General features: G+C 45.3%; 2 protein-coding genes across 4 annotated transcripts; one reads left to right on the top strand and one right to left on the bottom strand.

The window, feature by feature from the left end:
* Positions 1–1,199: 1,199 nt before the first annotated feature.
* adgra3 (adhesion G protein-coupled receptor A3) lies at positions 1,200–32,019 on the bottom strand. Its single transcript, XM_069170290.1, is given in 21 exon segments — positions 1,200–2,536; positions 2,538–3,693; positions 4,385–4,480; positions 5,113–5,258; positions 5,862–5,985; positions 7,045–7,169; positions 7,435–7,643; positions 7,790–7,997; positions 8,211–8,396; positions 8,489–8,647; positions 9,139–9,288; positions 9,388–9,589; positions 10,097–10,261; positions 10,364–10,577; positions 11,196–11,356; positions 11,615–11,686; positions 11,789–11,860; positions 17,376–17,447; positions 22,952–23,023; positions 30,960–31,673; positions 31,958–32,019. Coding segments are annotated over 20 exon segments (4,101 nt in total). The 5' UTR covers positions 31,181–31,673; positions 31,958–32,019; the 3' UTR covers positions 1,200–2,245.
* A 1,393-nt stretch (positions 32,020–33,412) lies between these two features.
* On the top strand, positions 33,413–41,094 carry LOC138210915 (cytosolic beta-glucosidase). 3 transcript variants are annotated; one of them, XM_069170347.1, is made up of 5 exons: positions 33,413–33,582; positions 34,346–34,570; positions 34,669–35,471; positions 36,000–36,123; positions 36,965–39,133. In XM_069170347.1, exons 1-5 carry the CDS (start codon positions 33,528–33,530, stop codon positions 37,165–37,167), a joined length of 1,410 nt encoding a protein of 469 aa, XP_069026448.1. In that variant the 5' UTR covers positions 33,413–33,527; the 3' UTR covers positions 37,168–39,133. The 3 variants fall into 3 exon arrangements, with proteins under 3 accessions (XP_069026448.1, XP_069026449.1, XP_069026447.1); XM_069170348.1 differs by lacking the exon at positions 36,965–39,133 and adding an exon at positions 40,814–41,094 and having other exon boundaries at positions 33,413–34,570; XM_069170346.1 differs by having other exon boundaries at positions 33,413–34,570.
* Positions 41,095–61,947: the final 20,853 nt, after the last annotated feature.

The following is a 61,947-nucleotide window of genomic DNA, read 5'->3' as shown; positions in this document are numbered from 1 at the left end:
GAGATGTAAACAGCGCGTCACTCGTCTTGACGCCGGTCGTCTCCGGGCCTTCCTGGGAAGGAACCGGGCTCCGAAACGCTCCGCGGAGCACACCTAAGTGGAAACCGGGCGGGCAAGCGAAGGAGACGTCACGGAGGGATCGTGACGTTTGTCTGAAGAAAAAAAAAATGCACCGTTTGTCACCGACGGATGCTCTGGGAGTATGAATTTAATTCTCCGAGACGTGCGCTCTGTAACCCGAAGACCTTTTTTTTTTTTATTTTGTGAAAGAGACAAAGACCTAAATGACTTCATTTGTTTTATCTTAATTTATTATCGATTTCTGCTCAAGGTGTCCCCGCGATCTTAAAGCAGAGATTCTATCGGTTTCTTTGCCTTGATGAGCTTTTTTTTTTTTTTCTCCCCCCCCCACGCAGCACAAACATCCTCCCATTGTCATTCCGGCCTCGCCGACAACCTCGGATGAACTTTCTAACAGATGGCAGCGCTCAAGAACCTTGGCGATTATTTGAGGATCACTCTTCGGAGCCTCGCGGGAATCAGCGAGGCTGCCACTAATCAAGGCCTAACTACTCTCTGCATAATTCACAAGTCTTTTTTTTATTTTTTAATAATTTGTCACATCCAAGATGGCTCGGCCATCTATCTCTGCCCGAGTGAAAGATGTGTTTTATTAATACGCCATTAATGGAAAAAAATTGGGAGCTATTGGAGCTGCAACGTCTCTCCGCTTCCCCGGTGATCGAGATGATCCCTGGACGGCGATCAGTTCTCGCGCGTAGGAAATTGCTGGAATAATTTTCAATCTGACCTTCCAGGATTTTTTTTTACGATTGTTAGCTAATGACGTGCTGTGAAGATAAGAATATTTCATCACTTCGAATCGGGAGTAGTGGCCTTATTTAAGGCATTGAGCGAGAATGGCTGGTTCCGACTACTTTACAGCAGTAAATGTTGTCCAATGGTTTCCAAGCTGGGGGGGAGGGGGGGTCAGTTTAGGAACTGTCCCCTTTGAAAACAGAATGCAGCGATTTGCAAATCATGTAAAACCATATTTAATTGAAAATAGACCAAAGACAACATATCTGCAAATCATTGCGTTCTGTTTTTTTTAATTTACATTTTACACAGCATCCCAACTTTTTTTTTTTTTTTTTTTTTGGGGGGGGGGGGGGGGGTTGTATCTGTTGTGGGGGGGGGGGGGGGGGCGGGGTTATAGTGGCTTCAGAGCTACCCTGAACCCCTAGAAAAGAGGAGAACCGATCCGAGATCAGACCTGCAATACGACGTTGTGGCTGTTCCGACACAACCGGCAAGTCGGATAGACGGCATTCGCCAAGCAAAAACGGACACTAATCCATCTCCCCCGAGTACTCGGCAGTCAAATCACACTCGGCGTTTCCCGCGGACTCTCCTGCACCGCGGCGTCGGGCTGCGAGTGGGACTCCAGTCGAGCTGTCGGCGGTGGAGGAGACAGACGGGGAGAAGCTGGAAGAAGACACTTCTCTCTCTCTCTCTCTCTCATTATCCTTCCTTCTCGCGGCGGCTTCGCTTGCCCCGAGAGTCGGCTGTCAATCACAAGCGAGGGGCATCGAGTCAGCGGGGGCCCCGCGATCGTACGGCGCGCACCCGTCAAGTCTGCCGGCAGGCGGGGAGGAAACGCCTGGAGAGCCCAGACGCGCAGCCAAGTCGCAATTAAAGTGCTGCGCTGCTGTGGAGGAAGAAACCTGAGGCCACCTGAAGGTCAGTGGAAAAAACCCAATTACCAGCTTGTCAGGAGGAGTAATTCTTGGAAACAAAACAGCTCCGACTCACCTTCGCAGAGGGGGGGGGGGGCTGCGGGGGTCCCAGAAGATGAGAATCTGGGTGGTTTTGCGAGAACAAAAACTTTCAATTAGGTAATCAGAACTTTTGTTTTATTACTGTTGGGCCAAACTGGAGAAATCCGCTCCGGGGTGGGGGGGTGTATGCACAGGACCACAGCTCAGACCGCCCAGTTACATGTACGGAACTCTCAAATGGAATAAAGGTGTTGGATTACAAGTTATAAAAATAGAACATTTACACAAACGTATCTACAAAGACAGTTCAGTGGCAGTAATGTGGCTAATTTTCCAATAATTATCTTTTTCCAAGAAAAAAAAAAAAATGTACAACCAAAAAAAAAAAAAGAAAAAAAAAAAGACATTTCACAGTTTAAAAGGCGTGAGCTGTTATTCTGCAGTCTTTGGGACGGAAACCGTTGCTACACAGTAGTTTCATGTTTCCACAAGCCGGTCTTTACGCTGGCTGCGCTCTCTGTGGTGATCAGAGGCACCGCTTGGCCGTTTTCTTTAAGCGTGCCACCGTTTTGGGTGACGAGGTTGAGCCCGTACGACTTCGGCTGGCTTTGCAGTTCCGCGCTGCCGGGCTGCTTCACGGGACCAGAGTCTTTGCTCGAGGTCGACGCCGCAGCGGTCGCCGCCTGCTCGGTTTCTACGGCAACCGCTGTCCCGTTCCCCAACGCGCTGCCGCCTCCTTTGTCTGCGTGGCGGGGGGCGCCGCGGCAGGCTCGCGCTGTCGCTGCTGTCCTGCTGCAGCTGGCTCTGATGCCGCTCTCTGTAGGCCATGTAGGCCGCCCGCCGGCTGTTCCGCGCGGCCATGTCGTAATGGTGGTGTCGCCTGTGGGGGGCGCTCTGCACGCTGCCCTCCACGCTGGTGGGCACGTCGTAGGCGTACTCCCGCAGCACGGTCAGCCGGCTCGCCCTGTGCGCCCGCGCCCTGTTTTTGTGATGCCGGCCCGCGGGCCCGTTCGTGGCAGCCGCCGGATTGGCGATGTTGTTCATCGGGCGGAACTGCACCTCCACGGGGGCCACGTGCATTTTTATTTCGTTGTCCAGCGAATGCTCAGTCAGGCTGTTGTCCAGAACGGCCGTGCCGTTGGCCGTCGCCGGGGCCGAGGCGGACTTGCACTGAGCCGCCTCCGCGTGCAGATTGGTCAGCTTGCTGCCGTTGGCGGAGTTGCGCACGCTCGGGGCGCTCTTGTTGGTGTAGGAAGAGTCTGCGCTGCTGTGGCCGCACTTCGTTGACTCCCCGTCCGCCCTGCTGTCGGATCCGGCTGCGGCCGCCGGAGCCACGCCCGGCTGAGGCAGAAGGACGTCCTCCTGCGCGGAGTACGCTCGTCTGCCGGAGCAGCACGCCTGGGACCAGTAGCGCCTCATGTCTTGTCTGTTGACGCAGTGATGCGCCACCATGAACGCCCCGAGTGCCAGCGCCGCCACCCCGAACAGGCAGGTGAACGCCAAGTCGAAGGGGTGGTCCTGCGACACGGCCATGGCCCCGAACACCCAGAGGGCCGCGTAGAGCCCCAGCGCCCCGGCGGCGCCCATCAGCTGGGCGGCGAAGGTGTGCTCGTTCTCCAGAGCCGACAGCGGCACGGCGTGCGGGGCGGACCCGACGGAGGACGACGCCTCGTGGGGCTGAAGCTGCAGAGTGACGGAGAGGCAGTGGCTGCTGGGGGCCTCTGGTCCGGCCTCGCTGCTGGCCGAAGCCAGATGCTGCTGCTCTTCAGTCGACTCCTTCAGCTCGTAGCGGCGCTCGGGGTGTCGCCGCAACTGGAGCAGGATGCTGAGGAAGTACATGCAGTCCACGAAGATGATGAATCCTACGGGGCCATAGAAAGCCCCGATACTCGGCTCCCACGCCATCCAGCAGCTAGAAGGAGAAGGGACAGACGAGACCGTTCAAACATTTCATCCACAGTCGAGACATTGGACGGGGCTTCGAAGCTCATTTAAAAGAGTTCTTTGTGTCCACTTAGATCTTCGAGCAACTTCTAACATTAAATGATCCACGGTGCTCATTAAAACAACACCTCGTCTCCCCATCTTAATCCGTCACGAGCATTATTTACTTTCGCAAACTTGAAATTACTCTGAAAAACTTCGGTGTCTAATTTCTCCAGTTACTGTCCCATTACTTTTAATAACACAGGCTGAATTTGTCTTGCTTGCAAGAAATTAATTAAACTCCAAAGACTCCGAGACAGATACGGGTCCAGATTTCTCAATTAGTCAGCCACGCTGCACACTCTAAACAGCTGCCACTGTCGAGAGGGGTGGGCGAGCTCGCTGTAAACTGGCAGCAGTTGCTTGTTGCTTGGATGCACATATCATTAATAGGCATCTATAATCAGAACTTTGGGGGATAAACTTTTCCCACCCACATAAAAATAGCCATTATTTACTAAAAGCGCTGCAGTCTGGCCGGTCGATTACAAAGCCAATTCCTCCCGAGGACAGACTGTAAAAGTATGCTGTGGGCTCGGATGCTTCCTTGCTAAATACTCCCGTCCAGATAAAATGGCACACGAGCACAAACTGAAGATGGTAAAGGGCCCGCTCACTATGGCGCGTTGGTCTGGCTGCCGTAGTTTTTGATGTTAGCTGCTGCAGTGATCCCACAGACGATGATGGGTATCCCTCCGCCGATCAAGTAGAACCTTTTGGAGAAAGCAAACGGAAGTGGTTCTGCTTTAGTGCTTCTGTTTTCTGTCATGACACGTGGGAACGACGCTTGGAAACACGGGAGGTCCAGCGATGTGTGTGGCCTCCACACTGACACCATGTGGCAGCTTAACTATTAAAACACATAAGAGGAGAAGCAAACTCTATGCAGATCAAGAAATGACGAGTATATAAATCTCGTATTTCATTTTGATGACACAGTAGAGTTTTGTCCGCGCTAAGCGGATCATTTGTATTAAAAGAAACCCATCTCACTTGGGTCATGTGTGGCCTGCTGTGTCTCACCCACTGATAAAGATAGAAAACAGACCACAATCTAATTACGTCAAAAACATCTCCTATTGATGGTACAAATTTAATTGTGGTAATTCAGGTGGCTGGCTGCTATGTATTTGTCTATAATTGTACTTTTAATGCAGGCACACTGTACGGCAAAAGAAACGAGAGAGCACCAAAACACTCGATCTTGGTAGCGTCTCGCGTCGTCTCTTGACACGCGTCATGATGCAGCAAACTCGACAGTATTCCGGCTGTTGCTTGGTGCGAACATGTAACGTTCCCTTGCCCTCTGTGCTCGGTTGTCACGCTCGAAGAGGTGGAAACAAACCTCAGCATAGGCCGCGGAGGCGGCGGCGGCTCGTCCAGCTCTTCGTAGCGCTTGGCCTTGCGCGTCACCTGTTTGTAAATGTTGCGCGCAGTCACGCCCACCCACAGAGCGGTAGCCAGAGTAGAGTAATGCAGCAAAATGCCCACCTGGAGGAGATCACACCATGATAATTATATGACTTCACTAAGGCAAAAAAAACAACAACAACAACAACAACAACCAGACTCTCATATATCAGGATAACAAAATGCTCCTTTCAGGTTCTAATGTTTCACCAATGAAAGCAAGAATAATTGATGGGAAGCACTGCGTGTGGGGGATTTCAATTAGCATCGTGAATCTTGTGCAGTTTTCTATTAAGCGTGTCATCATCAGCCCGAGTTGAAAAATCACCTTACGAGATGCAGCGTTACACCTGAGGTGATCAAGTAAACAAACAATACGTTCTCTGCCAAACTTTTTCACCCAGATACTTGGCAGTTATGGCGCAACGAAAAATGAATAAGTAATGAGGAGAGGCGCAGGATTGCCCGGAGCCACGGGAAACGATCAGCTACATAGCTCTATGTATCTTTTACTGGGTTTCCCCCCCCGGTTTTATGAACGCAGTGAACTTGGCCAAAGGCAACTTCGTCAACCTTTTTTCCCTAGAAAACATCCAAATGACTTGTTCATCTCTGACTGCTCATTATTAAGCTTGGATGGGGGGGATGGGGGAGGAAGGGGGGGGAGGGGTGCTGTATACTCACTGCTTGACAGACACTTGAATATCGTGTCTGATTGATGCCGCCTACAAAAACCCCACTTGTGAGGGAGAGGTGGAAGCCGAGGTTGACCAGCATGTGCCAAAACTTGCGGCTGACACGGACAGACCTGTCGTCACAGAAACAACAGATCACAGATTTAAAGCTAGAAAAAAATAAAATAAAATGGATGTTGTGAAAGTATCTCCTGTGGATTGGGTTTATGTTGACACCAGGACTGGGAAATAACAATACAAATTTGGGATGTGAAAAACAAAGAGAATAAAAACTTTACAGTAACATTTTGAGAAACTGGCATTAGAAAAGTGAATAGACAGAGTAAACGTCTAAATTTATAAGTGAAAAAGATAAATATCACTTAATTACAATGACCAAATTACAATTTCAACATTTTCTTAAAAAAAAAAAAAAAAAAAAAAAAAAAAAAAAAATCCCACCGATATTGTTATAAGAGGCAACTCATTCATTTGACTGGGGGATTTCCCATGATGCACCGAGCACCGTCTCTCTCCCTGGACCTCTCTGCAGGTATCTATGGCTTGATGTCTGATCTGTGGTCACTGGCACCACCAGCCTGCCCTTTGTTTATTGTTTGTTGTTTTTCTACGCTCATCTTTTCTCTCTGCAACCCCCCCCCCCCGACCAGTCGTGGCAGATGGTTGCACACCCCTGAGTCTGGTTCTGTCAAAGGTTTCTTCCTGTTAAAAGGATGTTTTTTTTTCTTCCCTTCCCACTGTCTCCAACTGGGACCTGTTGGGAGTTTTTTTCTATTATACGGTAAGGTCTTGACCTTATTATGTAAAGTGCCCTGAGATTACTTGTCTTGTGACTTGGCTCTATGTTCATGCCACTGAATTGAGTCATCTCCCACTATTTTGTTAAATTATTGTTCTTCTAGTTTGCTTTCAGGGGGGAAAATGGGAGAGGTTTTATATGAACATTTAAAAACAGAAAACAGAATTACGTTTGGAAAAAAAAAACATGAACATGATAAATAACAAAGCAAAAAATGAAAAAGAGAGATTGTCGTGTAGTGGGCTGAAATAAATGGGCACTTGGAGCAAAAAAAAAAAAAAAAAAAGAAGCAGCAAAAATACATCCTGCATGGTAGTAAATTCGAGCAACCAGCAAAGCATAAGTGAATTAAAATGTTAGATTATTGTCTTACCTGTGATGGTAGATGTAGCTAACAATGATGGTGAACAGGCAGAGGAGGAGTATGATCGTTGTGGCGTAGATGACTGGGTGCAGGGGCTGAATGCTTGGAGAGAATTGTTCCACACTGCTGAGGTCCTGCAAGAAAGAAGAGGTGACAAATCCTCAGCTTTAAATAATACTGTTCTGTCATAAAAAAAATAAATTTAAAAAAAAATCAGTGCAAGATGCAAAGTGCCCTGACTCCAGTACTATATTTTCCTGGTTCATGTATGTCTGGTGGACCTTTAATTGGTATGGCAAAACCTCCAGCAAATTTCAGCTCATCATTATTGACACGAACTAGTGGAAAAACATCACTTTACAAAGGGCATGACTGGACATAAGGAGGAGCTCAACCTACCATAAGCAGGCCATAGTTCCCCAGAGAGCTGCACGATATGGTGGTGTAATTGTCGTAATGGTCCAGGATGCGGCAGCCGTCGCCCTGCCATCCTCCCTGACCTCCCGCCAGGCTGAAGTTCCAGCAGGCGGACACGGCGTCTGAGCCACGGGCGAACCGCCGCACGGTGATGTTAACGGGGGTCCTCAGGACACGCAGGGACATGCCGTCTGATGGAAAACACCAAATCAGGGTAAAGACGCTCTTCCAGTGTTTAAGTCATCGCCTGATAACAAGCCCTCATTTTTGGTTGCTTTATTTTTTTTCAAGTGTTAGAATATTTGCAGATTCTAAAACCAAAAACATTGTAACTCACCTATCTTGGCCATGATGACCGGGGTGGCCACACTCCTCCTCTTCCCTCCATCAGCCAGTTGCGAGGAGTTGCCAGTGGAGGGAAAAAATTTGCCATTGCGGAAGCCCAGTAGGTGGAGCTTGTAGACTGTGTCGTCCGCCTGTCCGGGGAGTGCAGCCTGGGTAAAGAGCAACTGAGGAAGCTGCAGGGAAGCCTCCACGATGGTGTTCTAAGAGGACGGAAAACACGAGGTCAAGATCCAACGATTCCTTTTTACAGTCCATTTCTTCTTCCGGTCATCTTTGTTATGGTTAAAAAAAAAAAAATGATGAACTGACTGACAGCGTGTATTTAAAAGCTCTAATCATAACCGCAGCCCACAATAAAAGCTTGCTTTAATGAAACCACAAACAAATTGTGACTCTTCCTGGCAGGAGCTGACCTTGTGAAGGATGCTGGAGAAGGAACTGGTGGTGTTGCATTTGAACGTGAGCTGGCGGTCCTGGCCGGGCGTGCGCTCCTGGCCGGGCGTGCGCTCCGAGCCGGACCTCTGGAATAACATGCAGGTCATGCCATTCCAGTCACTGGCTCTGACGGCGTGGGCCTCCAGTGCTATGTTGGGCGATGTCTGAGAGGAGAACGGCAAGAGTGACGCGTTTACGTTCCCATTCGGCAGAACTCGCAGTGAAACATGCCACAGTGCCGTTAACAGGGGCTGACCAGGGAGAAGGCCTGCGCGTTGGCCAGGCGGTAGACGGCGATCTTCTGGAGGCAGGCGATGATGCGCGAGCAGGCCAGCGATTCGCGCTGAGCCATCCACAGCACCCTCTCATCGGCCAGCATCAGGTTACTGGCCATGCTGAGCATCACCTCACCCAGCTGGGAGACGCACACGGGTTCAAAATAAACGCGGGGCGGCGTCGACTCGGAAAAAGCATTGCATTTGTCACTTCGGTCACTCGTCAACATTCACTCCAGCAGCACATACTCTCAAGCACTCGAGTGGAAACAAGAGAAAATGTGGATGAGTTCAGGCAGCAACTTGTTTGTATCAAATGGCACTAAACACATGCTGGAGGGAGATGCTTGATTTGGCTCTTGAAGCAACGAAGTGACTATTGGAAACACATTTCAAGCATGATGTCGCACCACAAAACTTTTGTGTATGCTTTTAAAAGCCAGCGCTACTTGCCTGCAGCACTTGCAACACGAGCGCCTTAACTTTTTGTTGGCCTGCCGTTGCGCTCAAAGTCGTGACAACAAATTCTTTCTCATTAAACGACGTGACAGCAAACAGCTGCTGAGAATGAATCTATTTGTCCTTGCTGTTCGGTCGCAAACGTGAACAAATAAGCACAGGCACTACTTGCCTCTTTAAGCTTCTCAACGAACTTCCCAAACTTCTCGATCATCTCGGCCACAAAGATGATGTCCATTTTGTCGGTGAAGTTGGCAGCATCTATCGTGTAGAGCAACAGGCGCTGAGCTCTGGTCACCACGTTGCTCTCGTTCAGCGGCATCTGGCAGGAAGACACACAGAGCGAGTTGGTGTGAAACGGTAAATGAACTTCAAGGGGAAAGACAATTTAAAAAGCCCGAGGTCAGAACCAGATGCACACCTGGTTGATGACGTAGAGAAACCTGGTGACGTCTTTCTGGAACTGGCAGCGGGAGTAGTCCTCCTCCGCCCACAGGCCCTCGCGATCACAGTAGCGCCACGCCTGCTGCTCCTCCCCGGAGCTGCCCGAGTAGGGGCCCGTGCTCGATGGCAGTCTGTTGCAGGGGAGGTAGGATCTGATCCCTGGCAGGGTGCGTGGCCACCTGAGAGAATTTAAATAAAAGACTGTCAAACGGATCCTTGCGGTGTCTTTAGTTCATCCTAACTTTGTGCCATGCGAGTTAGAGCAGTAGCACCAGAGCAGTGACGTGATTCGTGGTCGGATCTGTGACACCTCATGCAGGTTTTACATTTAACCACGAGGGGGTGCTGCTTGCACAACAACGCCGCAAGAAAAACATTTTGTCACAGGAAAAGATTTTAATATTGATTCATATTTTCAACCTGCAGTTTGGCAAATGACATCTATTATGTGAATAGAGCTACTGTTTGCTGATCTTGTTTAGTTTATAAGATGCTCATTGTATCATATTAAATCAAAAAGGTCAGCTGATGGTATTTTTATCAATTGAAATGAGAAGCTTTTCTTAGCCCAAGTAAAATAAAAAATGTTATTGTTCTATTTCAAAATAAAATCCAGGTTTATAGGTGGGAGAATTACATTTGACTCTGAGTGACTGGCTCTGTGTCTGTTTCAGTATCTACTGCACCTGAACTCTCCCTTGTTGTTGAACACTTGTTCAGGAACACAGTATTTGGCAGAACTTTCCAACACCACAATGTGGACAGTCCTGTTGGTGTTGCCCCTGCTGGTCCTGACCCGACACTCCCAGTTCCCCGTAAAACCAAGCTGGATGTTGGAGATCGTCAAGGCGCTGATGGAAAAACACAGAGGAGGAACTTATTCATTATGTTTACTCCTCAAACTAACGTCACAATTTCCTGAACTTTAGTAAACTGAATGCGCATCATCGTACCTGGCAATCAGCGAACAGTTCTGCACAATGCTCTTCTTGATGACGATGCCCTGGGTGGCGTCAGACTTGACCATGCGGCCGTTCTGGTACCACAGCACCTGCATGTCCTCGGCCACCAGGGACGCCTGACACTGGAAAGGTAAGCTATCCCCTTGAAAGACCACCTGTCGCTGGGACGGAGTCAGCTGGAAGGAGGGCAGCTCAAGTGGAGCATCTGAGGAAAACAACAAAGCGAGTTATAGGTCTCACAAAATAAAAATAAAAAAGAGGCTGTCACAAATGACTCGACGCCGACATTTTTGTTTCACACCGGGAACGCATAATGAAGCTGAAACGGTGTCAGATTTTCTGGGTACTTTAGTGCTATTTGTCATTCATGTCAGGCCAGCGGCTCGGGCTAAATCTATGCCATGTATTTCATAATCCCTCACTGAGATGAGTGCCAAACTGATAAGACATGAACAAGTACAAACAAAGGCAGCAGTGGCCTGGGCGGCCCGTGTCTTATCTCCCGTGTCATTGCACAAGACCCTGCTCCCCAAATACCAGCCTCACTGATACCAAAACAGAGATATTAAAGAGACACTGCACCAGTTTAGACAGCAAAATCTCAAAATGACTTATTTCAATATTTCAACATGTCAGAGTGGAGAAATGACAGGTAGTGTCACTGAAATGATGAACAATTGCATTTCAGAGTGCCACTATTTTAGGATGACACCTTTGTGCTGTGTCAAATCCATGACCCGATGCATGTGAATGTTTGTGTATCTGTGTAGTTCAGAGGTGCGTGTGTGTGTGTGTGTGTGTGTGAGTGCGTGTGCGTTCGTACCACAGGTGAGCAGCTCCGGCCTGATGGAGGTGATCAGCTGACCCTGGAGAGACTGAGGGTAGGAGCACTTGGTGTTCTTCACAGCGATGTTCCTCTCTTTGATCCAACGCAGCAGCCACACGAGGTTGCAGTCGCACAGCAGATACAATGTCTGAAACTCCCTGGAGATGACAAGAAACACACACACACACACACACACACACACACACACACACACACAGTTTAAGTGGTGGAGTACTATTAAATATCGAGTTAAGTAACAAACAGCCATTTGCCTGATGGAATAGTCCAATTTTTCTGGCATATTATGGGACTTAAAGACAGTTTTGATTGCTTTAATGATGCATGGCAGATCTACAGACATCACAATCACACTTAGGCTGGCGTGTGATGTCAAAGTATCTCCTGAGCATACTTACAATGCTTTCAGAGACACCAAGCTGTCAAAGGTCCCCTGAGCCAATGAAGAGAACATGTTCCCTGAAAGGTTTCTGAAAGAATAATAATAAAAAAAAAAAAAAACATTATTTCAGTCTGTTAATAAAAAAAAGAGAGATGATTATATCATATTTATAACAGTAGAAATTACTTACAGTCGGATCAGACTGGCGAGGCCCTTGAAGATGTCTACGTTAAGACAGCCGATGCTGTTGTTGGACAGGTCTCTGTAACACACACAGAAAAACAAGTTTCTGGTTTATTTGTTCCACAGTAGTCTTTATTAGGGCTGAGAATGTTTTACAACAACATAAACCATGAAAATCAGATTCTATCGTGGAAAAAAAAGAAATAATAAACACAGAAAATGATGCTGAGTTGCAGAGATAAAAAAAAAAAAAAACCAAAAAAACCCCAGCAGGTTTAAAAGAAAACAAACTAAGTTTAAGAGAGGCAGGTTGAGGCAGAGATCTCAAACATTCAGCTGACAGACTTACAACTTTCAAGGTGATTTTAGATCATGTCTGTGTGGGCCTGCAGGGGAACCAAACATCAAAGGCGGAGTAACACTGTGGGAGGTGATTAATCACCCGTGATTAATGTCAAACGTGTGTGTTTCTCCTGTGGATGGGACCTGACATGATGTCTCTTGGCAAACATCCGATAAAAGTGTCCGACACTCCTGACGCCTTTTTAGGAGGAGCTGCAGACGATCCCGGGGCCCAGAGCGGAACAGACGGACGCTGCCACTGCGAATCACACCTTATGTACAACTATTCAGATATGCCAGCAAAGAGGAGATATTCACTGGCAGCTCGAGGTCAATTTCATGGGACTGCTCAAATGGCAATCTGAAATACAAACATGACTGTTTTAACTGCTCAAATTCACCGGAAAGGTTGCAACGGAGCAATATCAGCATTCAGGTGGAGTTGAGTGTTTCTGGCCAGTTGGCGAATTGATGCAACGTTCTCTTTCCCCTTGGCGCTGATTTCCGTCTCCGCTGCTGTCCGTCTGCCGCGTTCTCTGAGGTCCTGTTCAGACTTGACATTGACATGCGTCTCGGGGCGATCTGATCCCCGGCGGACAGCTCGCCAGCTCGTAGTGCTGCGTCAGTTCGCGCCTGCCATTAGAATGTGTCTCCACGTGTCTCCAGTGAGCACTCGCGGTTGGATTGAACTTCCCCACATCTACGTGAACATGTATATCACGTTAAAAAAAAAAAAACATACAGAAATGAGAGGGGGTCGAAGCAAACGGCATTTAAAAAAAAAAAAAAAAAAAACATCCTTTCTCTCGAAGCGGTAAATTAGCCTACATGTGACCTATTTCACATCTCTTAAGTTATTACTATCAATTATTCTACCAAATTATGTTGTCATAAAATTTTTTATGATGCTCTTAAAAAAAAACCACAATAAATCATCCCTTATCATCCCGGCACTCCTTTTCATTTATTTCCATTACTCTTCTGAAAGGTGCTCGAGCAAGCAAAACTTTAAAGATAATGAACATGATCCGTCTGAAAGCCGTCTGACCTGAAGAAGCAGTCTGTTGCGGGTAAATAGTTTCACATTATTGCAGCGCGCCAGATAGAATCAAATAACGTGACGAAGCAATTGAACCGCAGGAACCGCTGGAGGAGCGTCAAGCCGAGAGTGTTTTCCTTCTTTCATTTTCGACTCAAAACAGACAGAAAAAGTCGAAACTCGTTCTTCAGGACTAAACCCCGCCAGTCGCGACGCACTCGCGTCTATTCAGGCTCAGAGGATTGAATCATTCCAGCAGGTTAGAGGTCCGGTTACTGGTGACTCCAGATATAGACCTCTTCTGGTTTATATCTGGAGTCACCAGTAAATTACCTCCTATTTTCTGTGCGCTTCAGTCGCACTCACCAGAATCGATTATAGAGATATTTATTTTCTTGATATTATTTCTGTTGCTTTTTGCAGAGGACGCGAGTTGAGCCGGCGGTTTTCTTCAGTGTTGATCCAGGACATGCTGCCGACAGAATGTGGCTGTATTTGTCCCAGACCATCTTGAATCTCGATGTATCCTGGATGCGCCTCGGTTACATTCACGCCTCTGCTTTGATCTGTCCACTTTTCTACGGATCGACTAAAAAAAAAACAAAAAAACATTTCAATGCCAAATGTGAGAGATTTATTTTTGACTGAAACAGTCCAGGAGAAAGGTTGGCGAGAAAGGTGAGAGCGAACCGCCAAGTCGGGTCGTGAAAAACCGAAACAATTGGGCTGACAGGCACTAAAACGGAAGAGGCCCCGAGCTGAGCGGAGCTGCAAAGCCTCACCCTTATTGTCGGTAGATTATTCTCATGTGATTCGCCGATAACAATAAAACGCTGATCGGGTCAGACTTGGCACTCCGGGACAGTAAAGCAACCAGTCCCGGTGAGTTGGAAGTTTCAAAGCCCCGGCACCGCGATAAAAAAAAAAGCTGGAACGCACCCTCCGCCGTGAGTGATGCAGTCACCGAAAAGTGCCGGGAAAAGGAACGAGAGCCTGGGAGGAAAGACGCATCATTACCTCAACCCAGCAGCTAAACTGTATCCCGGGGCGCTCCGGGAACGTGATACTAACACAAGGTGATGCCTCCAAAATGACTGGCAGGCAGATGCTAACATCCCTGCATTTATGTAATTATTGGTGTTGCTCCTTAAGGTACCAGCTGGGGAATTTACTGTGTGAGGTTATTAGTTCCACTTGGAAGAGAAGAAAAAAAAAAAAGCCGCCTTGCGCGAGGCTTTGCCAATTTGAGCATTGTGTGTCATGGGAAGGATAACGCAGTAGACGTGAAGGGGGGGGGGGGGGGGGGGGCGGGGGCGGGCGGGTGGGGGAGGGGAGGGGAGGGGGGGTTCCCCAGCCGAAGGCAGACTTTCATCTCATTTGAACGCCTGGATTCAAATACCAGTTACAGCTACATCAAGGGGTCTGCAGACAAGATGGTGAACATCCTTATTACTTTCAGTCACTTTGTTAGAAACCGTTATGGCTAAAGTAATTGAAAAAAAATGAAAATCAACCCACATTTCCCCCTTTTTTCTTTTTTTTTTAAACTGACTAAAGCCCCAACCACGTCTCGCAGCCACAGGCATGCAGCAAATTAACGGCTCAGAGGAGCGTTTCAGCGCAGCACATCGGTCGCTGAAGATGAGAACGAGCAGCAGAAGCAAAAAAAAAATAAAAAAAAAAATAGCTGGATGTGATGAGGTGTGCAGCAGGGACGTTCAGCTGTCGGGAGGAATGTCGGGAGTCAAAAAAAAAAAAAAGAGGGCTGAGGCGGGAGGGATCCGTAGGGTGAGCGAGTGAGAGACGAAGGCGTGTTTAAACGTATTGGTAAATCTCAAACTGTGCTGCAGCCGGGTGTGTGAAGTGAAGTTATCTCGCGCCCGTAGGGCGGAACCACCAGCGCGCCCCGCATCCGTTCTCTCCGCACGAACGAAGACACCCAGACAGCCGGGAACAGCTGACGACTTCTCGCTCAGACGTTATTCCCGTTGCGAGGCTGCAAGTGGGGAAGTTCTCTTTGCGCCTCGCGTCGTTATCGTCGCCGGATCTGGATTTTGAACCCGCTCGTCGTGGCGGATCCTATGCGGCCTGTGAAAGCAGTCGTGTAGTGTCCCCTCCCCCCCCCCCCCCCCGATGATGTTGTGGTGATGTGTTGGGGGGGGTTAGCTCGGTTCATGCTCAAAGTCGAACAGAAAACCCGCATTATAAACAGGGGGCTTTGACGGGAGTGGGCTTTTATGAGGCCGGGAGGGTCCGCTCGTTTAATCCTGGATCCGGTGTTTCTGGAGCTCAATGAATACCAGGGAATAAAAGTCAGGGTATCCAGCCGGTGCTTTTGACCCTGGTTTTGGAAGTCGTTAATATATTATCTCCACTGCCAAACAAATACGTTTTGTAATTCTGGACGTGTCTCTTGTTCAACAGCTCCACCGGGCGGAGAAAAATCTGAATTCCAAACTTGTTTCTAACCTCTTGGACATCATTTCCCACGACCTTGTGTTAATACAAGTGCTGATTTTAGCGCGGCGAGACTGATTACACGACAAGTTCCAGAACGTTTCCCGGGTTTTCATGATCGCAGAAACCCTGGCAAAGGTGAAGACGGATTAATGTGACAGAAAAACGAGTACAAAAATCTTATTTTTATGTACAGTATTCCTCGCTGCCAATTAACTGCACTCCCATTTTCCACAAAAAGCGGAGTGGATGCGTAGCGGCTCATGCCAACCTCTTGATGTAGGGCTTCTGTGTTTACATTCCCAGGGTCCAGCACCAGCTCATCGTATCCTTTGCTCCTCTTCTCTTTTCTGTGCTCCCTTCCCTTTCACAGCCAAGTGACTGACAACTACCCTTTGAAATTTACTGAGACGGGTGAAGGGGGCCAATTACACTTTGCTGCCCTCAAGGCAAAACCAGACTGTACCCTCGGAACAAGTGTTTCCATGTGATGGGCGGCGATAAGGAAAGCCCTCAAGAATAACTCGTCTGTGTGTACGGTGGGCGTAGATTTTTAATACGCAGAAGACATATAGACTGACAAGGCTCTGTCTGACTGTGACATGAATATGCACTGTGGTGGTGGTGGTGGTGGTGTGTGTGTGTGTGTGTGTGTGTGTGTGTGTGTGTGTGGAGGGGGATGGGGAGGAGGGGGGTGGGGGGGTGGGGTCTGAGCCAAGGAGCTGACTGCCTTCCTGTCTCGCTCTTATTGCTCCACAGCAGCAGCCAAGCTCAAGTTTGTGTTGGCAGCGACTGGGTGCTGTCGGACTCCAATTCATGCTGTGTTCTCGCTCGCTCTCTCTCTCTCTCTCTCTCTCTCTCTCACACACACACACACACACACACACAAACAGAAAGGGGAACACACAACTCTACGGCTTACATCTGACCTGCCACACACACACACACACACACACACACACACACACACACACACACACACACACACACACACACACACACACACACACACACACGCACGCACACACACACACACACACACACACACACACACACACACACACACCACGTAACCTTGATTCCTGCTTTGCGTATTCCTCATGTAATTTTCACAGAGATCACACCTCTGTTTATACGTCCCCCCTCCTTTTTTTCCTCGAGTGTGTGAAAGTATATAAGGCCTCATGCTGTCTGCAGAGCTCTCTGGCACAAGGCCAGACAAAACAAGGGAGTAGAAATAGACTGCTGCCCGACCATGTTCTCTTATGGACACTGGATACACTCTAGATCTGTTAGAACACACGCAGCACATTGCAATTGTAGATATATATATATATATATATATATATATATATATAAAACAGCAGCTGTAAACATGGTGTATGCAATCAGATTCATTTCTGAAAGCACAGGAAGTGGCTTTAACTGTGTTCTAATTTCAAAATGCTTTTAAACTGTGACGTGCTTTTCAAAGCACAAAAGTTCCAGCAGTTTATAATACAAAAATTTTAATAAAACAACCTCCGATACAATATGGCCACTATAAACCACTATGCCCACATGGAAAGTGATTAAAACGAGCACTAGAAACCTTTAAAAAAAACAAAAAAAAAAACAGTTTGAAATTTGGATCCTTCTTTGCACAAAACAAGAGCAGCTCAGTGAAATCCCACAGGAGCTAGACACGTGCACGTCGAGTATACAAACACTTAGAGAAACCACATTGAAGAGAGCGCGAAGCTCCACCAATACTCACAGTCGTTTTAGTGCTGGCAAGCCCAGAAAAGCACCGGGTTCAATGCGACTGATCATGTTACTCCGCAAGTCCCTGTGGGATGGGGGGGAGAAAAAAATAAAGGATTTAAGGTCATGAGTGATTCAAACAGAAACAAAACAGAAGAAATGCAACAGGTTTGCTATTCTATCATTAAAGTCTTTTTTTTTTCCGGCAGAAAAGTCATAAATGATCTGCTTCCAGGAAGACTGCGTGCATTTCACACTCGTCTAAAATCATAAACTGTTGATCAGACAAAACGTGGACATCTGAAAACGTCACTCTAATGGGAACTTGCGACGGCCATTTTTTTCACCATTTGCCGAGTAAATAGCAAATTACAGATCGTGATACCAGTTAAATACGTCTTTCCATAAATTCAGTCAGATTTTGGCTCATTTGCGCAACTTCTTTAACTGTATTTGGGTGACATTTATGTGAACAGTAATCTGTGATTAAGGTTTATGAAATGTGAGCAGCTGCGGGTTCATGATTATGCAAACAACTATTTCAGTGAGGTAATGACCGATGTAACCACAGCACTGCACCGCCATTGTTTGACATTAACATTTCAAAATCAGCAGCCATAAGAATACGGTTCATACAAAGGAAAGAGTGTCTCGGACATGCATTTTTCTTTTTCTTTCTTTAATCCAATAACGCCACCCAGACCTCCTCTAAACTCAAGCACTGTCATCACTACATAGCTGCTGTCACCGACAACCTGACCCTCAAAGGCATTTCTGTAAGCTCTCTCACACACGCACACAACCTCCCTCCCCTGAGGTTCAAAGGCTTGTGGTAGCAGAATTCCTGCGGCGCTCACCTGCGCTGGCACCGCCTAGTCACTCATTACAGGAGGCTTTCTAGTCGCCACCTGAACCCACACAAAGGACCTCTGGGTAACTCTGCCCGTTTGATGTCAGGGAACTGTCATCCGAAGGCGGGTAGGTGGCCGCAGATAAGTCACAGACAAAAAAAAAAACAAAAAAAAATCTATTGCTTGTTAAAACTTTTGATGTGAGCGAGCAGAGCCGGCTTCCCTGTGCTGAGAGACAAATGAGAGGACAGGACAAAGGAATCAAACATATCCTTACGAGACCTTCACAGCCGCTGAACGCCAGCTTTCGGAGAGTGTATTGGGTGCACAAACAGGCTTGTTGATTCTGTTAATGCGAGTGTTGCTGAAGCTAATCATTTTTCACATAAACAATTTGCCAAAATCTTCTGTTCAAGTTCAGAACGAAAGAGACAAAAAGAGAAACCTCTTGCGCTTCAGGCTGATTCACTGCTCAGGTGTGCACAACAAAAATAAAAAGCAGAACAATGTCAATGTTCCACTGATTGAAATCAAGTATTCATGTCACTTTAATAAAGTAAAACAAGACTAAACGCAAACTTGTATTCTTTTAAAAAGTACTGACGTCAAGTAGATCCGGCTCGAACCGACCATGAAGGAGACGGTGGCTGTACGATGCCTGCAGGAGGTCTAAGATCAGAACACATATCAGTCACGCCTGCAAAACTGTCTCAAGTAACCATTACTACTAATGGTAAAATAAGACCTCTGCAGTTCTCTGATCGTCCAATACTTGTGGATGAAATATGGGGAGTCAGAGAGAACCCAGTCCGTGTTTAACCATCCATAACTGCCCTTCAGATTCCAGCGGCCGCCGACCACACATGACCTGGCACCTTTTAAATCTATTTGCAGAGAGAAAAACGCCAGGTTTTCTCCACACGGTCCAACTGAAATAGCTGGCTGAGGATTTTCAAGCGTGTTCCAGATCTGTTCTTGAACTGGCCCCAAACCGAAGGGCGGTTTTACAGCTGCTGCCACTTTTAAGGGCACACATACCGGCTTCCAAATGTGTTATTCATATTAAAATGAATACACATGTCATGTGCACTCAAGATTACAGAAAGCTCTTCTTCCAATTTGCTTGTGACCTCGAGGGTTGTATACTGAATATGGAAGGTTCCTGGCATTGAACTTTCATTTCCACTAAGAAGAGAGAAGCTGGAGGTGCTAAGAGAAGCCACCAGAATGATTTTAGACGACAGTAGATTTTGCTGTCCAATAACAGCCAAAAATGAGATCGATTTTTTTATTTGTGCTCGTGTAATAGAACATTTGAGCATTTCTAATCATACTGATGGAGTTACCGTCGCCAAAATGTGAAGTAGGTTCACAACTGCACAACTTTTGTTTTGACTTGAGGAATGTGGAAAGGTTTTATTTCCCAGACGTAAGTCAGAATAATTGTAGTTGGGACCACCAGCAAAAAAACACAACACTACTTCGTGTATTAAATTCAGCAAGGCGGCATTTTAACATTTAATTTGTTTGTTTGTGTTTAAAGGTCCCAAATTGTACACTTCTTTGTGTTGTATTTGCAGTCTTGATATCCACAAGAACAGATTTGTATCCATGTAAAGTTTGAATCTCCTCTCTAAAGTATCTCACAGGCTGGTTTGTGTCTCTTTCTACAGTTTCTCCTCAGTATTGTAGCTTGCTAGCTCTGCGACAAAATGACTGCTTGCTGTATTCTTCCAGACAAAAAGTGTGACAGTCGACCTTGCTGAGGGCAGAGTGTGAATTTGTGACATCACAAATGGCAGAGTTGCTAAATACAGGCTGAGTGCAGTACTCGGAGGACTGTTTTGACACTTTCACAGTATTTATGCAGCACCTAGACCTGCTTTATAAATAAAAAAAGAAAGAATCTGAAATCTGAATTTATACAATATGGGACCATTAAAAAAAGTCTCATTAATCCCACTGCTGAAGCAAAAAAAAGAACCTTGTCAACAGCGTCCTCTTTTCAAAGTGCACTGTAATCTAATCCATTTCAATCTGACTTTATGTTAAAACGTAACTTGCTTGTATTGTGTTGTACCATTCATGAATTGACAACAATCAGTTCTTTAGGAAACACCACATATGTATATCCGTGCTCCGTTTTCCACAATAAGCATTCCTCCACAGCAGTGGATTTAGAAAGGAATTAGCATGTGACTGTCGTCTGGCTGGACTCCTATTTCTATGAGCAGAGTGATAATGGGGATTCTGCGTGGCTTATTTCCAAGCAAGGACACCTTTGGCCCCAACAAAACACAGCGGTCTCCACAGTTACTTTGCAATTTCACGCGGAGTGCCGGAAAGGCCGCAATCGATTCTCTACCCCTCTCCGGTGCTCACAGCCAGCTGCTGTCTCAGTCCTCACCGCTGCATTTAAGCAGTCCAAATGAGGGAGAACTCCTTTGTGGACTAAGAAAAAACAAAAAAAAAGAAAAACTGTGAAAGCGGGAGGAAGGAGGGGTGGAGGGGAAGATGGAGAGCCGCTGTGCATTCAAACAGACTCCTGCAGCACTTTTTTTTTTTTTTTTTTTTTGCCCTCTTTGAGGCTTTGAGGAGAAAGGAGTGTGTATTGAGGTGGGAGAGGGAGGGGGGAGGGAGATGTGTGTGGGAATAGTACTGCTGACACCTCTGGCCTTTGCCCGGCCTCATTACAATGACAAAAGCAAGCAAGCCATCGAGCAATCTCTCTCCACTGGCCGAGGTTGGGCTGCAGTGGGGTGGGGTCTGTGAGGCACGATAATGGGAGCTGCTTTTGGAGGTAAAACTTGCCTGTGGATTGATGCAGCGACAGGCAGAACGGAGTTCACAGCCGAACGTCTGGCCATTCGCAGACAAAACAGATAAGTGCCTTAAGGGCTTTCTCGGTGGAGGAAGATCAAAGATTTTTTTTTTTCTTCACACATGCAGCCTCATGTTCATCCCGAGCGCCAAAAACTAACAACTGACCCAATTCGAGAGCCCATCGGGGAATTCTCCTGCAAATCTACAAACAATCCGGGCAGATGAATGTCTTATTAAAACGGGAGTCAACTCAAGAATAGTCGCGCACACAAGTAATTATGACCACAAGATACAAATATGCCTAAATACTGCATATGTACTTTATAGTAGTAATGTGTAAAACCAATAGTTATCATGTGTGGCCCAGAAAAACACGTCAGTAGATTTTTTTTTTTTTTTTTATGAAAAAAATGATCAAGTTAGCTTTATTGATAAATGATAACTGAAAATCGAGGATATATTTTGAATGTAGAACGTCTTTCTGATTTGACACCACATGAAGCCAATACTGCTTCATACATCCTCTATAGTTCTGGTGTGTTTCAACAGGACTGAGAAGAATGGCAGAGGGAATATACTCTAAAGAATTCCATATCAATGCAGTCATGTGTTATTGTAGCCTTGGGTAGAAGCAGGGCCACTAATGGTCTGGTTATTTTATCTGCATGAAGCCATTCCTCGAGTGATAAATCATTCATGGCCCATATGTGCAGGCCCACAGCCATTTTCTTGAATTCTCCATAGGAAGGGAACACGGGTGATGACATTCCTTTTTCCAATCAGGCTCGCGTGGCATGAATGACATTTCCTCATTGTTTAAGAAATCCCAGAGAACACAGATAGATATACCCATAAATGCCTTCACTAATCACGAAAACCGACTTTCCCTCTCCTCGTCGGGCCCCCTCAGTAAAGTGCCAACACGTTACAGACTTTACTCGCTGCTGTCATTACTGTCTCTTGGACAAGCTTGCTTTTGTGTCCTTCCTTGTGAAGAAAGTAGACCCCATCCCAGGAATACTCAAGCAGCGGTATGTTGAAAGCATGTCACCGGGCAGACAATGACCAACCCTTGAGGCTCCACCTATAATTAGCCCTTTCTCCTAACATCTCTATTCTTCCACCATTGACTGACATCCTTGACTGAAGCAAAGTGCTGTGTGGATGCCTACTCATTTTCTGTGACCTGGATGTTCCACTGGCAAGGCGCCAATGTGTGTTTTACAAACCTCCGGCTCCACAAGCCAAAGCTCTACTTGTGGAGTGATGGATAGCTCCTGCTAATGCACTGGTGGATATAATGGGAAATACTGCCAGCGGTTTTGACGACAATCTCAAAGCACCACATGCAAAGAGCACTGGTGATATTTCATGAATCCATAAGACCTAAATATCTGCTTTGACATACACAAATGCGATGAACACATTACTTGTTTGATCAGCTTCCAGAAGATGTATATCTATAGCCTGTTCAACGCAGCAGTTGCTGCTATTGTGTTGCTTATAATCAAGAAACGGCTTCATAACGTGGCTTCTCCTCCTGGAAGCAGTGACAGGTGGAAGAAGCCTCTTTCAGTGATTCTTTGTGATGCATCTCAGCGTCTTTAAGAGTTTATATTAAAAACAAACTGTCAGCTGTGGTCCAGTTCAACTTGGAAGCTGCCGAGCTTTTTCATAAATGGAGGGAGAGCCATACATCCTCATGTGTTTACATCACGATGAAGGTCAGAAAGCGAACAGCCGGAAAGCAATCAGTTTCATCGGTTACGTGGTACAATTTGTCTTTCGGGGAAAATGTTTAAACTAATTTACTGGGAATATGAGGCTCCATGTAAACGTGGCCACTGAGTGCAGACCTACTGATGCATTAATGCTCCTCGTATTACTGGCTGAAAAAAATAAAAACAGTACTTACAATTTCTCCAAAGCAGCCAATCCAAAGAAGGATCCATTTCTGAGTTCTTGAATTTTGTTGTTGTTTAAAATTCTGTGGAGAGAAAAAAAAAATACATTAATATAAAGCACCACAACAGTATCCTTTAAATCTGATTAAACTTGACATATGAGTGCTTGATTTCAGTGTTTCCATATATTTTTTTTTTTATTCTGTGCCAGGTCTCATTGTGCCAAAAGCTGTGTGTAATGTTACTTTTCTAATGTATTAAGTTACATGCAGCTGAAGTGTTTCTGTCATCTTATCACACTAAGTTCAACTTGATGTCTGGAAGAAACAACAGTTTTCATACATTAGAGCAGCCACAGAACCAAAAACATCAGCAAGAATGTTTGTTAATTAAATGTGAAGCTGGAATCAAAAGCATCGAGAGTCTCTTTCCACTCCGAGTGGAACGATGCCACACTGCTACTTGTTGACAGATAACAATATCAAGTCTCACTCTTTGTCCTCTGGCCACTCTTAGCTTCTAGGGAGAGAGTGTTCCCCACCGCAAGGACGAGGTCTGAGGAAAAACAACTTTATCTTCAGACGAGTGTTTTCTTTCATGTGAAATTGGCAGCGTCTGAGCAGTCTCCAGACAGGTAGCCAAAATAAGATCAAGAGTGAGTTCTCTCGGCTTTTACCAGGTATCATAATCTGATCTGTGGCGGCGACTGCTCTTGGTGGCACACTAACCATGAAACGGGCACAACATTTGACACCGTGTGCTTGTTCACCGCAGCACTGTAAACCAAACCAAATATTTAATCACTCCATAAAGCGCCGTCACTATTTACAGAAGGGACGCTCGAACAGAAACCCAAACATTACATACTCGAAAGAAAAAGGGTTGTGTACAGATAAACAATCTGTCATAGTAACAACTAACAACAGAATAAATCCGATGCGCTACAAGTCAACAAATGTGCAAAATGTAAACAAATTCTCCAATAATAAGAGGCCGTCTGAAGTATTCCGCCCTTACTCCCTTCAATGCGAGCAAACCGTTGCAAATATCGGCTTTAAGCAACTCCCCAACTGCAGATATTAAACCCCCAATACAGCATCGTTGCTATAGCAACACTGCACGACGTCACCTTCACCGCAACACATCACGTCTTTCTCCATCCAGCTCTCACTGGTAACCAAACAGAGGACCGTCTGCACCTCCTCAACTGACCACAGCGTGGTTTTGCGGGTTGTCGTTAATCTCGTAATCCAGTCAATTACAGACATTGTGGGCATTATAGTAGCTTGGCCAGTTAGCAACGGCGGATTTGCGCAAGATGTCTTGCGCATGCAGTGACACACAGCTTGTGACGATTCTCTCTGACCAATCACGGGTCTGCAGTGACTTTATGTGACCTTTTAGTATCGACACCAAAAATAGAACCAAGTTACCATCCACAACTTTTTTTTTTCCCCCAAAGGAGAACGGAACAAAGCAAGTAGAGTTGAGCTGATACCTGCAGTGGATTTTTTTCTTTTGTCAACAAAGAAAACCTTTGCGTCCGCAAAGTCTGGGTAGTGTTAATTCTTGTTAACTTCCTGCTTGGGTATATAAACCACATTTTATTGTCCAGTTTATTTCCCCTGCAAAGCTCATTCACAGCATACAAAGCTCCAAAGCATGGCTGCGCTTTTGTGTCCTCATGCCCCCCCCGAGAGTCCCAGTCTTTCGTCCAGACTGGTCCCGAAGGATCTGGGAAAGCAATAGCACTGTTAAACTCCCAGCAGAAAACCCAAGCAGGGAACTTGTGGTTACCATGTGTTTCTGGCCAGCAGGGAGGGGATGTGGTGGGTGACATACATGCTGGTGGCACCCACAACCCTGGGCCAGACTGGAGTCATTACAGGGTGTTGAGGGGTTGTTTTATTACAGGGTTGGACAGGGGAGACTCGTTGGAGGTTTGCAGTTTGGCTCCCTGCCGTTCAGAGAGAGAGAGAGAGAGAGCACGCTGCACACAAACAGTTCCTCTGTTTCACCGCCGGTGTTTTCCAGGTTACCGAGAGCTGAAATGGCAGATGTTAAGATACGGTGATGTAGGAGACTGCAAATTCTATGACACATGATCTGATGACATGGGCAGAGACGCTGGGCCCCCCAAAGATAGTGGTCACGGAAGTCCCATTCACAGGGAGGAATGCTTGGCATACTGAAAGGATGTATTTACCGCGAGGGATGTGAATTTAAGAATGCGGTTCTCGGTCCAGAGGACGGACAAAAACACCTTGCAGTACAATAACGCCGCAATAAAAAGACTGTAATGTTCAGCTTGTTGTTCACGCGGACATTAAATTAGAAAGTACAGTTTATGACAAATATAAATTCCACTAGATGCCAATCAGCAGTAATGCCCGACTGACAATCCCCCTTACGTATCATTGTATCATTTAGAGGAGGCAAAATGTTAACGGAGGTATTCAGCGAGCAGGAATAGTGAAATAACAAAGACGTGGGCCGAAGTAGACGCTCGCTACCTTTGACGTGAAGTTACAAGCGGCGTGAAAGGTTCCTTCGTCTTCACAGAAAGTTGTAGAATTAGGTTTAACGAACAGATGTTGAATTTAAAACAACACATCTCGGGAACCATTCGAGCGTGGCTACATAAATACACAGCTCAAGCCTTGTGACTCTATGGGTCATATCAAAAATAAATCTGTAAAAGAGAGTTCTCCTGAGAGTCATGAGCCCTTTTCTTGGCTCCTTTCCATCCCTCCCTTCTTTGCATGCTTCCCCCCCCCCTCCTTCTCCGGCCCTCCGTCCCTCCCTCTTCCTCATGACAGGAGCGTGACCTCGGCATGTTAGACACTGCTTTGGCTGCAAAGTTAAGTCCTGTTTGCGCTCTGGCACCGGTGTGAGAGCTGCAATATGCACATAACATAGCCTCAAATCTGCATGGAGATCGTGGCCGTTTAACCACCGGCGTCTCCACCGCCCTCAAAGACGGTCTGCGACCAGACCGTCTGTCTCTGGACGTCAGCCTGCCTGAGGTCTCCACACTGAAGACCAGCTGATGGAATTTCCTCAGGCTACGCCTCAGACGATACAGGAGGGGAGTCTGCCTTATCTTGATGCATAGATAAGACCTGCTTGAGCTCAAGCCAGGAACAAGCTGCAGGGGGATCCCAGCAAATCTCACATCCTGACAACTGATACAGATGCCATAAATCTCTGTGACATTTATGTAAAAATGGATTCTAAAACCAGAATTTCTACTCTTACTCACACGGTGATATAAAAATGCATTGGCCAAGATATCATCTTGCTTTCAAACTGAGTAAATATGACACTATTGAGGGTACTCCTGGGTTCTTTTTCACTTAATAAATCACACCTTCGAAAGCTTCTGCCTCTGGCTGTCGGCACATTGTCGAGACAGAGACACAAAATGGCCAGCCGCTACTCACTCCCCTCACTGGCACATGGTGCTTTGAGGACAAAGCCAACTCCTGCTCTCTCGACACTTTCTCTGTGCTCAGGAGGCTTTTAGACAAAGAACTCCCAAGCGTGGAGATCTGGAACTGCTCAGCAGGTTTCAAATAAGTTTCAGGCTGCAGTTGAGCTCATAAAAACCCTTCTAGAATGGCTTCCTCTCAATATAGTGGATGGAAAAGTGGGCCTCAGCTCAGGTGGAAAAAGGAACTGGTCCAATGGGTGCAACTTGCCAAGGTTCTTCTTGTATTTATGCAGCAATTTCTTGTTCCACAAATGATCCAAGTGTGAAGATTGTTACGCTGTTATGCGTAACGAGACAGAACTGTTGCAGGGAGGATTTTTGTTTAGCGTGTTTCTGAGGTAATACCAACTCTTTACAAGGATCCACTTGAAATGAAGCATGTTTAAAAAGGCACATACATGCTCTTTTTGCCTCTTTATTCGTGGAAGACTTAGGCCTGACGATATCTTCTTACAACATTCAACAGGCTGAACCATTAGAGCAAGGTATTCACCTTACAACTCCAAGCCTGAATGGCAAAATCACCCATCGTTTAAACACCAGGATAAAAGGGGATGAGCGGTTAAATGAACACAGACATGAAGGCACCGCACATAGCTCATGTCTGCACACTGAACTGAATTTCTTGTCTGTGGATTAACCGATACTCGCGGCAACCTGGCAAAGTCAAAGCTCAACTGGTGTGCGAAATGAATAGGCTGCAAACTGTCAGTGCTTCGCCTTCGGGATTTCGCTTTCTTCTGCAAACACTGCAGAACTACTATGAAAAAAAACAAACACACAAGAGCATTCCTTTTAGACTAACGGCATGCCTGGAAAGCACCAAAAAACAAACCCTCTTCGGACAACGCATGACGGCAGGCACCTGTGTTCGTTCTCATTACACAAGCACTTCAATGGCTACTGGGATGACATAGAAAAATGTACAAGATGACTGACACCACGGACTGATCGCGCCCTAGACCGGTCTGCCCGAATTTACAATCATCTGAAGACTTTCAAGATCTGAAATCCAAAGGGAAGCAGCTCCACAGGCGCGCTTTTAAGGGAAGCAAAATCTCAAGGAAACCAGATGAGAGCGTGACCCAAACTCGCAGCACGCACTGCTGGGAAACAAGACAAGTTTACTGCACTCTAATGTGTCATCAAACTGAGCGCTCTTTCCCTGCGGTGAGGGAGGAAACCTCTGCTTTCTTCCAGACATTAATCCTGCGCTTCTCTGTGGGGGCCAGAAACCAGGTGCGCTTATTTACACTGTCCAACCCAGGTGCTCGCTGCGAACGGATCCCGATTACACCAAACAAGGCGAGGAAAGAAATTTGAGCCGGGCGAGCACAGAAAGCTTAAACGTAGCGAGTTCCTGCCTCTGCGAGTGTGTCGGCTGAAACTTAAAAAGGTACGCAGAAATAAACACTCCCGTCCACACCCAACACAAACTGCTCACGCAACTTTTTTTTTTTTTTTTTTTTTTTATCTGTCTCCAGGAGGTAAAGGTTAAACTCAAGCCGTCGTATTTTAGCCGAGGCGCGCACTGACATGGGAGGACAGGCCAGCTGTAAACACATTCGTGTCATTTCCTCTCGGATTACTTAGGCATGTGGTCTCATTGGGAGAGCACAAATGCGGGGAATGCATTACTCACTTTTTTTTTTTTTCTTCTCTACAGAGAGGCATTCAGAGCAGAACTGCACTGAAAGACCACATGCACTCAGCGTCGGGGGCGAACGGCTACCACCGAATATTCAAGTCGGGCAAAATGTCAGCTGATAACGGTGTCACTGCTCATAAACGAACCGGCAGAGTTCAAGCTTGACTTCCTGTTCCTTTTCTGGCGTGTCGTCGAACCCATTCTCCCAGTGGTTCAACAAGTTCCCCAAAGCCGAGAGAGCGGTTGAGAAAATTCTGGAAGAAGCGTGCTTGCGGTTCAAATCTTTTTCTTTTTTTATTATGTAAAAAGCCTGGATTTAAAGTTCGATCTGTTGGTAAACCTCTAAAGAGGAGTGGGGCAAGTACAATGAATAGAATGGGTTTCTAATCACGCCTAACTTTAACTGTCATTTTAAAAAGAAAAAGCGATGCCACCAGTCAGTTCCTGTACAAATGACCGTTCCGCTATAAGTATCCCGAGTAGCTAAGAGAATCATTTGCCATTTTGGGGATGTTTTTAAATGGAAGCGAGAGATTTGGTTACTGCTGCTGAAAGCATGGGTACAAAAGCCATTTCAAGATGCAGATCTATTTGTTGATAGAGAACAAAGATAGTTTGTGCGCCTCGAGAAAAGCACACCGAATAATATCCTCAAGTGTTTGCTAAATATAATACGCCGTAATATAACGAGTCACTTAAGAAACAGCAGAATCTAGTAAAGTCACAGCATGAAATCCACGTCCGCACGCAGAGCCGACAGCGGCTGAACGGGGTGAGATTTGCTTCGGCTTAACGAGGAGAAATAAAGAGGGCCGATCGTTTTCAAGCTTGGGGAAGGGCGACTCGCTGCAGCCGAGACTCCTGTCTCAGTTTACCAGCTGTGTCCGGGGCCACGGTCAACACCCCACAAGACGGAGGGAGTGCAGTAAAACGGGACCACCACCCCCCCGAGAAGGCCCCGCTGATTTTACAGGTCGAGAAATTAACACCCCCAAAACGGCACGGTCAACCTAAATCGCTGCTTCGGTGCCACCCGTGCCCGCAGGGAACCGTGAGGACACTTCGGCTGGCAGAGGAGAGTTCTGTTGTCCTCGCACGACGGACGACAACAATCGTCCAGAAAACACAAAAGCGGACGGTGGGGGGGGGGGGGGGGGGGGGGGGGGGGGAATTCTTGCGACTTTCTGTCTGCGGTCTCTAATTACATGGTTTCCCGTTCTCTGGAAGGCCGGCGTCCACATTACAGCGTCTGAGCTCCGTGTTAAATCGCGAGAAACCTGGCTCAACCTCCAATCCATCACTGCCAGAACAAGATGACAAGACTCCGAGCTCACTGAGGACGTAGAAAACAGCAGGACGAGCGACATGGGCCCCGTGTTAACGCCTTCAGAGCAGACCGGAGCAAAGTGATCTGCATATCTCAAATTCTATAAATATTTGAAGTGTTGTGAAAATATCCCTCAAAACATAAAGAGAGGAAAATTAAGAGTAGGCGAGAAACAAAATTCAGGAGCTACCAAAACTCAAGTACCACACATGTATTTTTTTTCTAGAAATCTTTCACGCCCAGTAAAAGCCGACATTTCTCAGCTAATATTGCCCCCCCCCCTCAAAAAAAGAAAAAGTAAGTACTGCTCCTTTATGAATGACCGAAATAAAGCAAGTTTCAAATCTCTCATTTGTACTTTAGTACTGTACTGAAACCACCACAAACGCGTATCAGTATGAATAAGCGCATGTAAAAACCAAACAAGCCCATGACTTCGTAAAGTGCTGCAGGCCAATGCACATGTGCCTTGTGGTAAACCACTTAAAACCATGCACTGCACTGCAATGGTCTTACAGCTCAGTCCATTACCTTTCTCTCCCTTCCTGGAGTCTATTATTTTCTTTCCACTCCTGCACCCTGCCCTGTTATTCTCATAATCCCCCCCCAACACACACACACACACACCACCACACACTGTTATATGATGCCTTGGAGATACGGTGTCACGTGTGACCACTTATTTAGCAGTCAAAATATCTCCCTGCACATGAATAACTACGCTACAGGAAGACAGGCAGTTACTGTTAAATGAGTTTTGCATTGTGTAGGTGTAGTAACAGTGCATGTTCACAGCTGTAAAATGGTGAGCTGAATTATCGACCCATATCTATGGAGTTTACATTGTTTTGGCGCAACAGAAACGAAAACCAATGTTTCCCAAAGCCCAAAACCTCTTGTTTTGTCATTTGCACAACCAAATGGGGTTCAGTTTGTTTTAATGGAGGATTAAAGGAACTAGAGTCTGAAATGATACCGGATTTTGGGGCCCAATGCCAATATACTGTATACACAGTGTAAACAAATGCAATCGTTGCTATAATCCATCAAATGTGGTGATCAAACACTTTTGACATAACTTATGTGATGGAATATCCACATCGCAATCAGTGCACTGAAACAGTAAACTCCACCGAGTGTTTAATGACTTATGAATAACTCACAAAGGGGAACAATTTCTAATTTACCCCAAACATCTTTTTCTGCATTATGTTCTGTAAAAAAAAAAAAAATTACAAAAAAAGTTTTCATGTTGACCCATATTGGCCAACGTACAGATACTGATATACCCCCCTCCCCTCCCCTCCCCTTGGGGAACTCTGTAGTTTTAGCAGTACTGAGAATCACAAAACCCCCTTTTTTTTGTTTGTTTTTTTCCCCTCGTATTATATAGACGTATTAAATAGAGTATTTAGAAGTGCAGCCTGCGCCACAGGGAATGTAAGGGGGGCTGTAGTTCTCGCAGGTTTTGGGTGTGTTCCCCCCCCCACCCCACCTTCCCCTCCCGCCCCTGGCTAAAATGAAGGCAGCGTGGATCTCCTGTATACTCACAGTGTGGCTGTGCTGTTGGGGAAGGAGTCCGGGGGCAACACCTGATGGAGCTCCATGTTGCTGCAGACCACTTTCCTGTCGGACGGCGGGCTTTTCCCGCCGCTCTTCGAGCGTTCGTCGTTCGGTCTGCAGGCAGAGGAGAGCGCGGAGCCGCCGGAGCCGCCGGAGCCTCTCAGCAGCAGCAGCAGAGTCACCAACAACTGCAAACGATCCCCCCTCATTTTCACACACGACTGGGACACCGCTGCAGCATTGGCAAAAAGGGGAACAATGGCTTGATAACACACGGGGCAGATAGGGTGGGAGAGGAGGGAGGGGGGGGGGGGGGTGGTGTTGATACCGAGTACCTTCGTTACAAAAATGTGACCTTAAAGCCGGACAAAAAGGAGACCTTCGCCTGCATGTTGTTTGGCTCAACTGAGCCTTCCTCCTCCATTTCTCGCAGGGCTCTTTCTCTTTGCTCACGGCAGAGGTGTCCCTTCTTTCTTTGGGAAACCACTCATTTATAATTCCCGTTTCCTTCCCGGCGACGCTTTCATTTCCTCCAACTCCACAAATCCAACGAAACGCTGCGTTTTCTCGCCGCCTTACCGAGTAATTCGCCCGGTTGTCGAGCGGGTCTCTTTGTTGCCCATAGCGTGGGTCCAAATCAGAGCGAGTCCGAGTCTTTTCCACGGGAGGCGGCTGCAGTCATCCCAGGTTTATCCACTCCAACTTTGGGCAAAGGGGTGGGGTGGGGTGGGTGAAAAAGCTCACTTTAATTTCACAGTACTTTGGACTGCGAAGTGCACCAAATAAAAGCGAGTAAACTCTCCCCTGGGCACCAACAGGAAATTACTTTGAAAAAAAAAATAAATAAATAACGAAAGCGTCAAAAGGAGAAACTTTTTCAGCTTCAACAGTTCTACAAATGTCACAAAAAACAAAGTCAAATCCTCTCAATCGCTTGAAGAACCGTTTTCGAAGTGGTTAGTGCGTCTTTTTTGTTTGTTTGTTACCTCCGTGTCTTTGGAAAGTCTTCAAAACTAGTCCTCTTCTCATGGTCCTGCCCCGGGATCCACTATCGTCAAGGCCAATGGAATTCAAAGCCATATCCGGTCCGGATTTCAGAATAAAAGCACGGGGCTCAGGAATCGTCATCCATTGAAGGTCTGTGTGTTTAGGTCAGACTATTCAAGCTTCGGTGATGGAAAATAACTACTCAAGGGTGAAGACTTTATCTGGAAAGTAGTGGGGATGTACATTTTGCAGGGGATCTGGAATTCCTCCACCCGAGAAGATTTAGGAATTTTTCATCGCATTTTTTTGCAATCCTACATAATATAACCTACTGGTTCATGGGTATAACACGAATGCAAAATTAGTTTTTCTTCTCAGATAGACACAAAAATGAACACACAAAAATGCAATAATATTTATGATGCACATACAAATGATATAAAGGGTACTTGAAAACCATTCCAATGTGCTATAACACAAAAACTAGAAGAACCTGTAATTTATGAACTGTATGTATGAACAATCCATTTTCTTTGTTGTGATCAGGTCGAGTGAGTCACTTCATACTGTAGAAAACTGAACGACAGGATAGAGTTGGAAGCGAGCGCAGGCCCAGGGAGCATTTGGCCTTCAGGCAACCCTGACCCCATTCACCTCCACTGGGCTGTCTGTTTTCAGGAGGCTTGACGGTCATACGGGACATCCCATAATGCTACAAACAGAAGAATGTAAGAAAAAAAAGTTAAGTTACCATCTGACTTTCGGTCAGCTACACAATCAAAGCCAATCAAAAGCCGTTTCGAAAAGTACCTCTGGATGAAGAAACTGCCACAGTCTGAAATGGTTTCTACATATATCCAGGGACACGGGTTTTAACACATTTCACTGAAAATCATGATATTAATTGCAAACATGTTTCATTTTGTAACTACAGCTAATTTGACCTTATTTTTGAAGTACAAAACCTTACAACCAATTTGCTACTGTCACCAAACTCAAATATAATATTTCAACTTTAATCATGTTTAGAATGATTATGATAAACGTTTCAATGACTTACATGCTATATTAACATGTCAACAACACCGGACAGACTGCCAATTTTTTTTTTTTTTCCACACTAACAAGTCAAGACGTCATCAGGCAGGACTGCAGCCTCCTGTGCTGCGTTCAGGTGCTCCTCGTTGATTTGAGGTCCAGAACAACGTTTTATGGGAACAATGAATGGTCGGAGCCTGTAACTAGTGTTGCTTTTGGCTTACTACTACGACTACTACACAATGACAACCTTTAATTAATTCTGTAAAAGACCAGAATAAAGAAAAGAGAAAGCATATTATGAAAGGTGTTTTCAGTTTTAGTAAAAAAAAAAAATGCATGTAAAAAGAAACTATGCGGAAAACCGTTACGCCCCTTGAACGCAACATCTCGGAGTAGTTCCTGTTTCGTCGGATATTTATGGCTGCACGTTGTACTCCGCGCAAAAACATTTACTTTCAATATGTGGTTTCTATGAGATAAACACGCAAGAAGAAACACATTGTTTCAGCGTCCCAACACAAATGAAACATGTTCCCTCGTGACTTTGCTTGGGGAGCGGGAACTGCAGCGTATCAAATAGAAGGTATGTAAGGACAACCACGAGATTTCTGCCACTATGGTAGTGATCACTGTTTGAAATATTGAATATGAGAATGCGGGGTCTAATGGAGTAAAAAGCCCTACAACTAATATTAGAGTTAATAAACAAAGCCTTTATTATGCCTACATAGTAATTTAAGTCAGTTCTAACAGAAATTGTGCCTCGTTTTGTGGTGGCACTGTAGTAGGTTTTGCAATGATGCAGTCAGAGACATATCTAATAATAAAAAATAAAAAAATCCAACACCACAAACTAAAACCAAATGAAAAATAATTCGCATTTGAATTCACAAAACTGTTGACACACTTACAGCCTATTTAACAAACATTATTCCTCTTGGACTAAAAGGAATCATGTTTCTAAAAAAGAAAAGGTTGTATGCATAGGTGTCATATGATGTTGAAGTATAACCTATACAACGGTTTACTTATATAATCATGAACATTACAGTGTCTGCTGTTGTTTTGACTGCCTCTCAAATCTGGTTCATTTAAATCTGGCAACAAATTCACAAAGAACTCCAGACAATGATGTTTAGGACTGAAGACAAATTAAGAGGAAAATGAAAACAATAAATCCTCATGGAGATGAGCCAAAGCTACAGTCACAATCAATCCCCTGAAATCCACAGACACACTGCAGGTCCCAGCAGGAACACTACTGTGATCTTTCTTTATGTCAACACCCTACCTACTTTTTTTTTTTTTTTTTTATGAAATGCGACATTCTTTATGTGCCCGTCGAGGTGGCTGGCAGGCAGACGGCAAGGGACCGAGTATCTGGGACACGTTTTGTCATGAGAGCGGCAACGTGTTCGGGGAGCAGAATGGAGATGTGGCCGGTAACAGCTACGAGCTGTGGGAGAAAGACTTGGAGTGTATCCAGCTGCTTGGCCTGACGCACTATCGCCTGTCTCTCTCCTGGGCCCGCCTCCTGCCTGATGGGACCACAAGGCACGTCAATCAGAAAGGTATTTTCATATTCCCTGATGACCTCCTCTGGAATTAAATCCAAGCCTGTTTGATGGCTTTAGTTGCTGTTTATTACCCATCGCTGTCTGTCCAACAGGCGTACAATACTACAACAAAGTGATTGACGATTTGCTGGCCTGCAACGTCTCACCAACGGTCACCCTCTACCACTTTGACCTGCCTCAAGCTCTCCAAGATCAGGGGGGCTGGAAGTCACCTGGTATCGCAGCCCTCTTTGACAACTATGCCAAGTTTTGTTTCCAAACATTCGGGGATCGTGTCAAACTCTGGATCACCATCAATGAGCCGCATGTGTGCGCCAAACTGGGTCACGAAGACGGCCTCCACGCCCCGGGGCTGAAGGAGAAGGGCACCGCTGCCTACCTGGTGGGACACAACATGCTGCGTGCCCACGCCACGGCCTGGCACAGCTACAGCTCTGTCTACAGGCCGGAGCAGAAGGGCGCGGTGTCTCTGGCCCTCAACAGCGACTGGCTCGAGCCATCACAACAAGGCTGCAAGGAGGACGTCGCTGCTACCGAACGTGACCTTGCGTTTACGCTGGGATGGTTTGCCTGGCCCGTGTTTGTGACTGGAGATTATCCAGAAATCATGAGGTCTGCCATAGACGCCCAAAGTAGGAAGCTGGGACACAGCGGCGCCTCGAGGCTGCCCCGGTTCTCAAACGATGACCCTACCATTTTGGGAACAGCCGATTTCTTTGCATTAAACTACTATACGTCTCGCAAAGTTAAATCAGGAGGAGGCTGTGGACAAACGTTGTGTATGAAGAGCGACCGAGATGCAGAAGAAGTTTTGGATTCGTCCTGGCCTATTTGTGGGGCGTCCTGGCTGGCTGTGGCGCCTGATGGCTTGAGGAAACTTCTAAAGTACATTAAGGTGAAACGACAAATAAACCCTCATCTTTTTAGTTCATGTTCTGCTGCATGTTCTGCTATAACTTTTAGCTAACTTAATCCACATCACTAAAAATGACTTAATCCACATCATTTCCTTTGACTTTGGATTCAATCAGCTGAAATGCAAAGTCATTGTTCTTTTTTTCTCTTTGAATCAAACTAAATTGACCAACAAGACAGATCGCCTTCAACCAAACAAGGAGAACACGCTGACATTTGTTTAGTGTCTGGCTATTGATTTTGTATGCAGTAATCGCCTCTCAACACCTCCAGAAACACATTGATGCTTCATTAGTGCTGTCACATTGAATGAAACAGTTACTTCGCTGAAAAGTGTTTGCAAACGAGCAATTTCCTGCTGTTGTGACTTGTCACAGGCCATTAGTTTGAGCCTGGCACCGTTGAAATGCAGCTAAACGGCACACTGTCGACCGATCTGTCTCCGCTCCGAATGCCTGACAGCTGTGATGCCTTATTTGACAATAATGTTTGCCCTCTGACTTTCCAGGACACTTTCAAAAACCCGGCCGTCTACGTTACAGAGAATGGCTTCTCTCAGGTGGGGCTGCTGCAAATTGAAGACGTCCAGCGCTGTGAGTTTTACAAGGAGACCATCATGGAAATGGCTACAGGTAATGGCTAGTAAATCAGTACTGCATAAATACCGCATAATAAAGTAGCTGTGGCAAGACGGCCGTAGGGCCCCAGGATGTGTACGAGGCAAATGATGGTGAAAATATTCCAAAGTTTCATTCAGTAACAGTATACTTTCAGTCCAGCATGGAACACACAGTTTAATGAATGACCCTTGTACTGCATAAAATGTATGATATTTTACATCATATGATTAGTATGCAAAGACTGGTTTCTGTAGCATCAAGTGATTCTCAATTAAACTTTCCATGACACCCTCTGGAATGTAAGTGCATCCACACCCACGTGTGTGTGTGTGTGTGTGTGTGTGTCTCTTAATTAAGCAGCCATACTTGAGCATCTGTCCTCTTTGAAGTTAAAACAAACATTAGAGATATGCACATGTATCAATTAACTGATTTGATCTTTTTTAAGATTAAAATCAGAGTTATCATGGTGGAAAGAAAAACAGCAACCATGACGGATTTTCTTCAACTAAAACAATAAAAAAAAATATATATATTTGAACTCTTAATTTTTCGGCCTGGGGAGTTGTGGAGTTGTTTTGTTTTGGTGCCACCATGTGGCCGGTCTGTTATTTTAGATGCCAGGGATTTGGAACGCTGCAACATATGCAGCGAAATGGAATCAATCCATTATTTTTATGTTTTTTTTTTTTTTTTTTTTTTTTTTTTTTTTTACACCTGCATATGAACAGGTGGCTTTAGGAGTTAGAGTTTCTGTGGGACGTCAATCCCTTCCTTTTGAGATACAGAATAAATAGACGTCTGACAAAAATAGTACTTTTATTGCCATTATATGTTTTAACTCTGTTTATAGCCATACAAGAAGATGGGGTCGACGTGCGTGGATATTTTGCGTGGTCCCTGATGGACAACTTTGAATGGGCTGATGGATACAGCGTTCGTTTTGGATTGTTCCACGTGGACTTCTCGGATTCAAAGCGGAGTCGAACCATCTATCGGTCTGGACGGGAATATGCCAGGATCATCTCTAAATACAAATCCGGTCAATCCAAATGAGAGCAGCTGGCAACACGACCATCACTTCATAATGTTACAGATAAAATTAATTTTTCCCTTTCTCATACACTAATAATAAACCAGCAGTGGATAGATTTTTGTTTTGTTCGACTCACAAATTACAAATTGTAAGAACCTAATTGACTTGGCATCAACTTCCTCACGCTGTGGATGCAGAATTTAAAGCACCACTATTGTCTCTGAATTTCTTTTCAGTTTAGAAAACGGTCAGGGACTAGTCCAAGACGTTGGCGGACTTGCTTGTTTTTATAGAAAATCTGACTCCAGTTGGGGGATGTGAAGACGTTGGCAAAGAGGGTTACATTGATTCAATTGAATGCAAATTCGTATTCTGCCCTGTCCAATTCCCAGTCAGTCTATAGAAGGAGGTTTATGAACAGCCAAGGCAGCTGTAAGCAGAGCAGACTAAGCTGCTGCGGCCACTTCACACGTTTGAGTAGCAACCATCAGCAATATTAACAGCGGTACCGTCATGCAAATCAGCACGGCACGTACGTCTATTAAGTGCATACGTGCCATTGGCCTGTGTTGGCGGTCTATCTACGTCTCTAAAATCTACCAGTGACAATCACACGAGTGTGTCAGTTGGCAAGGATAATACCTCGCATTGTTCTCTGGAAGTTTACGGTCGACTGGATGGTGGAGGTCTGCAGCCGCAGTGACGCCGGCACGGGGAGGGCGGAGTTAACGCCAAAACATGAGCTGCAGTAATTACACTCCCGACTTGAAAGGTCATTTCCTGTTTACGGACCAGAAGACACAATGCATGTCAATTTACGGGGGTCCAGACAAACATGGTATGCTCACGTGGTAATAAGAGAACCTGACAAACATTATCCTCCAGGAGAAGCCCGGCATGCATGAAGGATCTGAAAACGATAGAGTCAACAAAATACGTTTTCCTCTCCTTCAAAATGATGTGTCTCAACGCACTTATTGAAGACGGATACAAAGAAACACGAGGGGATAAAGGCATGTCAGTTGACCGATGGCTCAGAGCACATGATATTTATATGGAATAAAGGTTCAGATCAAAGGCAGACGTAAAATCATTGATAATTACTGTAGTTTGTCTATAGGGAAACTAAACCACAAATCATAGAGTACAGTTGTAAATCCTTTTGTAACTCCTCAACCTTACCTATCAAAGAGAAAGGACACGACAGAAGCTAAAGTACTACAGTCAACTAAGTGATGATGATGCCCGTCAGGGTGCATAAAGAACACCAGAGACTTTGAAGGGATGCCAGCTGAAAGCAACAGATGTCCTGCCACAGGAAGAGAGCATAATGCCATTTGTGTTCCCCGGACAGCTGTGCAAACCCTCAACTCAGAGAAAAGAGAAAGAGCAAGGCCAAAAAAAAAAACTCCCAGAGGCTCTGTGTTGATTCTTTGGCACACTGTGGTTAAGGTTAAGGATTATTTTTGATAGTGTGCTTTACGATGCACTGTAGTGCTCCCGGGTTTCAGGAACGGTATTGAATCTTTGGTGGGTGTTCAGATGTATCTGATAGAAAGGAGGATATTGTAGGCTCTTTGTGGTGTTTTGGGGTCATGCCAGTCCCACATCAGTAAACAGGGTGAGAAGCGGAGACGAGGAAGACCAGCTTGACAGCACGTGTTTGTGAGCCTACAGTGCCACCTTGTGGTACACAAGGGAATCACAGTGTGTACTGTACTGCACTTGACAATATGGTGCCGCACGACGTGCCGCTTCGATTAATAAAACGCATCCTGTTGGTGTAACAATAAACAAGTAAAGCAGCCTTCTAACCACAATACATCATATATTTAACACAATTAATATTTATGCTCCGATCTGAAGGAAAATGTCATTTATATTCTGTGTTGGGAGACTTTGTTTGCATTAATAAGCATGGTGTATCGTGACATCCAGTTGGCTCAGCTCACTGTTTTCAACAGATGTGAATAATACCCTTGTGGCCCTCCTCCATCTATGTCAAGCCGAGTGAGAATCTCCTTTGTCTTATGATGAATAACAAGCTATTGTGGAAACATGAATAATGCCACCGCTCGGCTTGGAACTTCTTCTTCGGAGGCTGCTTTGAACGCAAAGTTGAACCGCATCTCACACTATTTTTTAACACTAATGAAGTTCATCTGTGGCTCTGTTAGAGGCTGCTGGTGGTCTTTGAATCTCTGCAGAACACAAAAGCATTTACTAAACAAATGTAACATTCAACTTGTCAGGCAAAAACATACACAAATCCAGCGTGGCAAAAAAAAAAAAAAGAGAGAGAAGCAACAATTGAAATCTATCTTACCCGAGTCAGAGTCAAAATCACAACGGAAGCAGGTTTCATTCACGTTACCCATGATTCATCAGCACAGCCCGGGCAACTGAATTCCCAGCTAAGAGTTGATTAGTAATTCCAACAACTGTCTCCCAGTATTGATGGATTCCATCTTCCTCTATCACTGGGTGGAGGTAGCTGCATGGGTGAAAGAACCTCCACTGCTGCTGAATTGATTGAATGAAATATGAGCGAGAGGTTACCCTGCACTCAGTGGATGTTGAAATTAGCCATTTATGGAGAACCGAGGAATAATATGTGCCTATTGCGACTTGGAAAGCTTAAAACATTAATTAGCATTTAAATAATTCACACTTCCAGTCTCTTTAATAGCCCAACTACGAATATTCAACTTCAATTCATTACAGCTAGCAGAATTTATTCTGATTAGGCCTCCATGTAGAAAGTCACCGAAGAAACCCTTTCTAAATGTGCTTTCCAATTAAGCGCCAAATATATCATGTGTACAGATAAGTTGCTTTTGACAATGAATTAGCACATTTAATTGTAACATTCAATCACATTCACTGGCGGAGATTTACCCTGAGGAACATTCTGGTAAATTACCAAGAGAGGCCCATTTGTACTTGACCAAACTTAACTCATTATATTTTGACAGACACTATAAAATATTCAATAACGAGGAAATTCATTTACTTATTATAAATTAACTAAATAATTTAGCCGCTAATAAACTATCTTCACTGTGAATTATAGGAAAAGCAGAATCTTGTATATCAGTGCAGTGCTTACAGGTGCAAAGGGTAGGACTTGTGGCAAATAATTACCTTTTTCTATTTACTGATTACCCTCATATGCATATTCCCTGGAGAAATTGTATAATTAGATTGTTGCTTCAATATCAAGATGAAGAGACGTGAGCCACTCCCTTTCTCTGGAGCACAGATACAAATCTCTTCCCTCTTTTCTTTGTCTGGGTCTCTCAGTCAGCTGGTGAGGGACCCGAGAGCCCCCAAACCACCACTCAGCCTGTCTTCATGTCGTCTTTTTCTTTTCTTTTCTTCCCCTTTCTTTCTCTCTCGCTCTTTTCCTCTCACTCTCTCTAGCTCATCATCTTCTCCTCTCCTAATCGCATTGCTCATTTTCCATTGACAAGTGAGTATGAGAAGAGAGGGAAAAAGAAAGAGAGAAAAAAAAAACAGCACAAACTTTCTAAATCCTATTGACCTACTTCACCAGACATTTCATTGGGAATTCATATTAGTGCAAAAGAGTTAGAAGAAGAAATGTTTTCTCATTTTTCCCCCTTCTGTCTTCCTCACAACCCCCTCCTTTTTATTCTCTTTCAGCTGGAAGCCATCTTCCTTGCATCCCATATTTGATCCTGTATGAGCACTAACAGTACAAGTGGATAAACGCCTTACAGTGGCATGAGCAGCGTTTTCGGAGCTCTGTCACCACTTTTGACAGTGGCGTAAGAAGCGAGACATCGAAGTTATAAAAAGGCGATTTGGAAGACCTCATCTGTGATTGATGAATTTCGGCGGTGGAGACGAGACTGAGGAAGATGAATATTGCTGGGCCTCGAAGACAGGAAGTGGAATTATGACAGACCCAGACAGAGAACTAAAGCGGGGAGATGGAGAGAGAATAAAAAAAGAGAGAAAAAGGCAATTCAAATCTTTTCTTTTAAGCCCCTCCCTGAGGGACTGCAGATGACCCTGCTAACGACTGTCAAAAATTCTAACTCCCTTGAGTGTGATGGCGCTGCATGATGGGAGGGGGTTCGCAGACCCGCCTGAAAAATTGAAAGCTCCTAGAATATTCAGCTAACCCTGTGTGCTCAGTTGGGGGTGGTGATGTAGGAGGTGGGTGGGTGTGTGTGTGTGTGTGTGTGGTGGGTAAGCCCAGCGGTGGTGGTGGCGAGTGAGAACCTCCCTCCGTGTGCTGTGTGTGTGGTGGCCAATGAGCCGAGTGCCGTGTCTCACGGGAACAGCGGCGGGACGGCGAGTGAACACAAGCGAGGAAGGGGGAAAGACACAATTTATTGAACTTTAAGAACGGAAGTGAAACCCAACTGATGGCGGTGCGGTTACCGGGCCTGGATCCAAGCGGGGAGACTAATGACGTGGACGTAACCCCGTGCTCCCGATATGCAAACAGAATGTCATCAGCAAAGAAAGAGTCAAACATCCTTCTGCTCTAAATCTCCTCTCTAACATAAGGGACAGAAAATGAATACCAGTAGGTCTTATCAGTTTCCACATTTGCACTCCCTACTTCGATCAAAGATTTAAGGAACAACTGTGGTTTTGTAGAAGCTTGATCTTAATTGTATAGTTTGGGCTATCCTTCACTCTATTAACAACATTACTCACTGAGAAAATTGCTGAACTCGAAAAACACAAGATCATCATAATCCATTTTAGCCAAACAGAGATAAGACCAAGTGGTAACCAATAGCCACTCCGAAGGGTGGGCTAATCAGCCGACCAGTGGGGGTGGCTTATTGCGTATACGTTCATGTCGTTTCAACAATGGCAGCGGTGGTAGAGTTTCATTGTACGACATATTTCATACGGTAGTCGAAGCCGATCGGTTAAAGGCCGCTCCAATAGCTTCAAAATCCACTCGAGGTCTACGCCCATTTGGATGCAGAAAACTGGGAGTATTCCTCATTGAAGCGTAGCAAGACCCTATCTATGCACAAAGGGAATTTGGGTCTGGTAATACCAGACCGCACAAACCAGTAACTGGCCATGAAACATTTTCTACTTATGACATGGCAGAAATGAGCCGTTTATCCTTTTTGGCAATTTGCGCTATAGTTGCATGTGTTGCATTTTTCTTAATCACTTCCTGTCATGCCCACAACAAGGGGATTTTGAACTGGAGTCTGTAATCACTGAGCTGCGTTTTCCTGATGCAGCAAATTGGCTATCGTGACCGTAAGGCTTTCAGAGTTTCTTTGTTCAAAGTGAACGATATAAAAGGGTCAAGTGTGTGAGTTATGATATCCAAACTTTGGTTTAGATGATCACTTGTTTACCCCTGGCTAAACTGTTTACAGTCTGACCCCTTGAGTTTTCTTGCCCAGTCGGATTCTTCTCAGATTTCAGCAATTACCCTGGCGAATACAGTTTTATTAAAGCAAAAATAATTGGGAAACGCACAGTATGTCTTAACGTATCAGGTGGAGATTCAATTTGGGATTTTTCTTTAAATGCTTAAACTCTGGCGCAAAGAGAAAAGCCGTTTAGGGACGGCGATCCAACAGTTCTGACAAAAAAGCAGCCAATTTCAGGTATTTCCCCAAACAACAAGTGGTTCCTTTGGAAAACTCCGCAACTCATCTTTGATTAACTGCAGGCGCTTTAGGTTCAGGCCATTTCAAGAGGATGAGGAGAGAGGAGACGCATGGGGTGCAGAGCAACAGTGCGCGTGGACTAATTAACTCTAAGTGTTGTACGACATGCTCCCTGTTCACCCGTGTTGTCACTCAGGGTTTGAGTGGCACTAATGAGAGAATTATCTAGCCTCGGACCCTGGTAATGCATTCAAATGAACACCAGCTGACCTGACCTACGAGATGGCTTTTTAATCTCACCACTTAATACCAATCAGACCTGCTTTCTCATGTGCCCACACTGGGAGGGCCCTCTGCTCCAAACGCCGCCATCCATTTTTTTCCCCCCGCCCCACTGTTGATCTAAGGGAGAGCGTTAATTGTCTTGGATGACTCGAGGGCCTCTGTTGATATTATGCAGAGAACCTCAGGTGTGCGGGATAAAACAAGTGGATAGGGCCTCTAAAGTGTTTGCCGGGCATCAAAATGAAAGTGTTAGTGCGTGTGCATGCTTGTGTGTGCGTGTAAGCCCCTTATCATGAGAACCCAGTTGAGGATTAAGAAGGTTAATAAGGTCATGAGTTTGCAACAAAAGTCTGTGACATACAATAGAGCTTTGGCATTGTTGGATTACCATAATCATCACCCATTGGTGCCCGAACCTGTGACTCGATTGTTGTGCTCACTAGATGCAATACGAATGTTCTGCAGGGGGGCGGGCTAGGGGGAAATTAATAATTACCTCCTGGTATGAGCAATTTAAGCATTTATACTCGAGCAAATAAGTCTGTGTTTCTAATTGGATCAAGGTATTTTCAGTTTGTTGTCTAGCGAGGTTAACCGTGATGGTGTGTTTTCAGCCAGACAGCAATTGTGAACTTGTGGGCAACATGAGCAATAAGCCCTTTCAAGTGTTTGGGCTGTAGTCGTTTTTGTTTTGCCAAGTGCTCGAGGTAACAAATAGCAGATCAGCCAGAGTTCAAGGCTGCTCGTGAAACGGTTGGTGCGTTTCAATGCCTTTTGGGGAGACTTTTATTGTTATAAATCTTGTGGCATTCTCGGAACGTGTGTGTTCGGCTGTTCGTGTGTGCCAGCGAGTCGAGCTCATGCTCGGACGCGACGTCTGCTCGTGTAAACGTGCAAATTAAGCCTTAGGAGGCAATTGTGCCCTCCCGGTCTGCAACCGTCCAACCCTCTGAGCGTGCAGAAGTGTGCTGAGATAGGGAGGAAAAAATATTGATGAGTCTAATATACAAGTCTTTCCACCTCCCTCAAGTCATTAGAATCTATATTTTTATACTGTTCACAAGCACTCAGGATTTGCCTGAATGAGGTGCAATTAAAAGGGATTTAATGGGATTTACTTATTGCTGATTCAAGGAGGGGGTTGTGATACCTTTGGTAGCAATTTCCCTCTGCAATGTAAATTTTGAAGTTATACGATTAAGTGGGGAATAAGCCCTTCGGAGAGAGTTGCCATCTTGAAAAGAAGTGGTAAGAGAGACGTCATGTTGAAACTGCGCCACCGATGAGATGAGATGATGTGATCATAATGTAGCTTCCTTGTGTTCCCTCTTACTGCAGATGACGACACAGTATCCTGATTTCAACTGTACTTTGACTGCTCTGTGTGTGTGTAAATGAACCCGGTGTCAGAATAGTGGGTGAAAAGTTTCGTAGCGGTGCGTAGAATCACACGCGACTGGGATTCAATGACATGTTACGGGGTTGGGTGCATTTTGGAGCACATCATTTACATCACTCGCTGACAGCTAATTGTGCAGCAGACGTTAAAAATCTGCCCGTGCGTTGTGTCATGCATGTGTGTGGCAAAGTTGCAGCTTTCGTCTCTCTATCTCAGCCCACAGGTCCATTGTCATGCAGGCGCTCGGGTAACGGGCCCGGTCGTCACTCATCTGCCTGACGGCCGCTGCTATCTGCCCTGACGCTGACTGATGATGGGAGGGTGGGATGGGAGTGTGTCGGTGTCAGCACCCAGTCTGTGGTGGGAAAGGGGGGTGGGGAGGGGAGGTAGGTGGAGGGGTCTGTGGCAGGCACGCAGCGAGGGAGGCGAGATAGATCCCGCCCTGAGTGAGGGCTTAGTTAGACACCAGTGGGCAGTGCTGCATTCACTGACCTGGACTGTAATAGTGGAGCTACCGGGCACGGCGAGGACAGCAGTGTTGTGGAGACGGATCAGTGGTCACTTGGACAGCGTGACACCGAAAAGAAAGTTAGGCGAACAAAAAGACGCGATGTTGTTCAAATTCACCATCGGATTAGAAGAGTTGTCATGTAGCTTTGCACAGTTGGTGTAAAACAGGGGTCATCAAACTGTGGTAAGGATGTCCAGTGTGGGAACTCGCGGCGTTGCAGGAGGTTGAAACAAAACTCAGAAAGCAAATTTAAATGTTGAGTCGATGAACAGACGTTTGGGAGGTAAGACGACATGTTTTGTTTTTTTTTAAGACTGGAAGACAAATCACGAGTGAAATGAGCGGATCGCACGACGGCTGAGCATTTTGTACTTTGGAACTGGTGTGCACCACCGACAGTCCAAACAAATATGAATTCAGACAGCCAGAGTTTCAAACGTCACATACCTAAAGAAGCCAATCTCATCACTTTGCGGGGTGGGGTGGGGTTGGGTGGGGGGGCTTTCCACATCATCAAAGAAGCAGGTGAGCATTGGAGGGTTGGGTGGAGAAAGAGGCGGGAACTGTTTGCATATTCATAGTCTCGCACATATTGAATGAAGGCAAAGGTGTAGAGTCAAGTCAAATCCATTTTAAGACATTAGGGAATTTGCTTCTGGGAAGCAACTTCTAAATATGTAATGCTGATGAACACATTAGTTTTTAGTAGTTTAATCAATGCCAGGAACTTTAAGTGTTGCATTAGGATATCATTTATCAGGTAATTATTTCATTAACACTGAATGTTAATTATCTCTATTACTGTGTTCCATGTATGCATTTATGTACGTACTGTATATGCACAGGTGGACGTATGCGTTTTCATGCGTTTTCGTGTCTGGGAAGATCAATGCGTCCCCGTCGATGTTGTCTTGCCCTCCACACGTGAAATGAATGGAAGGGGAGGCGGAAGGGGAGGGGGAGGGGGAGGGGGAGGAGGAGAGGAGAGGAGAGGAGAGTGGGGCCGAGTGGCTAAATGGATGCGATGCAAATGGCACCAGAGGACATAGGAATCAATTTACCTTATTGAAACAAATGAGAGCAGCTCAGCCCTGCCATGGCGTGTGCGGGTGTTTTTTTTGTTTTGTTTTTTTGGCCGCCCCCATTGTTATTGTAATTAACCCACCCAACCCAAATCCCTGACCCTCCCTTTCACAAATGCAGCCAACCCCCTCGACAACCCTGCCTGTGCCTGCCTGGGTTCCCTTTTACCCTAATGAAAAAGCCTTAGAGGTTCCCAGGTAAAAATGTAGGTGCTGTAATGGTGATTCATGGCCTGGGTGACATGCTAAAAGGCAAAGGAGATCTGCCTCGGAAAGCATTCAGGGAAGGGTATTCCACATACGAGCGCCAACACGCACACACCCACAGACCCTCTACTGACTTACGGTCATTTCCTTTACCCAGCATGCTCTCTTGTTTATATACTCCCCTCTCCCCACATTCAGGGAATTCCCAATAACCAAAATGGACTTTGGCGAGTCGTTTGAATGACCTCGAAGGTAAGAGGCCAACGCGATGCCTATTTCATCTCGTGATGTGTGATGTCCTATTGGAAATTTGCCATTCTTTCATTTACAGGGAGGCCACATTGACACTAATTCCCCAGTGTGGCATGGGCATTGTGTAGGGGTCTTGGGGGATGGATCAATAGTTTAGAGAGAGCGATGGGGTCATGGTGGAATCAATGCGCTGGACAAACGACCTCCAGCTGCCGCCTGCACCTTCCAAGCCGCTTGACACCTGAGGCGATCTTTACTGAAATGTCCTCTGCTGAAATGCCACAGGGCCACGGGCTGCTGAGCAGTCACTCATGCAGGGCCCCCGAATCAAGTGGTGTATGCAAACTGGGTCTGCTTGTCATCCACGGTGAAAGGCCTTGGCTCAGCTTTACTACATAAACAAAACTCATGCACCTGAGAATGTCAATTACCTTCCGCCTTCCCCTTCGGACGGCCCCGTGCTTGATGGCCAAATTGGGATTAATTTGGGGAGGATGGGGGCCGGTGTAGAGGTGACACTGTGTCATTACACCTCAAAGAGAGAGAGACGGCTGTGGCGTGGGGAACAAGAGCAGCGGGCCGGCTTGATTGCTCCCCTATTGCCCTGCGCAACGTTTTGCATAAGCGGCAAGAGGCGCTGATGAAAACAAGTGGCGGTTTCAGGTCGGACGCAGACACCCAGAAAATGAGCTTTTTTCCCCCCTTTTCTCTTCTTACCCTTCCGCTGGGCCGCATAATTCAGAAGAGCCATCTTGTGGAAATGTCATCGTGTGGTGGCGATGGAGCAAGCAGTGTGACAGAATGCTGTAACGCCTCCCGGGCTGGGGCCCTCGCCACGCTTGCTACGCCCGAGTCGGCCTGACCTTGCAGGTGCTGATATATGCAGCCACATTGGCGTCAACAAATGGACAACCGGTGCCTCGTCTTTGTGGAAGGTTTTAGCCAGCGCCGGCGCAACTTTTTCCTCTGTTTTGGGTTCATGGAGAGGTGGTGCATATTTCAAAGATAGCCTGTATATGTTTATTTGCTTGAGGATATAGATTTCTTCCCTTTTTCCCTCCTTTTCTTTTTTTGAATAGAGGTCAATTCCCCACTGTGCTTTCTCTTTTATGCGCCCACTCCCTATTCTTCATTCCTCTTACCTGCTGACACATCTGACAACACGCTGCTGTATTATCATCTCCCAACCCCCAGCTCTATGCCTTCCCCAACAACACAGGGCTGGCCCGACTCCTCCACCCCTTCTCTTTCTCCTTTAGAAAACTGATTATAAATGGTCAATTTGAAAATAGACTGGAAAGTCCCCAAGGCTGCTTGGCTTGTCAAATTGAAAAGGGACAAGGACAAGTCAGTCGACTTTCTCCCTGTCCGCCGTCCCGGTGTTTCCGAGGCAGGTGTACGAGAGGGAACATAACAAATTCCCCCCATGCGGCGAGCAAGGCGATGGCGAAGGATGACGAGGGAGGGTGGGGCCCTCAGCATTTATATCACAAGTCTCCACAAAGAGTCTATGGATCACTCCAGTGGGCTGGTGTTGGCAGTATCAGGAAAAGCCATAGGCTGTCAGGGAGTATGTGCTTTTCATATTTCACTGCAGACAGCTTTCCCTTCTCCCGGCCTCACTCACAGCAGCCTTTGAGGATAATATCTTCAAATCTCTCCTTGCCATGCTGAGAGGCTATTTTTAAATAGATATTTATTTCATTCTCTCAATTTTTCTTCCCTCTCTCTCTCCCTGTCTCTCTCTCCCCTCTGTCCTACAGGTATAGCTTTGTGACCAGTGGAGAAATTGACACAAAACGGAGAAACGCTTGTGGCGCTAAAGGTATTTCTGTCAACACCAATCTACGAGTCTTTTCCTCTAACATTCATTTACAAAAAAAGAAAAGAAATTCTGGCTTGTTTCTATTTAGCGCTGCCGCCATTACAAACAAAATCAATCCCTCTACCTACAATTTACCAAAATATGATTAACAAAGCGAAAGAAAAAAAAAAAAAAATAAATAAAAAAAGACATGAACTTGGTAAAAAATTGGCTTTGGACCAATTCTGCTGAGGTCTCATCTAATCAAGAGACAGAGCGAATAAATACTTGATTTTATGAGTCTTCCAGTGATCCGCAGTGACTTTTTATGTTAACAATAAAGCCCCTTTCTGATTAATCACACTGGTGAGATGGAAAGCACCCTTTGATATAGCCCAGACGTCCATTGCGGCGTGATTCATCAGAGGAGACCGTGCAATCAGATGGGACGTGTGCTTTTGCCCCCCCCCCAACACGTATCCCCTCTCTCCGCAGAATACATTAGAGGAGTGTGAGCGACGGAATCATCAGATACCAGGAGGTGAACTGAAGTGGTCATGAACCTAGTGTCAAACTCAAATAGCTGAATGGCAAAAGATAAAACAAACAAGGAACGTGAGCTGCTTGCAGAGCAAAGCGAGGAGCCGCGTGTCGCGCTGGTGAGAACTTTTACAGATAAGGCCCGCTAGCCCTGCATCGCAATTGGGCCATTATCGAGTGTGACCCCTGCCGAATACGACCCTAAATTTATGTATTGCGTGAAATTTCTCCCCACGCCGCATGACATGAGTTATGTTTTATGCTCAATTGTGAGCTGTTCTTCTTTCCCCCGGGGTGCACGGTCCTTCTGACCGACTGCACAAAAAAAAAAAAAAAGGAAACAAAAAGGTGGATGGAAAATTGTGTGCTGTGACTTTCCCTTTGGGCTGAACGTTGCTATTAGCAATGTGACCGTGCTTCAGGTTGAATACTGCGGTGACAGAATACACAATAAAGCTTGTTCACTCAAAAGACTTTCACTTGCTTCCTTTTACGCCCTTCAAGGTGGGCTCCTCCAATCGACAGCATTTCAGTCTGTCACACTTTCATGTTTACCATTTCAGACGAGAATATTAGATAAAAAAAAAGGAGACGCTACGACCTAATGCTTTAGTACACTCTCTCTCTGTATTCCCTGACGATTGTCTCTTGCGCAGTAAGCACATTTGAAGTTGTTGTCTGTTATTCTTTATCGTATTTCGTCCTTCTAACCATGGCTAATAGCAGTTTTTCCTATCTTCCTCTATTTCTGGGCTAAGCCGGGTCTTAGAGCTGGCCCTCCGTTTTACAGAGAGGCAGAAAATGCTTGGGTAAGCAGAGGAAGGATTCCTCGCTCGCTACTTCAGGTAGTCCCCTCCCTCCCTTTAGCCGAGATATCTATCCCAGGCCCTTATTATCACCAAACAAGCACTTTTTGATGATGATAAGTAATAGCCACATCCCTATGTGTAGGACTCACTCCTCAGGGGAGTAAAGAGAGCATGCTGGTCATTTTTCTTGCCTGTTTGGCGTCCAGCAATCCCGGGGAAAATAGAGGCTGCATGGAGGGGGGTGGGGGGTGGGTGGGGGAAGGGATTCTGTGTATGTTCAGCACTATTCACAAATGAAGGAATGAGCAGGAGATTGTGTGAGAGAAATCCTTTTTGCCGTTTTCCAATGATCTAACAAATACCTCATTTATTATAATCCTGATTACTAAAGACATCATATCTCCTAAAGTGAGACATTAATAAGTGGGAAGTGGCCACAGCTTCACATTAAATACCCCAGCTCTACAATGTGGCTGTCAAACAGTGTGGATAATCCCAGTGATGAATCCCCAACTTGCTTGTTTGTTCAGAGCAACAATGATGGAGAAGGAACACATCAAAAGACGAGGATGACTTAAGGGTCAGCGCCTCCTGCTGAAATTGTGTATCCACTAATAGCACAGTTGGGTGACAGCAGTGGTCGAGGAAGGAGATGATAAGCCGTGGACAAAAGTGAAGATACCCTGCGACCAAAGCGGACACAAACAAACAGCATCTCGGGGGCCTTCTAATCTCGCAGACGTGCTCGACAGTGGCCTGTCAAAACGCACAGACCAATTTATATGCACAGCAGGGGAACTCCCCTCTTCTCAATTTGGTTGGCATCTTGTTTATTTCGTGACATGGCTGCATCTCGCTGCCAACCGCACTGACATAATTTAGTCGGACTTGAACAAGAGGTTGATATTACAGTCTGCTAAAGGAGGGAAGTGAGGGAAGGGACGGCAGAGAGGGGCAAAAAGAAAAATCAAAGACAGGAAGAAGGAAGTCACAGCCTGAAATATTGAGCAGTGCGAGTGAGATAAAAGATTGAGGCTAAGCGCGCCAAACACAACTGGTTTATGTACTTGGAGTTGAAAGTTTGGGACTTATTCCTGCGTCTGCTTGCCCACTATGAATGCAGCCTCGGTTGTGGTCTGCCAAGTATGCCACTCAACAGAAGTGGCTTTCAAAGCAGGTGTCCAGACCAGTGTATCAACCGCTTTGTCCTCAAACCAACATAACCTTTGTGGGGAGGCGAGTATTTAGAAGAGGAGGGCTGTTGCTTTCACGCATCTTGACTTTGATAAGTTGGTAATACTTTGATGGAGCCCAAGAGGCCTCTGGTCATTAATGTACATCCTGTTTGATACATTTTTTTTAAAAACATGTACAGTTGACTGAAAAAATGACCGGTTTGACAGCACTCGTGTTTACACGAGTACATGCAACACTTTTTAGGTTCTTTTTTTTTTTTTTTTTTTTTTTAAACCCAGAAGAGTAAACTTGTTTTAGGAGCGCTGCCTGTGGTCTAAATATATAGCTAGTAGTGTGGTCACATGAAAGTGGTGGCTCTCCCCCCATCCTGGTGGCTGTCACAGTGAATCCCCGAGCTGCCGCTGAGCAACCTGACCTTTGGCTCTGCCTTTTAGTACATTGATCCGCCGGTCACTTTAAACCAAGATGGGTTCCCTTGTCTTGCTCGCTCCCACCCAGTTCACCTGAGCGGACTTGGCGACTGCCTGGGCCTTCGCCCCGTGGCCTCTGACACGTGTTTTCCCCCATTAAGACGGTTCTGTGCACGAGCCAGTCAAAATTATTGCTCTTTTCTTTTTTTTTTTTTTTTTTTACTGTCTTAAATAATACTGTATCCATTAAAAACAAAAAAAACAAAAGGATAGAAGCTTTGCTTCCAGACCAGATGCGCGGGGGTCATGCGTTCTAATTTTAGGTAGTGTTAATTGCAGCCCTCTTAAGTGTCCTCACTGCCACCTTTGACAAAAGCACCATTCATAGGCAGGGCAGCCAGGCGGGCTGGCAGGGCGCCCACTTTGCCAGTTGTTGCTGACACTTCCTTGGCAGCGCCAGGCTGGCACTGGCTGAGGTGTCTGCTGATGCTGCCTTCCCAATAATCATACCTCATATTGCTTATTCTACAAGCACAATTTTGAAATGCTCTAATCTGTACTTGTAACTGATGTCATTTTGGTCGATGATGAATTTCAGAAAAGTTGCATTTAAGGTTTAAAACGCCTGCTGTAATTTCTAGATCAAGGTTAATTAAGTTGAAGAGTGGGAAAGCTAAAAATGGAACAGATCCTCTGTTGTCCATGAAACACTGCGGCTGTCTTGATCTAAGTGAGAGCATTTTGTCACTTTAAGGCCTGGGAGTTCACCTCTTGAGTCGGGTCTCGTAAACATGCTCCCTGCAAAGGCAATAGAGGCGCGGCACGTGCAGCACAAAGCAATTCAGCATTCTAACGCCCTGTCACTGCGCTCACATTTCAACCATTCTTTATTCTCTGCCACAGTTCCAGCAGGGTGTAAATTGTATGGGGCTGTAATTAATCCATGTCAGGTCAGAGAAGAAGAAGGAAAAAAACGAAGGGAAACGAGCTGAAGTGTGAGGTGCCTTTGATAATGGCACCCCTCACCCCCCATCGCACTCCACACATACGCCTGTGCTATATTGTTCTGCATTCATGAAGGAAATCTGGGACCCCCGAGGAGCTGGAGGCCTCCTACAGTACTTTCATGTTTCTAAAGCCCGCCATAGCTCTATTTGTCCCATTGTCCTCCTTCTCCACTATAGGACAGAGGCAGCCTCCTGGCGTGGGCGGACAAAATATATATAACTTCAAAAGACAATTCATGCCGAGCTCATATAGTATGTGACCACAGTATAACCCCAATTTCAACTTGCATCATCAAATCAGCAGCGTAGAAATAACTTGAAATTAAAATGTGCGATTCACATTAAATATATAAAAGCCATTCAAAATCCTCTCCCCTGCTACACACATGTTCCAGCAAAGTGATGTTTGGAGAATAAAAGGCTCTACAACCAATTTTCAGGTTTAATGGAGGTGAAAAGGTTCATTACACTCCCACCTTTGGAGATGTAATGATGGTTTGCCTAATAAAGAGAGAGCTTTTGGAATGAGCCTGATCAGAAGTGCTGCTGTCAATCATGTTGACAAACACATGCATTTGAAGAGGGAAGAACACTAGTGTGTGAATGGGAGGGGTACAATTTGCTGACACGACTGACATTTATAAGTTGGATCCCCCCAGTGTTAATTTTAGCCTGTGAAGGAGACTGTAATTAACTCGGCACATAGGCCCTGACTACAAACTAAACACTAAATATCATGTGTGTAAGGGATGAAAATCTGAGGCATACGCACCTTAGATTTGCATTTCAGCCATTATAGTTACGTGGCCTCTGGGAGGGCAGTGTTGTTCTGTCGGCCCAGCACTTTCGTCCAGGGCTGAAATGTCTCAACAGTCGTTCGTTTGATTTGCATGGACGTTTTGTACCGACATTCGTGATCCCCACAGCATTCTAATTGCTGCAGTGATTTTCTACTTTTTCCATGTACTTCCACAAACTGATTTTTGGTTTTTAAAATTACATATCTTGTTTGATGGATTGCCATTAAATTTGGTACAGATATCCATGAGCCCCAAAGGACGGATGATGAATGACTTTGGTTTGATTTTCTGTATTGGCACCAGCGGGTTAAATATGTCATTTATCCCCTGAATTAACATCTACAAAACATATTTGGTACAGATATCCACGATCCCCAGAGGATGAATCCGAGAGACGTTAGTGTTCCCGCCAGCAGGTCGAAGTTGTCATTTAACCTCTGAAATAATGTCTAACAAATCAACACGTTCTCATTCCCCGGGCATCAAATACTGCCATTTTTTTAAAAGCCGTCTCATATAGGCGCACAAGGTGCCCGATGTTTAGGCACCAAGAACTAGGTGGTATTAGTTTGGAAAAGATTATGGCTTGGGTTAAATTGTTGGTTGCTGGTTGCCATTGTTTAGGTTTAAGCAACAAAACTACTAAAGTTAAAGTTTAGAAAAGATCACGCTTTGGGTTACTTAAAAGAAACCCACATTGACTTTTGCTTTTCACGGACTTAAACATTGGTCTCCCAGGTGAAAGTTTTGGGTTTATTGCATCCAACTAGATTGCCACTAAATTTGATATAAATGTCTATGGTTCTGAAACAATAAATATGAATAGCTTTGGTGATTTATGTCAACATGGAATTGGCTTTTCATGACCACAGATCTGCAAAACTACTGACACTCCCAACAGCTTTAGCTGCACTTTTTTTTTTTTTTTTTTTTTTAGCTCAAATTAGCAAAGTTTAGCATATCAACAAACTTAATAAACAAGACAGTGAACATGGTAATCATTACACCTGCTAAACATCGACATCGTCACTGATAACATATTGCCACGCCAGCAATAGCAGCCAGCTTAAAACATGTGCCTAAGGGTTCACTCTTATTCAGTTCAGAAGTGGTTTGTAACTACTCTGTAATATTGTTCAGGGAAGAAAACTGTGCTTTCCTGAGGCTTTCTCTCGAGTTCAGTGAGTTTGTGTATTAAGCAACGCAGGCCCATACATTTTAATCAATAAAAGCTTCAGGGTCGAAGGTCGAATCTATATCATGCTGTAACTACCCAAATCCGAGAAGATCTAACATGAAACTTATGCAGCCAAAGATTGAATAGAGTTACGTAATCCTAAAGGGCCTCTTCTTATCTCAATCTTTTTTTTTTTTCCCCTGCAGAGCTTCACAAGTTTTGCTTCATTATTACTCCAGCTGAACATCTCTTTCTTAGTCTAGTGAACAGAGAGATGAGCAGGGGAGAATTTAAATCTGTCGGGGGGGGAGAAATGAGTGCAGGAACCACAGCGTAGAAACTTTTTCAGGCTCCATTTAAACTTTGAACCGACTATGTAATGTGTTTCACTCCAGAATCTCAAAGGATGAGGGATTTTGGGTTTCAGTTTCTGGCCTGCTGCTCATTTAGGCCTTATTAATCTAATTACTTGCCCAATTGTACATATTTAACATCGCCCCGGTCCTCTCCCAACTCTACTGTGAGAAAATGCCAGACGAACTCAGTTGGATATACCTTTATAAGGAAAATTGCTGAAGCTTGCAGATAGTAAAAGAAAAGCTAAATGGCTGCAATTCATCACACGATTACACCAATTATATCGCTGAGATTTGGACGGGCTCAGATCACAGACCTCTCCGTCTGGGATTCCTGGCAGCCAATCCCATGTGCGCACGAGTCTGAGATACTAAGGCCCATTTATCTACCTTTGGGGAAGACTGTGCCAATATTAATGCCCTGACCATGATTCCCCATCATCCACTTCACCCGGTTGGTGACACGAGCAGTTTACATATAGGTTATTAATGGTCTATAAATATTCACTTGATGTTTAGTGGGACTTTGTGGCAACCATTAGTAAAAGACGTTTGTGACGGGTGGGGAGCCAGACGGGAGTTTTTTATTTCTTGACGTGACAGCGCGATGGTGTGGCTAACCTTGGGGATCTGGCCTGATGGGGAATTGGACCTTGGTTTGCGGCACTACTTTTATTCTCGGGCTTTTCATGACTAGTGAGGCAGTGAATGATGAGCAGCATGCTTCAGACCTCTTATTCTTATCATCCCAAAATACAAGGCTAGGGAGGGAGGGAGGGAGGGAAAGAGGGAGGGATGGGGGCTAGGGAGGGTGGGAGGCAGGCACACCCACCCCTACCCCATGCACTCAAGTACACCCGTTCTTTCAGCAAAACAAATCCATCAAAACTTAAATAAACGTCCCTCTCTGAAAAAAAATATGCACAAACACGGAAAGAAAACAAAAACAAAGGAGAGAAATTAAAGTACATTGTGAAAAATGAGTTAGCTGTCTCTGTCTGTGTAATTTTCCTCTCTCTATAACTGAGCAGCAACCAGATCTGCACAAATCCAAATGCAATCAGACAGCATCCTGGAACATGCACAGCATTACATACACCTTGCTCACCGTGGATTAAATTGCCATTGACAAAGTCTTGTTGTTGCTCCCTCTTCTCGGGATATGATTTAAATTGGATTTGTGTAGACATTTCTGACACAGTGAAATGGAGAGAGGAAGAGAGGGAGGAAGAACAGGTGCTGGTTGAGAGGAAAGGTGAGAGCAGAGAGACGTGGGGGCAATCAGAGGCTGAGGGAACGAGTGGGAGGAGAGATAAAGAGAAACAAATCAGAAAAGGAGGTCGAGCCAACGAGAGACGGAGACAGAAGAAGAGAACGGGGTAAAAGAGAAAGAGAGCATGTCTGACTGTTTCACAGGTTCATTCTGATGCATGGAGACAGACAGGAGAATAGATTGGTAGCCTTGGGTGGATAAGGACAGAACCATTCCCCAGAGAGATGGATTAGACGAAGGAGTGGAAATAAATGATCGCAGATTTTAATGGCCTTTTGGCTTGCTGTGTCCCCCCCGCCCTCCCCTCCCCCTCCCCTTTCTCGTCCCCCTTTCCTATTTCCACGCGGTGCGAGTTTTACAGTGATGACATTTTCACATGCCAACTGTCTACCTTTTGCAGTTTAACTCTAAAACAATCATCTTCTTCCAGTTACAGATGCGTAGCGAGGCAGAGGAAACTGGCACCTAAGCTAGAGTTACATGTCGTGTAGGACGTGACCTGTACAAACAGGATGAGGAGGGTATAACGTTTCCTTTGTCCTAGACCAGAACACGCACACAGAAACACACAGGAAGAGGCTTCTGCAGTTAAGCCTTTCTGGATTTAGAGCATGAATCCTTTTGAAGGAAAAATCTGCCTCTTCCTTTTGTAGTTTCTTTTGGCAGCAACTAACAAATATTTTCAGTATTAAACCTGTGGATTATTTTTTCAGTCTTTTGTACCATGAAAAGTAAAAAGAAGGTGAAAATATGTCAATCACAACTTCAAAGAATCCAGGGTAACGTCTTCAAAACTGGTGGTTTCTGTTTTGGTCAACCTGGGTTATGGTTGCATTCTGTTTTCTCTTCGAAATACGTTTGGCTGAAGGCTCGTGTGGCGATTGGGCCAAAGACTTATTTGAAGCCATTTCTCCATGTCCTCACATCTTCGGAAAGAGAGCCGCAATAATCAACATTTTTATGTAACAATAGGTCAAATGTCAGTGTAATCTGAAAAAAATGCTTGTCGTGACAATCCCAAATAGCTTTATTCTGCAGTTCCCCTGAATAGATCCACTGTAAGCTCCCTGTCCTCAGTTAACATTCGAAAGTTAGCTGGTGTACCTTTTGTGCGGCAAAAATTGTGGAGAAAAAACTAGAACGAAAAGAAGAGTGAATATTTGACTTTGACCTGAGATTTGTCAGGTGGCCAGAAACACGATACAGAATGAAAGCTAATGCTGTGGTGTGTTAACAGGCTACGGTTGAACTAACTTGTAAATCGAAACAGCTTTTTAACTTGACTGTATGTTAGTGTTTAAAGTGAGTTGTGCGTCCGCAGAAATGTATGGTATATCTGTTCATTCTATAATATACTTCGTGGTGGAAAGTAATTAAGTACATTTACTGAAGTACGGTACTGAAGTACAATTTTGAGGTACTTGAGTATCTCTATTTACTGCTACTTTATACTTCTACCCTTTTACATTTAAAAAGGAAATATTGTATTTTACTCTGCTACCTTTATTGGACTAAAGCTTTAGATGAAGATGAAGATATATCTGTTTTGATGGATGATATAACAAGCTTTAAAAAATACAACATATTGTTAAAGATTAAATCAGAGGTTTCCAACCTTTTTGGCTCCTGCCATCTTACAAAAAGCAGAGCGTAGTCAGGGTTGCATTTCAGATGTCTGTGAATCGTTAACGGCTCTACCAAATAGTGATTTCTCCCTCTAAACTTCTCACACGGTTTTATTTTAACAAATGTTCAAATGATTCAATATCTCACCAGAAATCAAAGATTGGTGTCCCTTTTTATGAAATTGTTTGAAGTAGTTCAAATTAGCTTCACCTGCAGCGGCTACAACAGTGACATGCTGATGCTGACACACTGATGCTTCATTATTCATAATCTAATGATGTCATACATAATAAAACATCAGTTAGTGGGACAGAACCAGTACTTTTACTTTAACACTTTAACTATATTCTGTTGCTAATATGTACTTTTACTTGAGTTGGGTTTTTCATGCAGCACTTTTACTTGTATTGGAGTATTATTACTCTGCTGTACTGGTACTTCTACTCAAGTAAAGGCTCTGAATACTTCTTCCACCACTGAATGTACCCCCTTGGTATGAGGGTACAAACACTGACAGCTGCTCCCATCTCCCTCTGTTTCCCCCTTTCCTATAAGAGTTGCAAAGGGCAGAGCACTTTAATGACACACTTTTCATATTACCCTGCTCCACCTTATCACTAAATGCAGCACCACATTAATCTGGGCAATTTTAGCATTATATATGTATGTTTAAAATACAGGGGAGCCGGCACATAAGTCAGTATATTCGAATAATATACTTGGCCATTAGTTTTTATGGAAATACAGCCTTGAGTTGTGGAATAAAAAATGGGTCTCACTCCTAATTTCTGTTATGATAGGTTCCATACCTGATTGCCTCCATAAGAGGCAGATCTGTCTTCATAAGGCCTTGTGAGGCTGCTGACAACTATTTAGCTCTGCTAATCCATTTGTTTGATTTATTTCTTACAGTATGTGGCTAATGTCTTTTAAAGATCTAGCGGCTACAGGGAGATGAAGAAAAACCAATTGCTGACAGATAGCATCAGATTTTTGAGCATCTAATCATTCTTGCATATCTCCCTCTCCTCAGAATTCCTTTTGGTTAATAAATGAGATGCCTTGATGAGCACAAGAGATACGGATGCTGTTCCGTACCAGTCTCGACAAGATAGTGATTTTGAGGGTGAGATAAGCATCATCTAAATAATGCAATGGACTACTGAAAATAAATTGATGACATGAAACAAATCACACCACTCCAGCAGCTTAAATTCTGGTACAGAGGAGGAACATAGAGGAAACAAAGCCTGTTAAGAGCACCGAGGGAGGATTTAGTCAACTTTCTTTTTCTCATTCAATTCTCTTCCCCTTCTATCTCTCCTAGTTTAAGTAAAAATTGCCTCCATCACTCCCTGACCTCTAACCCAGAGAGGCCTTGCTCGGGGACCCGGCCAGCAGGTGGAGGTGAGGGCTGAGAGGACTTCGGGAGGAGGGCTCCAGCCCTGTCCGATCAGGAACATCCGTCACCGTCAGACTGACCACAACCAGAGCTCAGTCTAGCACACGGGGGGTGGTGGTGGTGGTGGTGGTTGTGCCCGTGGAGGTGGGGGGAGGGAAAAGAGGGAGCGATAAAGACTGATGGGTTAGGGTCTCCTGCTCCTCTATCATCATTTCACAGGTCTGGGACTGTGAGACAGCAGCCTCTCACAGAGGGAATCACCGCTGGTTTGGGGGATGGATGGGAGATGGTGAAAGAAGAAAAGTAGGATGCTACAGGAAGGTGGAATGTAATCAGTTTGGTGGACTAGACTTTGCCACTTAAAGAACCACTGACGAAAGCCAGCGGGTGAGTTGACAGACCGATTGAAATTGTCTACAACAGCATTTGAGAAGTATTCAAAATTGAAATGTATTTCGAATCCCGAGTTGCAGACTGAGGCGCTGGGTGGCTTTCCGCAATTTCTGTGCAAATACATGCAAATAAAACTCTGAGGGCATGCATATACATTGCACACAATGTGAGGACTTATTCTCCACGAAACATAATGTGGGGCCAAACACATGCGCAAACACATGCGCGCATCTGACCACAACAAACAAGTATTTACTTAAATACACAACTACACGTTTAGAGTGCACACGGAAGTATACACAAACCCACAGGTGCTTTCACAATCGTGCGCACGCACTCACACACCTACACACAGATTAGGCTGCTGCTGGGACTGAAGAAAATGGCTTTAGGGGACCCATGGCAGCGGCGGTGGTTCCCTGTCTCTGGCTTAGACACAGCCACGTCGATAACTAATCCTGACCTTTCCCCAGCCACCAAATTGAAAAATAAGAATAAGAAAAAATAAAATAGATGGCGGATGCTATCGAGACGGCCTCTGCTGCTTCCTGCAGGTGTAAGAAGCGCTCCATCTATTGGATCGAGTGTGTGTGTGTGTGTGTGTGGGGGGGGGGGGGGGGGGGGGGGGAAGGGAACGGTCGAATATACTTTTCACGATGCCCCCTCACACGGGCTGAGAGACTAACTCCAGCCTTGGTTTGACCCAGTGGCCCACTCCGAGAGTCAGTCACAGGGTGGATTTCAGTCCATCGTGTCATGGCAGTCGGTCTTCCAATCACAGATACGAATCAAGATAAGAAAGCCTGGAGACCTGTGCGATTACATGCAATATGTGACCTATACAAATCCAGATGTTGGCCCATGGTTCATTATGAGGAGAGTCTCACCTTTCCTTGGGTCACACCCCAACACACACCCACTTCTTGGGCTGTCATACCTGTTAGAGCTCTAAATTACCTTTGCCACAAGCATGGAGAGTGTTGCCAAGCATCTTGGTATAGCGAATATATTTGGTTACATTACCGGACCACCTCTGGTGAGACACCAAGGAGGTGACGTGCTCCTACCGGATCTAGTCATGTATTTATCATCAGAATAATTGAAATACACTTCTCTTTACTGTTAAAGTACCTGACTATACAGTGAAAGGCGCACATAGGAAGTCCAAAGTATCAGCGCTTCCCTAGAAGATGAGATTCTCATTGCTCTTCGACAATCAGTGATTGAGCACGAGTGAAGTTGAGGTAACAGAATGCTACATATGGCACAAGGAAACACTTTCATTGGAAAAATAGGAAAATGAAGCAGCAACTAAGTACTTAGAAATAGTGCAAAATGAAACAAGAGAAAACTCATTTGAAAACAGAAATCAAATTACTGCAGTGACTTTGCCCAACCTAAATGAGACCATTTTCTCATGCTGCCCACACAAAGCGAGATACTATAATTTGTGTGGAATTTAATTTCTGTGCTGAATTGGCAGTGGACACGCACACAGAGGCACAGAGAAAAGGGAAGACCTAATGCAATTGATGTACAGAGACACAAATTTGCACAAAGACATACTCCTGCTGCTTGTTGTCTCCGTGATACATTCGAACAAAAGAGCTCTCCACTATGTTGCAAAGCATGTATGCACATCGTCACAAACATAAATTCCAGGTTAGTGAAACAGCCTGATATTCCTGCAAAATCCACTAGGGGGTGTATAGTCGTCAGTCCCAAAGAGCCTGCTCCAGGTCCACTGAAACTGAGCCTCCTTTTGGCAGTGGTGTTGCTCTGCCAGTTAAGTTTAGATCATTGCAGATCAGTGGTTAATATCAAATGCTGATAGTGACGTTGAAATCCAGTGCTTCAATCATTTATCAAATCCTAGCCCACCTCAAATATTTATGGGACAAAATCAGAGTGGAAAGCAGGGAGGGTAAATGGAAGGAATTTAGCTAATTTGTGAGCATGAGAATAAAAGTCGTGTGCGTACAGTAGATGCAAGCAGACAGACAGGCCGCAAAATTCACATTTTGAGCATGCAGATTCATATACTGGTACGCTACAACGCAGCAGGTAGAAGATCAGTGTTCACACAGTAGCATTCAGCGCACAGAGTGGGGAGGTGGGGTGATACAAAAGCTGGGTGCTGTGCAAAAAAAAAAAAAAAAAAAAAATACCCATTCTTCCTCACCATCCTCTCTGCTGGCAGATCAACAGGCGCTCCCTGTAACTGCCTCTCATTGCGAAGGTATCGGTGCGCCGCGCGAGTCAAATCTGTCCCCGTCTTTTGATGCAAATAACACACATTTGTAAGACTCATTAGTCACTCAGTGGGTAATGGGGCCAGACAGTGAAAGAAAAAACCACAACGGTGGGTAAAAAAAAAAAAAAGAATGGGACAGATTAGAGTTTTAATATTTTACACACAAAACAAGTCAACACACAAAGTCGTACAAAACTGTGCAGGCTGCAGATGCTACAGTCACACAGATTGTTACACAGGAACAAAAGACAAAGAGGCGGGTTGCCAGTTGTAAAAGGAAAGCAGGCATGGAATGGCAGTGTTGGAAATAAACTGCATAACTGTGAATTTATATGCGACACATCCACTGGGCAAATAACTAAAGTAGTCTCCTTGGACAAGACACTGTTCTC

The sequence above is a fragment of the Embiotoca jacksoni genome, unplaced genomic scaffold, assembly GCF_022577435.1.
Source record: "Embiotoca jacksoni isolate LCO1_2020_lvr unplaced genomic scaffold, fEmbJac1.0.p SCAF_49, whole genome shotgun sequence".
In the NCBI taxonomy this organism is placed as follows: domain Eukaryota; kingdom Metazoa; phylum Chordata; class Actinopteri; family Embiotocidae; genus Embiotoca; species Embiotoca jacksoni.
This window is presented reverse-complemented; position numbering and strand designations above follow the sequence as displayed.

Excerpts from the sequence above, each read along its gene's own strand:
- LOC138210915 (XM_069170346.1), top strand. The coding sequence starts at position 34,276 with ATGTCAACACCCTACCTACTTTTTTTTTTTTTTTTTTATGAAATGCGA. Across the intron at positions 34,571-34,668 it reads AAGGCACGTCAATCAGAAAG|GCGTACAATACTACAACAAA; the intron begins GTATTTTCATAT and ends TCTGTCCAACAG. Across the intron at positions 35,472-35,999 it reads AACTTCTAAAGTACATTAAG|GACACTTTCAAAAACCCGGC; the intron begins GTGAAACGACAA and ends CTGACTTTCCAG.